General features: G+C 39.3%; 2 protein-coding genes across 3 annotated transcripts; both read left to right on the forward strand.

Annotated features, from left to right (window-relative positions):
• Positions 1 to 7,702: 7,702 nt before the first annotated feature.
• Positions 7,703 to 18,331, forward strand: GTF3C6 (general transcription factor IIIC subunit 6). 2 transcript variants are annotated; one of them, XM_081139818.1, is made up of 6 exons: positions 7,703 to 7,807; positions 8,202 to 8,282; positions 9,527 to 9,590; positions 9,691 to 9,735; positions 11,546 to 11,659; positions 16,192 to 18,331. In XM_081139818.1, the coding sequence occupies exons 1-6, from the start codon at positions 7,706 to 7,708 to the stop codon at positions 16,488 to 16,490; spliced, it is 705 nt and encodes a 234-aa protein (XP_080995944.1). In that variant the 5' UTR covers positions 7,703 to 7,705; the 3' UTR covers positions 16,491 to 18,331. The 2 variants fall into 2 exon arrangements, with proteins under 2 accessions (XP_080995944.1, XP_080995945.1); XM_081139819.1 differs by having other exon boundaries at positions 7,717 to 7,819.
• Positions 18,332 to 23,194: 4,863 nt separating this feature from the next.
• RPF2 (ribosome production factor 2 homolog) lies at positions 23,195 to 55,316 on the forward strand. The gene is made up of 10 exons (XM_081139817.1): positions 23,195 to 23,297; positions 25,834 to 25,966; positions 28,205 to 28,242; positions 33,361 to 33,400; positions 34,362 to 34,443; positions 35,089 to 35,165; positions 39,475 to 39,574; positions 48,190 to 48,292; positions 54,264 to 54,408; positions 55,128 to 55,316. The coding sequence occupies exons 1-10, from the start codon at positions 23,275 to 23,277 to the stop codon at positions 55,305 to 55,307; spliced, it is 921 nt and encodes a 306-aa protein (XP_080995943.1). The 5' UTR covers positions 23,195 to 23,274; the 3' UTR covers positions 55,308 to 55,316.
• Positions 55,317 to 72,089: the final 16,773 nt, after the last annotated feature.

A 72,089-nucleotide genomic window follows, 5' to 3' on the forward strand; every position in this document is an offset into this window, starting at 1 on the left:
CTGATCTAACATTTAGTTTTCAGATCTAAAACAGAGTAAGGTATAAATTTTTTAAAATCCATATGTGGTTAGGTTGGTTGGAGCGTCATCCAGTACACCAAAAGGTGGAGGGTTTGATTCCCGGTAAGGGCACATACCCAGGTTTCAGATTTTATCCCCATTCGGCACATGTGTGGGAGGCAGAGAATCAATGTTTCTTTCTCACATCGATGTGCTTCTCTCTCTCTTTCTGCTCTCTTTATTTATAAATAAATAAATAAATAAATAAATAAATAAATAAATAGCCCTGGTCAGTGTGGCTCAGTGGTGTTGCTCAGTTGACTGGGTGTGGTCCTGTGCAGCAAAAGTTTCCTGGTTCAATTCTCAGTCAGGTCACACGCCTGGGTTTCGGCCTCCATCCCTAGTAGAGGGCATGCAGGAGGCAGCCCCAATAGATGTTCTGCTTTCACATTGTTCTTTCTGTTTCTCTCTCCCTCTCCTTTCCCTTCCTTTCTCTCTCAAAATCAATTAAAATATTAAAAATAATAAACAAAAAGAAAAATATTCATTTTTAAAACAAAATGATTCTACTAAATATATTTTTCATGAGGCTCTTCTTAATTTAGGAAATGTGTTCTAAAGAAAACCGATTAAACAATTTTTAATTCATTTGTCTCCTCCTAGTGGCAGGCTTTTAAATACTGAGTATAACACCCTATCTATATTTCTCAGAAATTATATTTCTGAATTTTTAAATAAGATTCCTCTTGTTAACTACAATTAAAATAAATTTTCCCTCTCCACCAAATTAGATTTTTTCTATTAGATCCAACTGTGGCTGCACAAAACCTGCAATTTGTCCCTTACATGACTCTTCTTTTTTACATTTATTGATTTAGGGGGGGAGTGGGGAGGGAGGAAGAGAGAGAGAGAAAAACGGAGGAAGAGAGAAATATCCATTTGTTGTTCCACTTATTTGTGCATTCATTGGTTGCTTCTTGTATGTGCCCTGACTGAGATCAAGCCCGAAATCTTGGCGTGTCGGGCCAATGTTCTAACTGAGCTACCTGGCCAGGGCCATTACATGGCTTTTTAAAATTGTACTTGTAATTTTCCCTCCTTTTGTTACTCCTAACTTGTTGTTTTTCTTTCCTTTTTTACTTTTGCCCATAACTTCTTAGCTGTAGAACTTCATTACTTAGAACACTTTGAATTTTCTTCCTTTATAGAAAATTCCCATGGGTTTAGGGTTTATCCGTTACTCCTCTCACCATGACTCCCTTTCTTGCAATGCCTCAGGAACCACGCAAGATCTCCGGGGTACTAGGATAGCCACAGCCACCAAATCTCTTTTCAATGAGCACTTTGAGCCCTTGGGCTCCTAGGGTGAACCTAGGGGTGAATGAAAATTCCTTTAACTCTTAAAATCAACAAGACAAGGTTTGATTTTTCCCAAAAAGAGTTTATTGATATGGCAGATATTTTATGAAGATACTAATGCCCTACATTGTCCCCTTTATGCCTTCCAAGCAGGTAGCCAGGCCTTTATCTGGGATGTCTAAAGAATGGAAAGCTTAAGTTACTTGAAGATCGTGCCTTTTCCTACCTGTTGTTAGAGTGAACTCACTGAAGAAAGTATGCTAGATGTTTGAGAGGGAAAAAGAGAGGGTGCTTTTATTGAAAACAGAAGGAAAAAAAATGGAGATTTCCTTAGGTTGGGAAGGAGTGTAAATTGGTGTGACCTCATTCCCCTAGCAGCACCCTAGACAGGTGCCAGGACCTGTGGTCTGCTTAGAAAGGCTGGACACTAAGGTTCCCAAACATGGCAGGAATCCCCACGCTCTGAGGAAGCAGAGTCCCTGCACTTCAAGAATCTGTGTGGCTGCCCTAGCCGGCTTGGCTCAGCGGTTAAAGTAGACCTTGGTTGCAGGCTCAATCCCAGGCCCTGGTTGGGATGCATGCAGAGGCAACCAATCAATATGCTTCGATGTTTCTCTCTCTCTTTCTCCCTTCTACTCTCTGAAAAGCAATGGAAAAAATATCCTCGGGTGAGGGTACAAAAAAACACAAAACAGGAAAGAATCTGTGTGTCTTTAACCATGGGAATCTCAGCAGTAGCCGATGTGGGCTGAAGACTGGAAAGTAAGGATTTATTAGGGAGATGGAGCCATGCCCGGAGTCACAGGTAGCTCATGCTCAAAGACCTGGCTCTCCAATGGCTTCCTGGGGATGAATTATATAGAGGAAAAATAATCATGATGACTAATAGAGTTAGGGTCATGGCCTCTACTGATTGACTGGTGTTAGGTAGGGGGTAACTGATCATTGCATTTGGTCCTGATGTCAGCCATGGAGTTGTTCTGTCCAATTCACAAGTATTTGTTCCTGGGTCCTGAGCTAAAACTGGGGCCAAGATAATACTATGTTTAGTTTGATTGAAAACTCTGTCTCAATAGTGAACAGACTCAGGACCTTGTTTCTAAGGCTACTGGATGCTGACCAGAACCTCATTGTCCTGAGGGCTTAATGATTAAGCAAGAGAGAGGGATGTGGGTAAGTCAGAGTGCTGAATGATGTCAGTTTGAGTCAAAGGAAAAAAAGCAAAATAAAAAGCCAGATTAAAGAAAATAAGATTTCTGCCCTGTCCAGGTAGCTCAGTTGGTTAGAGCTTTGTCCCAATATGCCAAGGTTTAGGATTAGATCCTCAGTCAGGGCACCTACAAGAATCAACCAATGAATGCATAAATAAGTGGAACAACAATATCGATGTTTCTCTCTCTCTCTCCCGTCCTCTCTAAAAATCAATAAATAAAAAAGAAAATAAGGGTTCTTTTTTCCATGTAGTTACACTGTGATGGACAAGTTCACAGAAAAAGAGACACTGATCCTAATGTCACTCAAGTCTTGCAATACAGATTGATGTGGCTGGCCCAGTTTTATCGTGTGCCTTTCCCTAGTTCTTTGTCTCCCCTTTTAACTCTACTGAGGTTGAATGTTCCATCTCATTCCTCTGACTCTAGCTAGCCTGATGCAGGGGTTGGCATCTCAGTTGGACTTTTAAGGTTCCCCTGCTTTCCCAGAAAAGATAACAGTATAGAGGAAAAAGTCACACAAGCAAGTTTCCTAATTTTCCGTTTCAGTTTTCTAATGTATAAAATGGCTGTTAGACTAATGAGGGCTGACAGTCAGCGTGTATGTACTGGTAAAACCATACCAGCTCTTAAATTATTGAAACTTCCCTATCAGTCAGTGAAAAGAAACAGCCTCAAGCCTCTAGCTGGCTCTAGACATTACCCAGCTTTCCCATGACCTTACTCCAGCATGGCTGAGTGCTGTGCCCTACTAGTCCATAAATATTTTGAATATGACTCTTCATAATTATTACCTCTTGAGACTATCATGAGGCTTAAAGAGTGTCCAGTTAAAAGAAGCTAATGAGCAGAGTGACTCAGTGGTTGAGCATCAACCTATGATCCAGATCGAGGTTAAATTCCCGGTCAGGGCACAAGCCCAGGTTTTCGGCTTGATCCCCAGCAGGGAGTGTATAGGAGGCAGCCAGTCAATGACTCTCATTATTGATCTTTCTCTCTTTCCCTCTCCCTTCCTCTCTCTCTGAAACCGATAAAAATGTAAAAAACAAAATAAAAAAGAAGCTAATGACAACCCTTATCAGAGCCTTCCAACTTCCAGACATGGGTCCTTAAGCCTTTTTTTTTTTTTGGTACTTCTGCTATGTAGCTTCCATGGTATCTGGCTGTCATCTGGCCTTCAAAGATTTTTCCTTAATCACCCAAGTAATTTTCTTTTCTCTGTTCAGTTTGAAACTAGCTGCTTCTACTATTGTTAGTTTTAAATAACAGCTTTTAAAGATATAATTCACATACTATAAAATTTACTCTTAAAGTCTGCAATTCAGTGATTTTTAGTTTACAGTATTCACAGAATTCTGCAACCATCACCACTAATTCCTGAACATTTTCATCATTCCCAAAAGAAACCCCACATCCAGTAGCAGTCATTCCCCATTCCCCTTCCCCCCAGGCCCTGGCAACCACTAATCTTTCTCTCTCTATAGGCTTGCCTGTTCTGTACATCTCATATAAATGGACTCATTAAATATGTGGCCTTTTGTGTCTGGCTTCTTAAAGTACTGTTTTCAAGTTTGGCAATGCCATAGCATGTATCTGTATGTCATTCCTTTTTATTGCTGAATAATATTCCATTATATAAATATACCACATCTTGTTTATTGCTTCTATTTTTAAATATATATATCTTTATTGATTTCAGAGAGAGGAAAGGAGAGGTAGAGAGAGAGAAACATCAATGATGAAAGAGTCATTGATTGGCTGCCTCCCGCAACCCGGGCATGTGCCCTGACCAGGAATTGAACCCTGATTGCCTGGATCCTAGGTCGATGCTCAACTGCTGAGCCACGCCCGACAGGAGCAAAGATAATGAAGGTAATTTAGTCTTTTTAAGCTGGCATCTGGACCTTACCTTTTTTCAGGATTGAAAGTAAAACTATTAAGAATAAACTCCGACTATATACCATGGAAATTCCTCCCAATCACCAAAAGGCTTTTTTCTTCCTCTTTCAAAGCCAATGTTGATGAGTTATTCTGCCCAATAAGTTCCTGTTTTCTGTGTGAGAGTGGTTTCAACCTTTAAGCTAATTTTCGAAGGGCATGAGCTCTAGGCCATGGAGCCAGTACTATAATGTCTTCTTTCCTTACAAAGGAATGTTTTTCTAGTCTGTGTGCTATGTTTGAATATGAAAATTACTTTACAGATTTTGTATACATGTTTCTGTAAATACATAGAATATCTCTGAAGAGATACTTAAGAAACTGGTAAAAAAAAAAGGTTGCCTATAAAAAGGGGAACAGTGGGACAGGTATGGAAGGCTTACTTTTCACTCAGTATCCTTTTGGAAGTCATTCAAAATAAATAATTACTTCATAAAGAGTAAACAATAAAAACCTTGACTAGAAGTATGAAGCATGTTTATCTGAAAGGGACATCCTGAGTTGTCACACTGACCTTGCTATACCCACATGCCTTCCTCCAGCCTTAGCACCTGTGCTACCTCAGCTTGGCTTGCTCTCTTCTTTATCTACCCCTTACCCCAATAAAATCTGACAATTTCTGTAATTTTTCAATTTACAAAGTACTTCCAGGTACATGGTCTAATCTTCAAATAAAAATAGAAAGTAATATAAATATTTTTATCCTCGATAAATAAGAACACTGAGGTTGAGAAAGTACAGCAGCTTGTCCCAGATAGCAATTATTATGCTTCAGATCTAGAATTCGAATCTACAACTTCTGTCAGGTTGAGGGTTCTGCTTTTTTTTTTTTTTTTAAACTATGAAATCACTTAATGAGGCAATTGGGTTAGAGTGTACAAGGATGTTTACTAAAGTGTTGTGTATTCTCAATATTATACAGTAAATATTATGCTGCTGTTACTAAAAATTATGATGCAGATCTGTATTTACCATGGAAAACATGCAAGAACCTGCCTTATCCTGCATATTGTGAGAAAAGTAAATAGACGACATAAACAAATGGACGATTTGAACAGATTCTTTTTTTAAAATATGTAAATAGAAAGAACCTGAAAGATATATATGAAAATGTTTTTTTAAAGTCATGATACTCTCAAATTTTGTATATTACTACTACTAATAAAGACATATTAAGTGTTTAATGTGTCAAATACTGGGCTAAGTCTATTTTATATTCAGTATCTCATTTAATCCTCACAATAAACAACTTGCATAAGGCCTTGCTGCTAATAATGCAGCAGAACTGGACAAGTATTGGACCTCATAGCTCATGTTCTTTGGAGCTAGATCATTCTGTCTCGTGTACAAAAATCCTTTATTTTATAATCAGAACGATCCATGAGGTTACTTTAAGAAAATTCTGGCCCTGGTCTCTGTGGCTCAATTGGTCGGGTATCTTCCTGTTTACTGAAGGGTTGTGGGTTTGATTTCTAGTGAGGGCACATGCTGGGTTTCGGGATGGAACCCTGGTAGGGGGCGTGCAGGAGGCAGCAGATCCATGTTTCTCTCTCTCTCTCTCTCTCTGTCTCCCTTCCTCTCTCTCTAAAAATCAATTTAAAAATCTTAAAAAAAAAGAAAGGAAGAAAGAAATTCTGCCCAGGAGCATTTGAGATTTTGCTCCCTGGCATATGTTGTCAGTTTGACTCAAATAAACTCATAAAAATTCTCAAAAAAAAAAGAGAAGGCTACCCCAAACTTCACTTCTCAGACCTCTGCACTCCCATAATAATTTGTATCTCTTATAGCATGTAAGACAATCTGATTAGTGCATAATTGGTTGGGTCCCTTTATTTTCCTCTTCTAGATCCTATGCTCCTACAGGCCTGAAAACCAAGTCTACTTTCTAGCCCAGGGCTTTTTTCATAGTGGGGGTTAGTGCGGGGGAGGAACAAACTTTCCTATAGCCCCAAGATTCTTCTGGCTGGTCTAATAATTAAATAGACACGAGACAGATTAGCAAGAGAAAATTACATTTAACACATAGGTATGTATGGGAACCCCACTTACATGGGAGAGTCAGAGTCCCTCCCTCCCCCCTGCAGGACAGGTTCAGAGATAGAAAGGGAGAGTGAGGTGTATAAGACAGGGATAAGCTAGGGACGAGGTAAAATAATGCCTAGGGGTCTTCCAAGGGTCATTGCAGGGTAAGAAGAGCAGATATTTAGTAAACATAAGCTTCAGTGCCATATAGGTAGGTGGCTCAAAAAGGTTATCGCTGATAATCTCTTATTATGGACAAGTACAGTAATTTAAGATCTAGGTAAAGAAGTTTGTCTTGAGCCTGAAGCTAAAATTGCCCTTAGATCAACAATCTGCGTATCACAGAAGCATATCTTTGGGCAGCTCATTCTAAAGCCCACACACTAGTTAATCTGAAATATGCTCTCAATTTGGCTCAGAGAAAACCTGAATCAGGATTAGTGCTCACAAGATATTGTAACATAAGACTGTTTATACCTGTGGAGAGTTTTTATGAGTTTGAGCCAAACTGCCAACCTGTGTCTCTGAGCAAGATCTCAAATGCTCCAGGGAATAAGCTTCTTTTATGCATCTGATTAAGGCGAGAACTAAGGAAGTTTACAAGGCTGTGGGAGAAAGCACTGCAGGGACTGGATTCCAGGACAGTTAACAAGATTACTGCTTATTTCAAAGGTGTGTTAACCTAGTTGAAGAGAAGCAACCGACAGGGCTTGCTTAAGGCAGATACAAGCCTTTTACTAAAAAGTTACATGCCTGGCGTGTGACTACCCACCATGACCTGTCCACTTAGGAATTTATGATCGGCTCACCCTGTGAAGTTACTTCTCCTTTTTTCCTCCACAATATTAATTATTTCTTCCCAAGAAAGTAGGCTCGGCTAACACAAGGCCTCTGTTTCCCTGCACCTGGTTTCCTTGCTTGCACCTTCTCTATCTTCTCTCCCTCATCGGTCCTCTCCTCCCACCTGGGCTGGTGCCTAAGCGATCCCTCGGTCACAGGCCCTCCCAAGCCTGCCAGGGACCCGGCTCCTGCGCTCAAGAAAGGAACAAGGAGAGGGCCCGCAACCGCCTCCACGTGGGCACTGCAGCGGCCATCTCGCCTCCTGGCAGGAGTGGGTTAGGGCCTGAGCAGCAGCAAGACCGGGCGGAAAGGGGAGGGGGCTGCCCGTACTCAAGATGGCGGCGGCGGTGGGCGTGGCCAGCCGCTCCGGGGCTGCGGGGAGGAGTGGGATCATGGCGGCAGCCGAGGATCCGAGTCCCGGGGATGAGGAAGAGGAGGTAGGGGGCGCGGTGAGAGCTACGACCGAAGCCTGCGCGAGGGGCGGTGGCGGTGAGGGCCGCGCCGGCTGCGCGAGGGGGAGGGAGTCGGGATGCGGCCCGCAGCTCGGAGCCGCCTGGGCCGCCGCTCGCCCCGGGCGGTCGGAGCGGGGCAAGGGCGGCCCGCGGGGGGGCGAGGGAGCTGGCCTCAGGCCTGATTGCTCTGAGGAGCTGTCCTCAGAGTGCGGACGCAGAGGAAGTCGCCTTAGGTAACGCCGCTTGCTTCCGTCCCCGAAGCAGGGCCCCGTTTTGGCGGAGGTGGGGTCGTTGCGATGGGGGTTTGGGGTGCTCCTGTGAACTGCCTCTTGCTGCACCCCGCGCACGCCAGCTTGTTAACCCTTCTGTCCTCCACCAGGAGCAGCTGGTTCTGGTGGAATTTTCGGGAATTATCGATTCAGACTTTCTCTCAAAATGCGAAAATAAATGCAAGGTTTTGGTGAGTCTTCTGGAATTGGGGGATGGTTGTAGATTTTCTTAAATGAAGAACAAGAATGAATGGTGAACTCCCTCCCCCCAAAGACTGATGTATTAATTCCATGTTACTGAGCAGTGAACTCTAAAGACAATCGTAGATGCCCAGGCGGCTGCGGGAGCAGATGGGAGACAGTGCCTGACTGCTCGGGCGCCTGGGTGTGTGGCTGCAGAGAGTTAAAGACGCGGAGGAGGTGGCACTTTGAGATATATATGTGTATATATACATAGCATCGTTTTAGGTAGTGAGGCGGGAGAGAGGATAATCAGATACACATGCACCTTTTGAACGTGGAGAAGGGGAGAAGGTACCTCACACTGTGCCGTCTGGAGCCATGGTATTCAAAGTTACCGCCTGCTTTATCACTTTGCTTTAAAATCTTGGAGCTATTGTTGACAAAACTTCCTCCGTTCTTACCTTAACTTGAAGAGCATATTGACTGAAATAGACCTGTTTACTTGGGTATGAATTAAGCAGTCTTCAGGGTGTAGTTTTAACTTACCTTGTGCTTGCCAGGACAGGAAGCTCTAAGAGGTTCCCCAGGTTTCGGAGATCCATCTCCTTGGTAGCAAGATTACATGTGGCTTTTTCTTTTTTCTTTTATTATTTTCTTTTATATTTTATTTTATTTATTAAAAATTTTTTTTTTATTGATTTCAGAGAGAGGAAGGGAGAGGAAGAGAGAAATAGAAACATCAGTGATGGGAGAGTCATTGATCGGCTGCCTCCTGCACGCCCCTGACCTGGGGATCAAGCCCGCAACCCAGGCATGTGCCCTGATAAGGAATCGAACTGTGATCTCCTGGATCCTAGGCTGATCCTTAACCACTAAGCCACGCCCAGCTGGGCTTTCTCTTTTTAAAAAATTGATATATAATTAACATACTATATTTCAGGGGTATGACATAATGATTCAGTATTTGTATGTATTATGAAATGATCACTGCCAGTAAGTCTAGTAAACATCCATTACCACACATAGTTATACATTTAATTTTTTTGTGATGAGAACTTTTAAGATTTATTCTCTTAGCAAGTTTCAAAATATACAATAGAGTATTTTTGACTGTAGTAACCATGCTGCACATTACATCCCCAGGACATTTATTTTATAATTGGAAGTTTGTATCTTTTGACCACCTTCACCCATTTTATCCAACCCCTAATGCTTTTTTTCATGATTTTTATGCTCCTATATTCTGATGTAGGGAATTGACACTGAGAGGCCCATTCTGCAAATGGACAGCTATGTCTTTGCTGGAGAGTATGAAGGTAGGAAGATGTCAGAGAGGTGAAACTCCTTTTTAAATATGCTTTTCGGAGAAAGTAGCTCTGTTATTTCTTAGCAAGTTGTCTTTAAATTTTTCCCCAGACACTCTTGGGACCTGTGTTATATTTGAAGAAAATGTTGAACATGGTAAGTAATTACCATGCTAACTCTTTTTACTATGAAATATTTAAAATATACTTATGTACAGTGAATATTAAAATTAAACATTTCATGTACCCATTGTCTAGCTGTATCAAATTCAACCATTTTGCCAGATAGTTAAAAAGCATTCTAGATACAGTTGAAGCCCCTTGTATACCCCTCTCCAAACTTATTCTCTGCCTTCTGTCATCAGTCATTTACCTGAAGTTGGTGTTTTTCTTTCCTATACCTGATTTTATATTACATATGTATGCATGCACAAAGAATAAATAGCATTTTTGTATATTTTCAAACTTTATATGTTATAGCATATTGTGCATATCATTCTATAATCTTTTTTCAAATAGAGATACGTTTTGAGATTCATACTGCTGATACATATGTGTGTGTGTGTGTGTGTGTGTGTGTGTGTGTGTATATATATATATATAACTCTGTTTTCCTTGTTTCTTAGTATTCCATTTGTGACTGTACCACAAATTATTCTCCAGTTAATGGACATGTTGGTTGCTTCCATTTTTACCAGTAATAATCAATAACTAAAACTTATTGAATGCCTTCTATATATATGTCAAGCACTATTCTGAATGTTACATGTTTTAACATTTAATTCTCACAAGTTTACGAGGTAGATCTCATTGTTAACTTCATTTTATATTGGAAAAAAACTGAAGCACAGAACAGGCAAATAACATTCCCAAGGTCATATACAAAGTAAGAAGCAGAGTCAGGATTTGAACCCTGATGATCTGCTCCAGAGCGCATGTGTGTGTTTTTTTTAAATATGTTTTTACTGATTTTTTTAGAGAGAGAGAGAAAGAGAGAAACATCAGTGTGTGAGAGAAAAACAATCGGCTGCCTCTCTGCCTCCCTCATGCACCCTGACCCGGGATCAAGTCAGCAACCTGGGCATGTGCCCTTACCAGGAATTGAAACAACTACCTTTTGGTGCATGGGACGATGCTCAACCAATTAAGTCACAGTGGCCAGGGCCAGAGCCCATGTTATTAATTATGCTTCTGTGAATATTCTTATTCTGTGAATATTTTTATTCTCTCTGTGCATATATGTAATAATGTATAAAGTATACGCTTAGAAATGGAATTGCTAGATTGATGACTGTGTGTTGGGTTCAACAATATGAAATGAAGGATTTGGGCTAAATAGTGACCATTTCATGTTGCTTTCAAATGCGTGTCAGTTACACTCACAGTAGCAGTTAATGGAAGTTTGCAGTGTGTTTCCACATTCTTAGCTCATAGCCTCATCCTCCCTCCTGCCTATGCCCAGTTTTCTTTAAAGCTGTAACCCTAGGCAGCGGGTTGGCAGCATGTTTTTTCTCAGCCTTCCCTCACGATTGAGAATGTGCTGACTCCATCCAGTCTTGGGCTTTAAGTAGTAAGTCTGACTTTGGTCCTTTATTTTGTGTGGTAGAATTTTAGACCTCATTACCCCTTAGTAAAGCCAAATTTCTGGCTCCACTTTCCTACTTTAGGGCTGGAGCCTAGCAGGCACATAACTTTAATCTCACTCATAGCTCTGTGTGGCTGTCCCCTAGAGTTGTTTGTTGTTTTGAGTCCAGTTGTGCCTTCAGTTCTTATGTATTTTATCTGTCACTTCTCTGCTTGGAGCAGGAGGGATGAGTTAAATCTTGAACTTACTCCAAAATCTAGATAGGAAGTCGTTCAGCCTAACTAAATTGGAATTATTGAGGCTTACTATGATTATTTTATTTGCATTGTATTTATTATATTCCTTTAAGCAGTATAATAATTGAGTTCATTTTATGTTCTAGTAGATGCAGAAGGCAACAATAAAACAGTGCTAAAATATAAATGCCATACAATGAAGAAGCTCAGCATGACAAGAACTCTTCTGACAGAAAAGAAGGAAGGAGAAGAAAGCATAGGTTAGTTCACATAGTTCTCTGAAAATAGGTGATTTAATATTGGTTTTGACAGTGACACATTGCTACCAGGACATTTTTTGTACTTTATAGTAATGACTATATGTAATATGTTAAATATATTATTGAGGGTGCTCCATGAAGAGAACCAAACATAGATTTAAAATTCAGTTGAACTCAAAAGTAGTAGAGGGCACTGGGGACATATTAGAAATCTCTATCTGCTTTGCATTGGAAATAGTTGTGGGGAGTTTGTCAAGAAACTTGACATGCCCTAGCTGGTTTGGCTCAGTGGTTAGAGGCCCTCAGACTGAAGGGTTCGGTTCCGGCCAAGGGCACATACTTCTGTTGCAGGCTTGATCCCTGACACCGGTCAGGGCTTGTGTGGGAGGCAACCAATCGATGTGTCTCTCTCACATGGATCTTTCTCTCTTTCTCTCTCTCCCCCTTCCACTCTCTCTCAAAAGCAGTGGGAAAAATACCATCAGGTGGGGATAAAAAAAAAAAAGAAACTTGACATGATCTCCAACCCCTAGGGAAGTCAGCAATCTCCTTTATTTTATTTTTAAATTAAAAATAAATTAAAAAAAATTTTTTTTTAATCCTCGCCCAAGGATATTTTTTTCTTATTGGTTTTTCTTTAGAGAGAGTAGAGGGGAGAGAGAGAGAGAAACATCAGTGTGAGAGAGACGCATCGATTGGTTGCCTCCCACAGGCACATGGATGGTGGCGGGATCAAGCCTGAAACCGAGGTATGTGCCCTTGACTGAGGTATGCACCCTTGACTGGGTGGGAATCGAACCCACAACCCTTCAGTTTGAAGGCCGGTGCTCTAACCACTGATTCAAACCTGTCAGGGCTTTTTTTAAAAATTAAAATTCTTTGTAAGTGGAGAAGATAAGATGATAGCAGTTCCGGATTACCAAGGTGTAACCTCAGAGGATCTCCTGGAAACTTTTGGCAGCTGTAGCAGTCTTTCCCAAGAAACTTACAGCTGAAAGAAGCTGGCTTTGTATGTGAGGAAGGGACTTGAGGACCACAGTTGTTATTCCTGAGTCTAGTTCTTAGTTATCATTCATTTAACCTTCTCTAGTTGCTGATTGCCCCAGACTAGACTTTAGACCAGTGCTTCTTGCACCCATAGCAGCACATATTTGTAGAGATGAACAAATAATCACCTGATGGTTGAAGAGCTCATTGCTCAAAGACAATTTGGAACTCTTGTAAATATGACTCTAATGATGAATATTCATGGCTTGATAGATTTATTGTATTTTAAGGAATAAACATTTGAAGGTACATTAATCATGTAGAAATTAATTATACTAACGTAACTGCAGAACAAGTCTTTGTTCTTATCATGTATATCACCAAACTATCCCCTTTTTTAGGCACTATGAAAATAACAGGAAGAAGGAGGTATTTGAAGTTATAGAATGAACTTCAGAAGGAGATACATATCAGAGAAGCTTAGCTAGCATTTAGGTACTCTTATTAAAGGAAATTATAGAACTTCCTCTCCTGTGGTCTTTAGTAATCTGATAGATCTTTGAGAAGATTTGGGTGTTTTGTTTGATCAAATAAATGAGTAACCAATTATTCATGGCTGTATTATCTGTTGCTGCATACTGGCTTAGAACAACAACACCACCCCACTGTTTGGGAGTACTCAGCTAGGTGGTCCCGGCTGGGGCCCCCTGAGGTTGCGGTCAGTATGTTGGGTGGGCTGCAATATATGAAGCCTTGAGTAAGGCTGGAAGATCTAATTATAAGATAGCTCACTCAGGTGGCTGGCAAGTTTGTGCTGGCTGTTAGCATGAGCCCTCAGTTCCTTGCCTCCCCGTAGTACTATTTGAGTGCCCTCCAGACAATACAGCTGGTTCCTCCCAGATCACCTGGTCCATGAGAACAAGGTAGAAGCCATGGTGTCTTTTATGAACTAGTCTTAGAAGTCATTCTGTCATTTCTGCAGTATCCTATTCAGTGTGGGAGGGGACTACACGGGGCTTGAATAACAGGAAGGTGAGGATCATTGGGGACCATCTGGAGGCTGGCTACCAAACATGGCAATGTGCTAGAGGCAGAACAGAATAGATAGGAGATGTGGGCCTTACCTTTTAGAAACTTGCACTCTAAAAGTAAATCATGCCCAGCCAGTTGTGGCTCAGCAGTTGAGCATCGACCTAGGATCCAGGAGATTGTGGTTCGATTCCTGGTCAGGGCACATGTCCAGTTTGCGGGCTCAAACCCCAGTCGGGGGCATGTAGGAGGCAGCCGAACAATGACTCTCTCATCAGTGATGTTTCTATCTCTCTCTCCCTCTCCCTTCCTCTCTCTGAAAGCAATAAAGATATATTTTAAAAAATAAAAAAATAAAAGTAAATCACATTGAAACACATGGCTGAATGTAACAACACCCATTTCATTCAGTTTATTTTAAGTATCTTTTATGTTGCAAGTTTTATAGTAAGTAAGAGTAAAGAATGGTGTCAATACTTACCTGGCAGGGGAGATACCATGATTAGGAAGGTGGGTTTCTCAGGGTGAGGCTTATCTGTTGCACTCCAGATGTGCTGACCCCTACTATTTCCCCAAATGTGGGAAATTCAACTGCATAATTTGTGGTAGTAGAGGTCTGTGTTTATGATCTCCCCTGGGAAAAAAAAAAAAGAGAGAGAATGGCTTCAAGGTTTTGAACCTGGGTGAGTGGCAGAACAGTGCTCTTGCAGGAAAAAGTATGCAAGTCAGTAGTTGAAGCTGAACTGGAGAGAAAAGGACTAGTCAATTTTTAAAAATATATATACCTTTATTGATTTCAGAGAGAGGAAGGGAGAGGGGGAAGAGATAGAAACATCAATCATGAGAGAGTCATTGACCAGCTGCCTCCTGCACGCCCCTTGCTGGGGGTTGAGCCCACAACCCGGGCATGTGCCCTGACTGGGAATCGAACCTTGATCTCCTGGATCCTAGGTCGATGCTGAACCACTGAGCCACGCTTGCTGGGCAGGACTAATCAATTTTTGATGGAGACTATATAGGAATAACATGAGAAGACCCATGGGATCAGCAGTTAGACAGTGTCAACAAACAGCTGCAGAAGAGTTAATGGTAAGGAATAGGAGCAGATGGAAGAGGGAATAGGGTGGTGAGAGAGGTTGGGGTATCTTAATATCTAATGAAATTTTAAGGATGAGACTAAACAGCTTGGGCTTGCTGTAGAAATTAATGAGGCCCCGATAAATTCAGTAAAAAGGAAAAAAAAGAATTAAGCAAATAACTACAAAAAAACTGTATTTTGTTGCAACACTGGGGGAAAAAATTCTTTTTTTTTTTTTTTTAAATATATTGATTTCAGAGAGGAAAGGAAAGGGAGAGAGAGAGAGAGAAACATCAATGATGAGAGTCATTGATCGAGCCCACAACCCGGGCATGTGCCCTGACTGGGAATGGAACCCCGATCACCTGGATCCTAGGTCGACACTCAACCGCTGAGCCACGCCCGGCCGGGCTGGGGAAAAAATTCTTAATAAGCCTAAACTTTTTTCAAAACAACCCAAAACACTGTTGCAAGTATCACAGAATTTAAGCATTAAATATTAACCCTGAAACTAAAAAAACAACAAAAAAACTATTGAGGATCCATGGAAAATATTTTCCTGAAAGGGTAATAAGAATAAAAGAAAAAATTACTAGCATTATTGGAGCAGTTCTTGATTATAGGGGTTTATTGAGGGGTTAGGGCTTTGACTTTGAGTATAGGAAAGAAAACACATTTTTTCATGGTTTTTTTGAGAGGTGTTTTATTTGATAATTGGATGTCCCAACTCAGGATGACACATAAGTGCTGATTTGAGATGATAGAGTAGAATCTTCCATGGTATTATGAAAACTAAGTGGGTAAGGAGAAAATGGTAGAGAAGTGACAGTCTTCCTTACTCGAAGCCTTAGAGTCTAAGGTATGAGATGGTAGTGAGAGCTCAAATTATCTCTCAGAATAAGTTGGGTATTGAACTATGGAAGACAAGCTTGGAATAGTAACTAAAGTAGGTTACTTTTAGTGATTTTTAAAAAATATATCTTTATTGATTTCAGAGAGAGGAAGGGAGAGAGAGAGAGAGAAACATCAATGATGAGAGAGTCATCATTCATGACCTGCTTCCTGCATGCCCCTGACTGGGGATCAAGCCTGCAACCTTGGGCATGTGCCCTGACTGGGAATCGAACCATGATCTCCTAGATTCTAGGTTGATGCTCAACCACTGAGCCATGCCCAGCCGGTCACTTTTAGTGATTTTGATGATGTATACTCTATAAGCATAACAAGGTCTCCAAGTAAGATGGAAATTATGTGATTATTTATCAGTAGTTACAGGAACCATGGTTCTTGGTTTATGTTGGAGTTTTATTTTGACATATATTGATGGGATGAAAATTTAAAGAAGAATATACTTAAATAACTAAAATTCATTGTTTATGTTTCTTTCTTGGTTTGTCTTCCCACCTTTAAATACTCCCCACTCACCCCCCCCAATTAGGTGGTGTGGAATGGCTGCAAATCGAGGATAATGATTTTTCCTATAGACCCAACATGATTTGTAACTTTCTACATGAAAATGAAGATGAAGAAGTTGTAGCTCCAGCCCCAGATAAACCTGTGGAATTGGAAGAGCAAGAGATTCAAATGAAAGATAATTCAAACCTGAGTTATGAACAGGAGAAATCACCACACTTGGAAATAGAAGATTCTGGTCCTCTTACTGATATTCCTTCTGAAACAGAAAGTTCTGTTTTTATGGAAACTCAAGATGCTACCTTAGAAATCACTCCTAAATGAAATGGTTTTTAATAATAAATAGTCAGAATTTTTAAAAGTTTTTATATAAAATAATTGTGTAGCTTTCAGTTGTTCAGTATTTTATTATTTTTATTGGTTGTACACATTTTCAGTTATAGCTACAACTTAATATATCATAATCATTAAGGAACAGATAGAATTTTTAAAAAATATGGTTAGTCCTGGCCAGTGTGGCTCAGTTGGTTGGAGTGTCCTTTACACCAAAAGGTAGCAGGTTCAATTCCTGGTCAGGGCACATATCCAGGTTGTAGGTTTGACCCCTAGATGGGGCATGTACAGGAGCCAACCAATAAATGTTACTTACACTGGTGTTTTTCTCCCTCCATTCCCCCCTGCTTTCTCTCTAAAAATATCAATATAGCCCGGCTGGAGTGGCTCAGCAGTTGAGCATTGACCTAGGATCCAGGAGATCGAGGTTCGATTCCTGGTCAGGGCACATGCCCAGGTTGCGGGCTCAGTCCCCAGTAGGGAGCGTGCAGGAGGCAGCTGATCAATGACTTTCTCATCATTGATGTTTCTCTCTCCCTCTCCTTTCCTCTCTCTGAAATCAATAAAGACATATTTTTTTTAAAAAATCAATATAAAAAATCATGTCCTCGAGTGAGGATTAAAAAAAAAAATGGTTAAAATAACTATAGGGAACATTGATGAGTCCTTTAAACTGGAGGTTTTACTAAGGTAAGTATATAAGTTTTCTATTACAATCATCACAAATTACCACAAATTTAGTAGATAAAACAACACAAATGTATTTTCATACAGTTTTGTAGGTCAGCAGTCTGACATGGGTCTTACCTGGGCTAAAATCAAGGTGTTGGCAGGACTTCATTCTTTTCTGGAATGGAAGGTAGGGGTGGAGATGACATTTCCTTGTTCATTCAGTTATTGGCAGAATTCGGTTCCTTGAGATTGAAGGATCAAGGTCCCATTTCCTTGCTGTCAGCTAAGGGTCATTCCCAGCCTCTAGAGGCTGCCTGCATTCCTTGGCTCATGGTCCCCTTCTCTTCAAAGCCAGCAATGGCAGGTCAGGTTCCTCTCCTGCTTAACATCTATTCTGCTTCAATTATCCTATCTGACCAATCTTTCTTGCCTTCCACCTTTAACGGTCCATTTGATTATACTGGGTCCACCTGGATGACTTCACTATTTGAAGGTCTATAACCTTAATTGATCTGCAGAGTCCTTTTTGCTATGTAACTTCAACAGGTATAGAACTGAGCAGTAGGGCATGAGAATCTTTGGGGGGGGGGGGTCATTATCCAGTCTACCACAGTAATTATCTAGGAACAGAAAAATAATTCGCAAGTGCTTAAGGATAAAGGTTAAGTTCCTGCTATCCCAGCTGTAATTCCATTCCTTTCCCACTTGAAAAAGATTATTGGAATTTAGCTGTAACAGACATTCTATTGTGATTACCTAGATCTGCTCTAATTTTTATTTTTTTACATAAAATATTCACAAACTTTGATCGAACTGTATGAAATTGCCAATATCTGATTGTTTCTGACTATAAAAAGCAGGCAATTTCATGTGGTTTAACCTGGTACTAATAAGTTAAAACACATCTTACATTAATTACATCATAACTGTTGGAGATATAATTGTATGTTATGACAAGTTAGGTAACTAATGTTATAAATGAGGAATTTTTTCTTCAATAAGTTGTGTAACTTTTTACAAAAAAACTTCATTTAAAACATTTCCAAACCATAAGCATGTATATCTTCCCAATTTTTATGTGACTTTGGCCTTAGCTTTTGTTTATTAAAAAGCTTGTTTTCCCCATCATATGTATATGTAGGAAACTGCTAATAACCTTGTCCAGTATCTGTTCTTTCTTTTTTTCTTTGGAATAGAACCCCAGGATTTATTCTGGTTATCAGTGTGCCTAGCTTTTCTTGGTATATATATGGCCATATGACCAAGTTCTGGCCAGTGTCATGGAATTAGAAGTGTTGAGTGATAGATGATTCTGGGAAGTTTCCTTAAACCTTAAGGTGTAAACAGAAATGGGCCAGCTCATCTCTCTTTCTGCTGGAACATGGATGTGATGGCTAGAGCTCCAGCAGGCTTCTTGGACTATAAAGTAGCCTTGGAAATAGAGGCCATGAGTGGCAGAGCAAGAAGATAGAAGATTGGGTCCTAATTTTATGATGCTGCCCTGGACTGCTATGAATAGAGTTAATAAAACTCTCCCAGTAAAAAGGCCTCAAGTTAACTTTTCAGCACTGTTTTCTCTGGAATTGTATTAGACAAGATACTAAAAGAACATCAGCTGTGATGCCAGGCAATATTGTTTATGATTAAAGATGACCCTTTACTGGTAAATTATATCTGGGCCAGGAAGACTGACAAGAACTATAAAAGGCCTTTGGAAAGCATGGGCTTTGGTCTTAAGTGCTATGTTTCTTTATTACAAAGACCCTATGGGCTATTTCAAGAGATACTGTTTCTTAGGGAACATGAAGCTTCTAAGCCAGCATGGCTTCTGTACCCACCCAATGATCTTCCCTTACACCTGAGTTGACACTTGGGCAGCTGGGGTAAAGACTCCTGCTGAAACAGCTCATGCTGTTGTGCCATTTCCTATAAAGTGAATCTAGTGCCCGGCTGGGTCCCGCAAGGCTTACTGGGTCCTGTGAGTGTGAATGTCATTCCAAACCTGTGACTGCTGCTGCTGTTCATCGCAACTGCCCACCTCTGGCCTTTACCTGAGTGAAATAACTTGTTTAACTCACTCTGTAATACCACACTTAATCCTAATTGACACATTATGCATTTCAGCAAACTTGAACTATTTAGAAAAGTATAAAGAAGTTGAGTGGAAGATTCCTGAGATTTGTAATCTTGCAAAAGGAACATCTAGACTATGAGGTACTTTATACCTTAAATTGAAGAGGAAAATAAAGTCATAAGTTCCAAAGAGTGCATGTTTTAGCTCCTTATCTATTAATAAGATTAAATGTTTCAAATTTAGTAAAAATATATTTTTTTCAACTATGGAATATTTTGTAAAACTAGGATTTCTACACCGTTGATCTGCCTTACTAACTTACCAGGATTACTTGGAACTAGTCTCTAGCTGTCACACTAACTTCTACTTCTGACACTGAGTGCAATGGGTGGTTTTTGCTTACAAATAATGATACTCTACTCAAAAGGACCATATTGTTAAGCTGTCTCAAGGGGCATCATTCCTTCAGGCCATTATTGAAATGTTTGAAAATTCACCCATTTGTTCATTATGTAATACATGGATCATCATAAATTTATTGACACGTGGCCAGTTTAGTGAAACTGTTGATACATGTTTTTCTATTCATTCAACAGCAGTTTAAAAATTTTAAGAATCTATTTTTCATTTACTTTTAAAAAATAAATATATCTTCATTGATTTCAGAGAGAGGAAGGGAGAGAGAGAAACATCAATGATGAGAGCCATTGACTGGCTGCCTCCTGCATGCTTCCCCACTGGGGAATGAAGCCCACAACCCGGGTATGTGCTCTGACCGGGGATTGAACCGTGATCTGCATCATACGTTGATGCTCAGCTGCTGAGCCACGCCAGCCAGGCTTCATTTACTTTTGTTCCAACAGCCTATGTGAAACTGAACAAGCTTCTTTTTTTTTAATCCTCACCTGAGGATATTTTTTCCATTGTTTTTCAGAGAGAGTGGAAAGGAAAGGGAGAGAGAGAGAGAGAGAACTGTCGGCGTGAGAGACACGATTGGTTGCACTCACCCTGACCAGGCCAGGGATCGAGCCTGTAACCCAGGTATGTGCTGTTGGCCGGAATCGAACCCGTGACCATTCTGCCAGCTGATGCTCTAACCACTGAGCAACCGGCTAGGGTGAAACTGAACAAACTTCAAGCACAAGGCTTGCACAATCTTTCAGAAAAGTTTTTATTGACTTTGGAGATGGATTTTATGACTTTTATCATTTCCACCATTATTTCCTTGTGGAATAAGAAAATTCTGTTTATGAAATTGTCTAGTACACTTTACATTATTAATTCAATGCAGAGTGAATATACCTTTTTTAATGACAATTTTTAGTTTCTAGGTACTGTTTTTTTGTTAATTTTTTTCTGTTTATATTTGGGGGGGTGGCAGTTACTGGTATTTTGTATCTGGGTTTAATGTAGCCATACTTGCATATCATTAATAAAATTGTCAAGGTAACCCTGGCCAGTGTGGCTCAGTTGGTGGAACATGGTCCTGTGCATCAAAGGCCTCTGGTTCGATTCTTGGACCGGCACATGCCCAGGTTGTTGGTTTGGTCCCTGGTTGTGGTGCGTGTACGGAAGGCAATGGATGTTTTTTTCTCTCCCTCCCTCCCTCCCTCTGTCTTGAAAAAAAATAAAAACATCCTCAGTAAGGGTTAAAAAAAGTTTCTTTTTCATGTCATGGTAGCAGAGGTCCTACTTTTCTCAGATCTAAAATAAGATTTTCACTCTCATGTCTTAAGCTATTTTCTATTCATATTCGATGCTCCCAATTTGTGATAGTATTAGTGCCCTAGTGCTGCTGTAAGAAATTCCTACAAACAGTAACATAAATTTATGTTACAGTTCTGGGTGTCAAATTCAAGATTCCGATCTTACGGAGATAAAATCAAGGTGTAGGTAGGGCTGCATTCCTTCTGGCTGCTCCAAGGGAAACATCCATTTCCTAAAAATCCTTCTCGAGCTTCTAGAGAGGTGACCGCTGCCTGACACGCGCCGGACCGGAGCTCAGCGCGGAGCCGAGGCCGCCCGGGCGCCCGGCCCCGGGAACTGCCGCCCGCCACCTGCACCCGCCCGCCTCCGCCCCTCGGTCTGCTGGCTGCCGGCACAGGCCCACGTCTTGGCCCGGTCAGGCCTGTCGTTTCTTGTACCTATTGGCACTCCTGCACTAGTGCCCGTGGCTCTCCTCCCCGCTTTCATCCTATGCGGCACTTGCCAGGCGGCGCGTTTTGGATCCATTTTGTCCGGCACCTTCCCAAAGTGCAGCGCGTTTGTCAATGTCCCTCGCCCGCCTCCCCCAGTTACCACGCGGAGTAACCCTCTTTCCTCAGGCTGCCACTGCCCTCGGCTTATGGCGGTACATTTTCAGTTTGGGGGGCCTTTCCCTGGGCCTCCGTGCTGTAAAAGGCAACCTCTAAAAAAGTGTTTAAGAAGTATAAGCCAGCCCGGCTGGCGTGGCTCAGCGGCCGAGCATCGTGGAGGCGGGACCGGGAGAGGCGGCTGGATTCTGGCGCGGGGCCTGCGGAGGCTGCGCGTCAGGGACCCTCGGGCTCGCGCTCTCTCTCCCTTCCTCTCTGAAATCAATAAAGATATATTTTTAAAAAGTGTAACCAAATATGCTAAAAAGAAGAGGAAATGGAATCATATGTTCAATTAAACCGCAAAAGGCAGCAGAAGATTGGAAGAGAAGAAAGAACGCGGGCAACATATAGAAAACAAATAGATGTGGTCGATATTAGTTCAACTATATAAAAAAATCACTTTGAAGGGCAGTGGTCTAATTACACTAATCAAAACACAGAGATTGTCGGAGTGGATCAAGAAACAAGACCCGACTGTTATCTACAAGAAACCCGCATTATTTATTTTTTAAAACATATGTTTTTATTGATTTTAGAGAGGAAGGGAGAGGCATAGAGAGAGAAAAACATCCGTGAGAGAGAAACATGGGTGGGCTGCCTCCTGCAGGCCCCTCCTGGGGATGGAGCCCGAACCGGGCATGCGCCCTGACGCGTCGTGGAACTCTGACCTCTTGGTTCGTGGGTCCACGCTCAACCACTGAGCCCCACCGGCGGGCTATTTATTTTTTAATCCTCACCTGAGGATATACTTTTATTTTTGTGAGAGAGGAAGAGAGAGGGCAGAGAGACATCAGTGTGAGGGAGGAACATTGGTTGCGAATGTATCCTGACCAGGGATCAAACCCAAAACCTGGGTATGTGCCCTGAACGGGGACTAGAACCCATGACCACTCAGTGTATGGGATGATGGTCCAACCAGCTGAGCCACACAGGTCAGGGCAAGAAACCCACGTTATATATACAGACACACAGATTAAAAGTAATTGGATGGAGCCCTGGCCAGTGTGGCTCAATTGGTTGGGCGTCTGCATCTAGAGGTTGCTGGTTGGTTTCCTGTCAGGGCACAGGCCTGGATTGAATGCTCGATCCCCCGGTAGGGGGCGTCCAGGAGGCAGCAAATTGACGTTCTCCACTCACATGGGTGTTTCTCTTTCTCCCTCTCCCTTCCTCTCTAAAAGGTCAATAAAAAATATATATTTTTAAATGGGCAAAGATTTGAATAGACACAAATGTGCCAGACACTGCGGTAATTATAAGCTGTCTCACTGATCTCACAGTTGGGTAAAAAGTGCACCTTGCACATTGGTATTTTTAGTGACTGTAGGAGTACCTATCAACCCTTTTACCATCCTGGGGTATTCTTAGAAGAATTACACCTGGTCCCTGAAGAGGTGACTCAGGATCTACACACAGGTGTGTACGCGAAGCTGCTAGAGGCGATGTTGCTTAGAGCTTTAATTTCCGGGATCTAGGCGCTGCGAAAACCCGTAACCAAGGGAACAGAACGCGATTCCACCCCCGAATGCCCGCTAGCGCCTCCAGGCGTCCGAGGCGCGGCGGTCCCAGGAAGTGACGTTCGCGCAGGTTCCGGTTCCGCCTGTTCCGGGCACTGGCTGCGCCGCGGTACCCGCTCGGTGCACGTGTGTTCGTTCGTTCAGCTCGCGTTGCGAGAGCGATGGACGCCTTGGATCGGGTTGTGTAAGTTCGCCGACTCCCAGCCGCGGGGAACGTGGGGTAGAAGGGCTCCTCCGGAGGGCTGGAGTGATGTAGCCACTGCACCCCGCGCCCCCGGTTACCCTTCTGCATCCGTACACTCGCTGCTCGGAGCCGGGTGGAGGCCTGTCCGTGCCCCGGCCTGGGTCTCCCCGGGTCGGTGCCGCCTGCTGGGAGCGCGGAGCGGGGCAGCCACCGTGGCAGCCGCGGGGGGAGGTCGCGCAGGTTATCCTAGCCAGTTAGAAAGGCGCTGGTTGCCGAAGTGCGAGGGAGGTGGGAGAGGCGCAGGTTACAAACCCAGGCCTCGGAATCTGACAGATCCAGATGACAAACCGGCGGCGTCCACTGAAGCTTTGCGACTTGGGGCCATTTAATTTCCCCGAGTCTCACTCCGTGAAATAGCGTTCATAATGGTACCTCGTAGAACTGGGGGGATTATTTGAGAGAATGGGCGTAAAGCCTTTGCTACAGCGCGTAAAAATGCTTATTAGCTTTTTCTTTCCCTCCCAACCTTGTACACTTCTATGAGTTATCCTTGAGTGATGTCTGTTTTGAATCAATTGGAAAAGCATTTGTTGGTCTCCTACAAGGCCCTGCTGTTGTTTGCTGTGGTTTTCTTACAATTTACCTGGGTTAACATGTAAACAACAAAGTATTTTAGTATCAATTTAGAGATTTCTTAAGTGCATTCGCTATACCTCTAGATGTGGGGACTGCAAAGATGACAGATTAGTAAGACTAGTCTAATTGGGGGACAAATAGCAAATAAAACGTTTAAGGTGTTACATGTTTTATAATATGTAACATATATGCATTCATTGCTGGTTAGTGAGAAGTAATAATCCACATTGTAGAGCATATAGCGTTTATATTGTTATATAGACACACTAAATACCTCTTGGTTTGGTTTAATAAATAATGTGTGTGTGTGTGTTATCAACCATTAAATGATTAGAAGCTTTATATGTGCTCGATGTGCTTAACATTTTATCTGGAGGAGAATATTTAAAATATGCACGGTAGACTAAAGTGTGTGTATATTCTGGTGTGTGTGTGTGTTTCCTCCTTCCTGAAGTGCCCATGGGCCTGGAAGAAGGAGGGAAGGTAATAGTTATTTAAGAGAGGAGGAATTCTTTCAGTAGATGGCAGAGAACTATTGGGAAAGCAAGATCTCACTGTAGTGGAAGCAGAGGGGAAGCCCTTTTTCTGAACAGGAAAGTATAAAAACATTCTATTTCTGTCACATTATAAAATCAGAATAATGGATTTGTTTTTCCTTCATATTTTGCAGGGTGATTGGTTTAGATGAGTTTTAAATCTAGCTCATTTTGAAGATTTGCCTACTTACAAGCTGTGTGACCTTGGGCAGACTACCTCCCTGGCCTCAATTGCCTCACCTATAAATTGAAGATTATAATTGTACTTGTCTCATAGGTCTTGGTGAAGATTAAGCCTTAATAGAGTGATTCCCCTTTGGTGACAGTATGTGACTTTTTCAGCAGTGATGTTGAAGTGGGATAGTGTATACTTCCTGGCAGGCATTGTCTTTTATTTTATTTTTTTTATCCTCACCGGGGATATTTTTTCCATTGCTTTTCAGAGAGTGGAAGGGGGCGAGGGAGAGAGAGGGAGGGAGGGAGAGAGGGGAACATTGATGTGAAAGAGACGCATAGATTGGTTGCCTCCTGCATTGAGCCTGCACTCGAGGTACATGCCCTTGGCTGGAACTGAACCTGGACCCTTCAGTCCTCGGGCAGACACTCTAACCAGTGAGCAACTGGCTAGGACAGGCATTGTGGTCTTAAACTTGGAGGAAAGATAAGCAATAATTAACCTCCTTATGTTTAGCAACTGCCCACAAGTTGATCAGCAGTTGGTGTGCAATTCTTTGTGTTAGGTTACAGAGTATAGTTTGACTGCTTTTTTAATTGTTCAAAATATTACAGATGTCTCTTTTTCTCCCCATTGACCCCTTTCACCCCTCTCCCCAGTCTCTCACCGCACTACTGTCTGTGTCCTTGGGTTGTGCATATATGCATATAAATTCTTTGGTTAATCTCTCCTCCCCCACCCACTCATCCACCCCCACCTTCCCTCTGAGATTTGCCAGTCTATTCCATGCTTCCATGTCACTGAATCTGTTTTGTTCATCAGTTTATTAAGTTCTTTAGATTCCACATATAAGTGAGAAAATAGCAACAGTATTCGCTTGAGTTCTTTTTCCCCTTTAATAAAAAAAGGTTTGATAGAAGCAGTAATAAAAGAATGCTGGGAATATTAAAAGGAAAGCCTTTAAAAAAACCAAAAGCTAATAAAATTAACTTACTTAGCAGTAATAAATGATATTTTTTACCAATTATCTTCTTAAAAAAGGAGATTTTGTTTAATGTTGGAACCCTAACTGATAAATGTTATGTAATGTTTCTGTTGATTTTTAAGATTATGCACATTAGTCAAGTTATGGTTTTATAATATGAAGAAAATGTTTTAAGTTGTTGTGAATTGTGATTTTTCTGAACAGAAAGCCCAAAACGAAAAGAGCCAAGAGATTCCTTGAGAAGAGAGAACCGAAACTCAGTGAAAATATTAAAAATGCCATGCTTATTAAAGGGGGAAATGCAAATTCAACAGTGACACAAGTACTTAGAGATGTGGTACGTATATATCCTCATTTTTAAAATAGTTTTGAGCCTTGGGCGGTGTTGCTCAGTAGTTAGAGCATCAGCCCACACACCGAAGGACCGTGGGTTTGATTCCCGGTCAGGGGCACATATGAATCAGGCTGCTGGACACATAAATACATGGGTAAGTTATCCTAGCTTTAAGAATGACTAGCCTTAGAGAAAAGCACGGGTTGAATGCTTTGTGCTTTACCAAGGCACTGACTACCGGTTTTCCTTAAAGCAGCTGGTTTCAGTTACTAAAATTTGTTTTGCTCACATTTAAGGAACATACTGTATCTAATTTGTAAAGTGAAATAACTGGGTATTACTGTATATTCCTTCACCAACACCAGTTACTGTGTTAGGTGCTGGGGATTAATAGTTATTTAAAACACAGTCTCTCCCTTCAATGAGCTTAGTGAGGGAGATAGACAAGTAAAAAATTGTAACATTGTGAATTGAGTGCTGCGCTAGAGGCATGCATGAGGTGGGATGGGAGGCAGCGTTAGAGCAAGATCAGGGAGGGAAGAGAATGGTTTCCAAGGTTGAGAAAAAGCTTGTTCAAAGTGTGAAGGAAGGAGCATGATGCATTGGGGAACTGCAGGTAATTGGGATGGTGAAAGAAGAGCGGGTTAGATGAAACTAGCAGAATAGGCAGGATAAGGCAATAACATGGAGTTTGAGCTTTATTCTGAAAGCTCAAGTGGAACCATTGAAAGATTTTAAGTGAGAGATATGATGCTTTTAATCAGCTTGACTAGAAAGGGTTGAAGCAAATGTAGGAAACTAAGTCTTTGCTGTCAGCAGATAAAGAGCATCTGGAGTCCTGTGGTGGCAATGAAAATGAGAGATGATCAGAGAAAATAGATGTTGAAGGTAAAAGAGTTTGGGCATGAGTAAGAAGTATGACTTACCAGCTTTCTGTCTTGGGTGCCTGATGAGCAATAATGCCAATTAAAGAGTGTATCGTGTGGAGCAGATTTTGGGGGAAAGTGATATGTTCAGTTTAGGACATGTGATTTCAATGGTGAAGGTAAAAGCTTTATGCACTTCTGTAGCCTGGTGTCTAGCCCAGTGTCCGACACATGGTAGGTGCTCAATAAATACTCAGTAAATGTTTAATCAGTGAATGAAAGGCATAGTCTGTAGGGATATATAATAGGTAGTTGAATATTTAGGCCTTGAGTGCAGCAGATAGATTCTTTGAGTTAAATCGACTAAATAATTGAATAGATTCTTAAACTTGACTAAATTCCCTGTGCTTGTTAAACACAATAGTCAATTCAGACTCCTGAGTGTCTAGTATATGCTCATCCTTTATGGCTGTCTGAATGTCAGTTGTGTTAATGGGTTACTTCTCCTGTCCTCCCCAAATCCTTTCAGCACAATAACCCTACATATTTAAGTAATCTCTAAGAACAGTGCAATATTACAGATTATTACAATAGTTAACACTCATACTGATGACTCTTGAGTTGTCAAGAATAGGTGGTAATGTCCATTCCACTGAGGCAGGGAAACGTGGTCAAGGATCATCATAAGTGTTAGTACTTAAAATGATAGATTTTACTGCTGAATTTCTTTTGTTTGCCAGCTCTAAGAGTTAATGAATGATTATTTCACCTTATTTTTCGTTGTTTTCCTTCATTTACCCCTTCCTCTAATGCAAGGTAATGCCTTAGATCTTTATTACCTATGGTAAAGCAGTACTGACCATATAGGCAATAAGTGATTATTAGTGGATGAGTGAAAAGAAGTAGGAAAAAAGTGAAAAGAGATTGACTAACAGGAACTTTTTAAAGGGCTATGTTTAAACTAGCTAGTATTCTGATTGTCATCATTATGACTTTCTCAGTTCTCTTTCTCCAGACATTATATCAATTCTATCAGCCTTTCCTGATAGGATTTATTTTTTCGGTTTTCTTCTACTCTTCTTTCTACTCTAAAATTATTTTCCTGGAAAGAACAGAGTAGGTAGAATTTAAAGAAATGAAGGGAGGCATTTAAGTTGGATAGACTATTCAAAGAGCATAGAAAATTGTAATTAGGAAGGTCCAGTCTGAATTAGAATATTAAGTTTATGTTGCAGGTTGTTATAAGTGATCAAAAGGTAGTCAAGCAGAAGACATCAGAATAGGATTTAGGGACTAGAATAATCCTGTATAATGACTGTTCCAATGCTTTATTTTTACCTCTGCTTTGAAAGCTTTAAATTATTTTTTTTTACAGTATGCGTTGAAAAAACCATATGGCGTTCTGTATAAAAAGTAAGTAATGATTTCTTTTACTTTACTTTAAATTGTATTACTCCAGTGTAAAAGTAACAACCACTCTATGAAAGATTTAGAAATTTTTTTTTTAAAAAAAACAACTATAGGCCCGCCTGGGCATGGCTCAGTGGTTGAGCATCGACCTAGGATCCAGGAGATAGCAGTTCGATTCCTGGTCAGGGCACATGCCCAGGTTGCCGGCTCCATCCCCAGTCCAGGGCGTCCAGGAGGCAGCCGATCAATGACTCTCTCTCATCATTGAGGTTTCTATCTCTCTCCCTCTCCCTTCCTCTCTCTGAAACCAATAAAGATATATTTACACAAAACAAAACAGAGACCCCCCACTATAGTTCCTTATATATAGCTATTTGTATTTTTAAATTTCTTTCCAGTCTGTTTTCATTTGTAGTGAATAGTTTTACATCATTATAATAGTAGCAGATGTTATTTTGAAATAATTATAGACTTACAGAAAAGTTGCAAAAATTTAGCATTCCCATGTCCTTCACCCAGCTTCTTTCTATTTTTTTAATTTTTATTTTTAGAAATATATCTCTATTGATTTTAGAGAGAGGAAAGGAGAGGGGGAGAAAGAGAGAGAAACATCAATGATGAGAGAGTCATTGATCAGCTGCCTCCTGCACGCCCCTGACTGGGGATTGAGCCTGCAACCCTGGCATGTGCCCTGAACGGGAATCTAACCCTGATCGCCTCGATCCTAGGTTGACGACACTCAACCACTGAGCCATACCCAGCCGGGCGCTCTTTCTTTTTTAAAATATGTTTGTATTGATTTTAGAGAGAGAGAAACATCTATTGGCTGTCTCCTGTATGCTCCCTACTGGGGATTGAGCCTGAAACCTGGGCAGATGCCCTGACCCGGAATCAAACCAGTGACGTTTTGGTGCATGGTACGACACTCAACCAACTGAGCCACATGCTCCAGGGCCACCCAGCTTCCCTTAATGTTGCATCTTCCATAGCCATAGTGTAATTGTCAAAAGTAAGAAATTAACATTGGTACAATAATGTTAACTAAATTACAGACTTAATTTGGTTTGGACCAGTTTTTCCACTAAGGTCCTTTTTCTCTACCAGGGTCCCACATTGCATTTAGTTGTCATGTCCCCGTGGTTTCCTCCAATTTGTGACAGCTCTTCAGTCTTTCATGACCTTGGCACTTTTGATGAGTACTTGTCAATTATTTTGTAAAATATCCCTCATTTTGGATTTGCCTTAAGGTTCTCATGAATAGATTGAGGTTATGCATTTTTGGCAAGAATACCACAAAAGTCCCCTCCCCTCTCGAATGCCTACGGTGTCTCTCTCTTTTTTTTTTGGTCCAGTATGTTTTGTTTCTGTATGTGACTCTGTTTTTTGAATCTGCATATCTTCTCCGTAGTATTGGGGGAGAAAAAAAAGTAATACCACAAAAGTGATGGCTTTTCTCAGTAAATCTTAACAGGGAGTACAAGATGCCTTGTACTTGTGGCGTTAACCTTGGTTAAAGTGGTGTCTGCTGGGTTTCTCCACTATGAAGTTACTGCTTTTCTCTTTGTAATTAGTAAATTACAAAGTTTGAAGGAGATGCTTTGAGACTATGCAAAGACTATGCAAATAATCTTTTTTCTTTTTTTATATGTCTGTTTTGATTTCAGAGAGAGGAAGGGAGAGGGAAAGAGAGAGTGTCAGTGTTCAGCTGCCTCCTGCACACCCCCTACTGGGGATCGAGCTCAAAGCCTGGGCATGTGCTGGAACTGGGAATTGAACCTCAATCTCCCGGATCATAGGATGATGCTCAACCACTGAGCCACACCAGCTGGGTGCACATAATTCTTATTCTTAAACTTTTATTTTAGCATCCATCTGTGGATCTAGTCTACAACAGTAATTACTGTGGTGTGTACAGGGGTGTATGCAGGGGGCAACTAATTGATGTGTTTCTCTCACATCAATGTTTCTCTCTCTGTCTCCCTTCCTCTCTGTCCAAAAATCTTTAAAACAACATATCCTCTGGTGAGAATTGAAAAATCATATACAGGGTGGAGCAAAATTAAGTTTACAGTTGTTTGTACGGAAAATAATACAATAATTAATAAATAATACAAGAACTGTGTTTTGCAAACTCACAACTGTAAACCTACTTTTGCCCCCCCTATGTATTTTAAAACCTTCTGTTCATACTGATACTTTCAATTCCAATCCAGTACCACAGACTTCATTTTAGCCTTTCTCCTTTTCTTGTTTGTAACTTCTGACAGTAAGAAACCTGGCTTCCATTATTTATAATATATTTACTTACTCATATAATTGTAGTATATACATAGTTTCAGATTGTCTAATCCTATAAGAAACAATGTAGTAACTAGAGTACAGAATTTTCCTGTGTGTGTCTTTAGCCTTACAGTAACCAATCAAAATATAGTTTTCCAATTTAACTTAGCTTAGGTTTTGGGGTGTTTTTTTTTCAGCCCCTTCAATGAGGTTGCTATTCATTTTTACTACAGTTAGGGTTGTTTATTATTGTTTCATCCTGTTTTGGGTTTTCTACCACATCTTAATTTATGTATGTAAAATTTACTCTTTGTGGTATACAATTTTGTGGGTTTCAGCAGATGCATTGAGTTGTGTCTGCAACTCAGTCATACAGAAACAGTTCCATTATCCTGAAAATTCCTTCATGCAGTGCTCTGTTATAGTCCTTCCCCTTTCTCCCCTCTGTAACCAGTGATTTGTTTTACATCCTTAGTGTTTCCGTTTTCAGAATGTCACATAAATGGAATTATATGACATGTAGCCTCTGGTGTCTTTTTTCATTAGCAAAATAAATTTAAAATTTATCTCTGTTGTTTTATATATGCAATTTATATCAAACCTTTTCCATTTATGTTATAAATGGTGGTCCCTTCAGTATTATTATTATTTTTTAATTTTAAAAATTTATTTATTGATTTTAGAGAGCGAGAGGAAGGGAGAAAGAGAGAAACATCAGTTTGTTGTTACATTTATTTATACATTCATTGATTGATTCTTGTATATGCCCTCACTGGAGATCAAACCCACAACCTTGGCTTATCACGGTGACGCTCTAACCAACTGAGCTACCTGGCCAGGGCTCAGTATTATTTTTAATGCCAGTCTAATGCCTATTTCCTTAATTTGGGGGAATTTGGGTTTTTCACTTTTTTGTTCTTATAAATAATGCTAAAGTGGCCATTCTTACACAAAGGAGATACCTTTTGAATTAGTTCCTATATGAGATTCCTAGACTTGAGGTTACAGGTTACAACTTCATGTCCAATACAGCATATTAACATTATTGCTTTTTGAAAAGTTTCCCCTTTTGGGAGAATTCAATATATAAATTTCATGGGCCTTTACCTACTTTTGGTTTATTTTTTAAAATTAAGAAATGAAAATAAGTCCGGCCAGTGTGGCTCAGTGGTTGAGCATCAACCTATGATCCCGGAGATGGTGGTTTGATTCCCAGTCAGGGCTCATGCTCGGGTTGTGGGCTCGATCCCCAGCAGGGAGGGTGCAGGAGGCAGCTGATCAGTGACTCTCATCATTGGTGTATCTCTCTCTCTCTCTCCCCCTCACCCTTCCTCTCTCTGAAATCAACAAAACATACTTTAAAAAAAAAAAAGGAAGAAGAAATGAAAATGATATTCTGTTTAACTTATATTTCCATATGTTTTCAACAGGTCATATTTTCTTATTTGTGAATTGCTGTAAGCTATTAATCAAAATACTTTTTTTTTTACTGATTATAAAAGTAATAATGTATTTATCTTAATAATTAGGATAATGGGTAAGTAATCACCCATAGATAAGCGCGGTACATTTTGACATAATTTCCTCCCCATTTATTTTTATATCTGTACGTCTATTCTTTAAACAAAATTGAGATCATGTTGTACATACGATTTTCTCTTTAAATTTATAAAAATTATGAACTGTTTTATTAAATTTTATGATTAAAAATCAGAAATTATACACGAAAATATAAATCACACTTATTCCAGAACAACTATCATTAGTTTCTTACATTTTATCAGAATTTCTTTATGAATATTTAAGCAAATAAAAATATATATTATTTCTCTCTCTTTTGCATGAAAGATAACATGTTCTACATTTCTCTACCTACTGCTTCTCCATCTTCACTACTACTACTACGATCCAATCCCCCATTTTTTTCTTTCTCTCCTGGGTTATTGCTATAGCTTCTTACTGACTCCTTTCACTCTTACAATACTCCATTCCCTTCTCATATAGAAGACAGAGCAGTCCTTTAAAGGGAAATTTCAGTCCAGTCATTCCTTAACCTTGCCCGAAAAGGTACTACATATCTGGGTTGTGTCTACATTTTTTTTTTTTTAAATCCTCACCTGAGGATATTTTTTTCATTGCTTTTCAGAGAGAGTGGAAGGGAGAGAGAGAGAAACATCGATGTGAGAGACACATCGACTGGTTGCCTCCTGCACGTGCCCTGAGAGGGCCAGGGATCGAGCCTGCAACCCAGGTACATGCCCTTGGTTGGAATCAAACCTGGGACCCTTCAGCCCACTGAGCCCTACCGGCTAGGGCTGTGTCTACATCTTTAACCCCCATTATCCCTTTGCTCACTAAGCCCCAGAGACGCTTGCCTTCTTTCTGTTTCTTGAATAGTCTAAGCTTATTTCCATCTCAGAATCTTTGTTGCTTCTATTCCTTCTTCCTGCAGAACTCCTAACCTCAAATCTTTTCCATGGCTAACTCCTCATTTTTCAAGTCTCACCTCAAATAGTCATCCACTTTTCACACTGACACAATACCCTATTTTATTTTTTGTCACAACAGTTACTATTTTTTGAAATTGTTTAGTTTTTCACAATAGAATGTAAGATCAAAAAAGCAAGGCTCTTGTTTGACATGGTATTATCGTATCTCTAGCTCCTAGAACAATGCCTAGCACATAATAGGCACTAAATAAATACTTGAATGAATGAATGTCTTTCTAGCTTCTTTTTTTGATCATCTGAATATAGAATTATATTTACTTATATATTGTTATGGTTGAATTACTTATTAAGATTATTAAAATTAGCCTCACCTTTTAAAAAATATTTGTAGGAAAAATATTACGAGACCATTTGAGGATCAGACATCATTGGTAAGTATGAAATTCTTTTGATTTAAGAGAGCATGTAAGTGATTATTCAGACTAATTTATTTAGTACTTCTAATATATGATTTTTAAAAATTAGAAATCATCCTATGTGAGAGAATTCTGATGTAAAATGGAGGGGAAATAAGACTTTTATACTTTCAAAATATGACTATAGAACTTACATTTCACTATCACTAGTACCTATTATTCACTGCTTGCAAGCCTGGGGGTGGGGCTGATGCGAGGTGGAGGGGATCAATGGGTAGAAAAAAAGGGGACGTCTGTAATACTACAATAAAGATAAATTTAAGAAGAAAAATAGACATATGCACCCTGGCTGGTGTGGCTCAGTTGGTTGGAGTGTCATCTCATACACCAAAAGCTGGTGGGTTTGATCCCCAGTCAGGGTGCATTTGGGAGGCAACTGATAGATGTTTCTCTCTCCCTCTCTTTTCTCTCTCCCTCTCTTTTCTCTCTCTCTCTCCCCCTCCCTCTCTCTAAGATTAATAAGATAAATAAAATTAAGAAAAAAGAAAAGTAGACACACACATTGTAAACTCGAGTCCAGCTATAAACATCTAAAAACACCATGTTGATTAATGATACGTAGTAATATCCCATGAGGAAAGGCATCTGTTCAGCAAATGAAATACTTGGTCTGCTCTTTCAAAATAACTGCATAGTTGAAAATATAAATGGTCTCTATCTATTTATTAACCTAATAGTTTTCACATATTTTTTGTTTTGAACTTACATCTTTTCCCTATAAACCCCAAGTCAGAAAATTTGAAGTAAAAAGTAGAAATAAAGTTCTTTTTATCTGTTTATTCCCACATAATTCATTAAGTCTCCATTAACTTCCACTGTAAAAAACTGATACACTTTTTTTTTTTTTTTAGTTTAGAGATATAATTCTTAAGTTTCTTATATTTATTGATTGAATGGAATTTCTTTGGTTTTATAGGAATTCTTTTCAAAGAAGTCAGATTGTTCTTTATTTATGTTTGGCTCCCATAATAAGAAGCGGCCAAATAACCTAGTAATAGGTAAGTATCCTTTACTTTTTTGTATTTTTATTTATAGAGTCACTTCTTTGACAATTAATTGATGATGTTGAGGATTCAGGAGTAACTAGTAAACTCTAGACTAATATTTTTTCCATGTGACTTGGAATAAAATTTTTTGTCTATTGGTCTAAAGGTAAAGAAAGATACTACCCTACCTCAAGTTGTAGATATTTTTCTAATATAAAACATATATCCTAAATCAGTATTAGAGTAGGAAAAAAAACAAAGTAGCATTCCTACTTGAATACATTAACCCTTTCCTAATAAATATCTGTTTAATGGATACATTTGAAAAAATAACCCCTTGCTCATGTGTTTTGAGACTTGGTCTGGCATACTCAATGGCTTAGGCAAGCAAACCCCCTACCATCTGTGAGCCTTTATTAACTTCTATAAAATAAGGGAGGTTGGCTAAATGATCTCTAAGATCCCTTCCAGGACCAAGATTACAATACTCTATCCTGCGTTGAAAATTTAAAGAAGAGCAGACATGTTAAAGGGGTATAAGGAGAAAGAAAAGAAGCGGATATTAGAACATTTTGAACATTGCAGATAAGTGGGAACATTGCAGATAAGCTGTTTGGGAAAAATAAATGCTTAAAAGAAAATGTATTTTCCTTCTAGGCCGTATGTATGACTACCATGTACTGGATATGATTGAATTAGGTATTGAGAAGTTTGTCTCTCTAAAAGATATTAAGGTAAGATACTGATGAAAATAAGAAACATTTTGTAAAGTTACTTTTGGGCAATAGTGACATCTTGTGGTAAAGAGTGTTGATACAGTTTTGTAGCTTAAATAAGAAAGAACTGCCTGGCTGGCGTGGCTCAGTGGTTGAGCATCGACCTATGATCCAGGAGATGGAGGCTCTATTCCTGGTTCAGGGCACAGGGGGCATGCAGGAGGCAGCCAGTCAATGACTCTCATCCCTGATGTTTCTCTCCCTCCCTCCCTCTCTCTGAAATCAATAAAGACATCTTTAAATAAAAAAGAACTTTGTTTTTATACTGTTGTGCTCTAAGATAAAAGCACAATTTCATTTTACCTTTACTTTAAAGAGAGGAATATATTTATAGCGGGTAACAGATATGGGTCATCTTATAGTTAGACTTCAGAGTGATTACTAACTCTTGTCTAGGCCATGGTTTCATTGCTATCCTCTCCCTTTGAGTTATCACAGCACCTGTTTTATAGAACTACAGAAATACTAGAATTTTCAAAGTGAACCCTGTTCTAAACCTAGGAAGCTTTAACTGATCCTGTATAATATTTTGGCTACTAGCCACCAAATTGCTAGCTCAGGCCTCCCCTTAAGGACTTGCTTCTTTGTGTCTTTTTTGTTTGAATGGATTATGAACTAGAAAGTAGTAAATAGTCTTAGAAAGGCAAGAGAACTGTCTTAATTCAGCTCCTGGGTCCAAATTGGGCTCTATTCCCTCAGAACTCTTATTCTTGACTTAATCTGTTCCATCAAATACATTATTTCATGTAGATTTCAAAGCTACCCTATGAAAGGCTGAAATTATTTTCCCTCTTGTATAGATTTAGAGATTGAAGCCCAGAGGAATTCCGTTGGTGAATTAGAGTCATACATACAGTAAATTATATAACCAATTAGGACTTTGAAAGGAAGGATATTGAAGTTTGTAATGGAAAATACAATAGTTCTCAGTTTATGGGTCTTTGAGGTTTGCGATATAGTTGAAAGAATTGTAACAAATATATAATAACTCCTTTTCCCAACCTCCTCTAAAAAGAGGAAGAGGGCATGACTTTCAGGCTTCCTGTGGGTTTGAGAAAAGGCCTTTACCAGGTCCCCACTTAGCTGCCGCAGCTTCCGCAGGTACAGTGTAGAACAGAGCCTGAGATTGGATTCAGAGGCTGAACACTGGGGTTTGAGGCCTGTCTTGGCCATTTAGAGGATTTATTACCTGATAAAGTCAGTTACTTCCAGGACCCTCAATTACAATCAAGTATTGAGTAGGTATAACATCAGCTGAGATAATATACGTGAAAATGCTTATTGAAAATACTGTTTTGGAAGGCATTTTGTAACGTGTGTAAACAGTGGTGCTTTATTATGGGAAGCCATCACTCTTTACAGTTTTTCTTTGGGGCTGTGCACAAGTCCCAGCAGATGTCCCCATTTTACCTTTGCCACTGCTGCTAGCTTGGTCACCAGTTAGTGGGCATGAGCACTGACTATTGCCTGCATGCCAACCCCTCTACTCTTTCCACTTCACTTCCAAAGCAAAGAAATACTTCTATCACTGCAGCTTGTAAACTGGACCATGAATTGTTTTTCAGGGCTCATTCTTAACAATAACCATTTAAACTGAAGACTAAATTTTCACTCATGGAGCATATCCATAACTACAAAATTCATTAATTGCTGAGTATATGCTTACATTGGCAATCCCTGCATAGACTGTTATTCAGCCCTTCACTTTTTACCCCAGTATTTGGTTACAGGTTTTAGTCTGTTTTAGATTGCATGTTTTTCTGTTTTTGTTTTTTGTTAATCCTCACCCGAGGATATTTTTTCCATTGATTTTTTTTTTTTTTTTAGAGAGTGGAAGGGAGGGAAGGAGGGTGAGAGAGAGAGAAACATCTATGTGAGAGAGATACACCAATTGGTTGCCTCCCCCACACACCCCAGCTGGGGCCGGGGAATGAACCTGCAACATAGGCATGTGCCCTTGACCAGGAATCGAACCCAAGACCCTTTGGTCCAGAGGCTCACGCTCTAACCACTTACCATGCTAGCCAGGGCTGGATTGCATATTTTGTTCTACTTTTTCCTTATATTTATTCTCTCTTTACTCGGCCTCATTTTCAAGACATCTTCACCAGGTATTTCCTATTTCACTTGCCTACTTTTATTGCCAAGCCTCATCCCTCTGTTAATTCTTTTTTTTTAGATAAGATTTATTTTATTTTATTTTTTAAACATATCTTTATTGATTTCAGAGAGAGGAAAGGAGGGGGAGAGAGAGAGAGAGAAACATCAATGATGAGAGAGTCACTGATCAGCTGCCTCCTGCATGCCCCCAGCTGGGGATGGAGCCCGCAACCCGGGCATGTGCCCTGACCAGGAATCGATCCCCGATCTCCTGGATCCTGGGTCGATGCTCAACCACTGAGCCACACCTGGCCAGGCCCTCTGTTAATTCTTAAGCAACGTTAGATTAGATGTTACCAGGAAATGGCGTGATTATTCTGGGAGCCTGTTTTCTAAGATGGCCAAACTTCTGGGAGGTTTCTGTATAAAATAAACCTTAATGAGTGAGATGATTAAAATTTAAGGCTAGTTGATGTTATATTAGGTAGTATAACTTATATCACACTTTCCTAGGATATTTTATTTGAAAAGTTTATAATTTATTAGAATTATTTTTCTGTTTTTTTTTTTTTTAATAACACTTAAGTAGGTTAGTTCAAGGACTTCATAATTATAGTATTTTTATTATACTATATCATGGTATTTATATAGTATTTAAAATTATAGTACCTTTCAGGCTGTTGGAATAAAGCTCTTCTGTTGTAGTTTCTTCTAGTTCCAGTGGTTTTACATTGTGAAAAATATCAGTGATCTACATGATAAGTTCTGTTTCACATAATTTGTTTAATTATATTTTTATGATGTGTATTTTGGGTCATGACTTAAAATAATATTCTTTATTGCTATGCATTGTGGCCAGGATGGTTTGAAAGCCAAAGTTGTAGTTGGTGTTTCCTCACTTTCTCTTAGTATTTGAATAACCTCTGTAGACCTAGGGGTAGCAGTAGGAGGGCCAGTTAGGACAGATGGAGCACAGTGGAGTCATTGGATCTGGAAAGTCCATTTAGGCCCTTGATCAGACAGACAGGCCTTAGGCACATCTCCTAAGTAGACAGTTAAGTTTCAGGATTTGGAAGCAGAGAATGCCAACAAGAGTGGTTTGATGACTAGGGAAGCAGCAACAGGTGGCTTTTGGTCCTACAGTAGGGGATGTTTGTTTTTTTTCCAGTTTTTTTCTTCTTTTTTTAAAAGTATTTTTGCCGGATTTGGATAATCTTGATTGATGTCAGAGCAGAGGTATTAGAATCATTGGGAAGCTCAGACAACAGCTGTTTACCTTTCTTTATAAATTAATCCTTCAGTTAAAGAGTTTTTTTCTATTTGATTTTCTTTAACTTCAGTAGCTTTTAAATCTAAATCCTCTTATTACTTACATCACATTCTTCTTGGTGTAGAAAATCCAGAACTGAACAAAATACTTTTTCCAGTAAGAGCTTCAACCCTGCTGAGGATTAGCACATACTTTCTATGGCTTGTATAAAATTATATTGTTTCCCATGTGAATGTTTAGTTGGTAGTTTATGTTTCATTTAAAAATACTGTTTATGTGATACAGTAGGAAAGGCACAGCAGTACAAATAATTCAAAGAAATTAAATTTATTTTGACTATTAGAGGGCTATGTTTTTTGTTTGTTTTTTAAGCAAGTTTAACTTTATATTTTATTCTTTGCATAGAATAATGTTAACAGGTAGTTTATGTCTTTCTTTGGCCACTTTTTCATTTGGCAACTGAAGGAGTGGAATGAAAAATTATTTTTAATATAAAAATCTGTAAGTTTAAAAATCCCGACTCTGGTTTTAAGTCTAAAATCAGCATTCATAGACTAGTTTTAGGACAGTTTAGGAAATCTGAAAATGAATCATTACATATAAGTATTAACTACTTTTTTTTTTTTTTTTTAATGTATCTTTATTGATTTCAGAGAGAGGAAAGGGGGGGGGAGAGAGAGAGATAGAAACATCAATGATGAGAGAGTCATTGATCGGCTGCCGAGCCCGCAACCTGGACATGTGCCCTGACCTGGAATCAAACCCCGATCTCCTGGATCCTAGGCCGATGCTCAACCGCTGAGTGACACCCGGCTGAGCAGTATTAAACTACTTTTTAAATCCTCAATTAAACAATTTAGACTTGATAATTATATAATTACATTTTTTGTTTCGTAGAATAGTAAATGCCCTGAGGGAACAAAACCCATGTTAATATTTGCTGGTAATGATTTTGATGTAACAGAAGACTACCGAAGGCTAAAAAGCCTTCTCATTGGTAAGTGTTTTAATACTTATGCACAGGGTAGCTCAGGTACGCAATCTGACTGTCATCGGTGGTGCTTTGCCATGTCACTCTAGGTATACAACTTTTTCTTTTTGGTTTCTTCTCTTTTCATTATTTTCTTTATTCCTCACTAACAGGGGAGAGCTAAAGGGATGTTTTACTCTATAGGTCATTATTACATTCTTGATGCTATAGTAACTTTGGTATCAAACTATTTATATAGCATTTTACACTTTATAAAACCCTCACACCCATCTTCTGTCATTTTTGACATCATTAAATTCAGTTTAGAAAATTGAAAAGTTCAATTTTCAAGGTGGTTATTACATCATTCACTTTCCATTAAAAACCTCTACTAGTTTTTCTTAATCTGATATATGATGCTTTTCATACTGAAACTTGCTTTCTTGATCTCCTCCAATTTTCTTCCTTTCTTTTCCATTAAAAGTGGTTTATTGAAAATATGTTATCCATATTCCTATTGTTTTTTCTGATTTCATGCTTATTTATATGCTTGCTTCTGTTCTTGCAAATTTTATTTCTTTCCCAGGAAATCCTCAGTGAGCCCCCCAGCTCCTTTTATTTAATTATTGTTATCTTAAGTGCCAAGTGTATGCTAGGTATGTTATATATTTTGCTTCATTCTCACAATAACCTTGTAATATTGTTTCATAGATGACTTATTCTTAGTGAGATATGCTAGTTCCTAACACTCTATGTAACGACCACATTCTTTCCTATGTGTTCACAAATCACCTTCTTAAAATCCAGTGTATAGTTATTGCCATCGTCTGGGATTGACATTAATTTTACCAGTTTTGAACCACTTTTTCTTCCTTTTTTTGAAAAGCTGGCATAATTGTTCTCCGTGATTTCTTAACTGTTACTAATAGTTAATATTCTGCAATCACATCTGCAGCTCTTTTCTAACTCTGGAAAGAAATTTAGTTTGTACCTAGAGCTACAAACACTTCTGATACTCAGCATTATCTCAAGTTTAAACTTATTTCATTTGAACTTCTCTTGCATCGTTCTTACAAGCTTGCAAGCTAAGCCATTGACTTTTTTGGTTGCCCTTTTGGATTTTTATATACTTGGCCTTAGATCACTTTTGAAAAGTTGGTGGTGTATATATTATAAATAAATTGTATACATGCTCTTTACAGTTCTGAGTTGACTAGAAAAGGTTTGTGGACAGACATACCACTTTCAGTTTTTCTTATTGGGATTATTTATGGTCTTAGTGCTGGGTTTACAATTTTCAGAACTTCTCATTTCTCTTATTACTAAATGACTTTTCAGAAAACTGAGTACCGCCTGGCTGCGTGTGGCTCTGCGGTTGAGCATCGACCTAGGATCCAGGCGATCGGGGTTTGATTCCCGGTCAGGGCACATGCCTGGGTTGCGGGCTAGGCAGCCGATCAATGACTCTCTCATCATTGATGTTTCTATCTCTCTCTCTCCTTCTCCTTTCCTCTCTCTGAAATCAATAAAAATATATTAAAAAAAGAAAAGAAAACTGAGTACCACTATAACCTATTTAATCCTTTCTAAAGCTCCTGATTTTGGCGACATTCCATTTCACAGGTGGGAAAATGGAGGCTCAGAGAGGTTAAGAGCTATTAAGTAGGTGAGCCAGAATCAAAACCCAAAACTTTTCTGCCTCTACTATCCATCATGTGGTGGTGAACAAGAGCCCTGCAGAGTCTTTGCTATAGGTTCTTCCCTTTATTTTTCATGAATTTAAAAAAAATCATATATGAAAGACAATGACCAACATTTCTTTCCTTTAATATTACGCACCCAAAAATATCAAGGGTGTTTTTCTAGCTAAGCTAAGATTACTATTACTTGTACTGCATTGGCCCAGATTTCCTGCCCTTTATTCCCCTAGTTCTTCTAACTATTGTCAGTGAGGGTAGTACTTATAATTTGTTGTAAGGGAGAATGCTTTGTTTGCTTTTGTTTAAATACTTTTTATAAAAACTTGCTCTTATTTTGTGCTTCCACTAGGTGGCAGGAATATCCATATATTTCAGTGATGAGGGGAGGGAGTGAAACAATAAAGGGATCTAGGGAAAGAAGAAAGAAAGGTAGAGGAATGGAGTGAGATTGTTGGGTACCAAGGGAAATTGAATTTTTAATACAAATATGAGGTAAGGTGGCTGCAGACTTCTGGCTTATGTTTTGTGTTCAAACGAAATAAAGTAGAGCAGTAGGGAAAGAGAATTTTATCAAAGGCTTTCTTCCTTCTAGGAAGCTGTGTGTGTGTGTGTGTGTGTGTGTGTATGACTGGCCAGAAAGAAAAGTTAACTTCTTCAGTATTTTCACGGCAGGTACCCATTTTGTTCATCCTGGATTTTATTTCTGTTTTGCTTTCTTAAATATTATATAGATTTGTGGTTAATTTTAGTGGGTCCTACTTTCTTTACCAAAAACCAGTAAATACCTATTTTTAGGTTCAGCCATCCTAATTTTTCTTTTTAACAATAAACACGTTTATTGCATGAGCTAAGATAGGAGGGAGAGGGATTTATTTGCCTTTCTGGGCCTTGATTTTCCTCAGCTATAACTCCAGCTTCTTGCCCTCAAGCATGTAGCCACTTGCTCAGCCGTATTGGCCTCGTCTTGGAGCGATGCATGCCAGAAACTTGCCCTGCTGGAACTACTCCTGTAGAAGAGTGCTGATTATTCTTTTTTCTTTCATCACATTTCTTCTGAATTTTCTTTGATTATTTTTTGTTTGTTTGTTTAAAATCTTTTCCTCCTCAGGAGCCAGCTTGGCCCCCTTCTTGTGGCCTGGTGGGACTCGTACCACCGTTAGTACCATGTGCTGTCAATGAGCACAATACAGTAATTGTTTTATTTTTTTTTTTGGCTTTGGAGTTCAGCCAGTGAAAACTCCTCCTTTTATTTTATTGTTAGTATTTGTTAATCCTCACTTGAGGGTATTTTTTCCATTTATTTTTTTTTCTTTTTATTTTTTTTTCGAGAAAGTGGAAGGGCGGGGAGAGAGAGATTGATTGGTTGGTTGGTTGGTTGGTTGCCTCCTGCACATGCCCGGACTAGGGGCAGGGATTGAACCTGCAACCCAGGCATGTGGCCTTGAGCAGGAATCAAACTCAAGACCCTGCGGTGCTCGTGCCAGCACTATCCACTGAGCTACACCAGCCAGGGCTGTACAGTTCTTTACTAGGACCTTGGTGTGGACCAGTTCCTTGTTGGATGCAACACTTTGCAATCCATCTTTTTTCTTTCCTTACCCGAGGATATGTTTTTGTTTTTTTTAATACTGATTTTAGAGAGAGAGGAGAGAGAGAAATGTTTGGTTGCCTTGACCAGGAATCAAACCCACGACCTTTTGGTGTATGGGGTGACACTCCAACCAGCTGAGCCACCCGGCCAGGGTTGCAGTCCATCCTTTTTCTCTATTCTAAGCGAACACTGTTGTGCTTTCTGTGCTAATTATAGGTTAGTTTGCATTTTCTAGAATTTTAGGTAAATGGAATTGTATAGTGTGTACTTTTCTGGCTTCTTCACCTAATTTTTTTTAGATTCATCTGTGTTGTTGTGTGTATCAGTAGTCATTTCTTTTTATTGCCAAGCAGTATTCCATTTATAGCTAGTCCATAATTTATTTATTCCTTCATCAGCCAATAGACATTTAGGTTGATTCCAGCTTTTGACTATTATCAGTAGGGCTGCTATGAATATTTATATACAAATTTCTGTAAGGGCATATGTTTTCATTTCTGTTGGGTAAATATCTAGGAATAGAATGGTAGAGTCATTTGAATAGTGTATGTCTAACATTTTAAGAAACTGCCAAACTGCTTTCCAATGAGGTTGTCCCATTTTACATTCCCACTAACAGTGTATGAGAGCTCCAGTTACTCTGACTTCTTGCCAATGCTTGGTAGACCATTCCTTTTCATTTTAGTTATTCTAATGTGTGTTGTATACTGATAGTAATGTGTTCCCAAAGCCAGATCTACAAAATAAAGTATTGGTATTCTTGCAGTTTTAATTTGTATTTTCTAATGACTAATGATGTTTGACATCTTTTCATGTGCTTATTGGCCATTCATATATCTTTGGTGAAGTGTCTATTCAAATCTTTGCCAGAATTTTTTTAGTTCTGTGTTTAGTCTTATTATTATTGAGTAATAAGGCAGGGGTGTGTATGTGTGCACGCTTGTGTGTGTGTGAGAGAGAGGAAAAGAGAGGGAGAAATCCTTTGTCCTTCTATGTGTGATATATAATCTTTGAATATTTTCTCCCAGCCTTTTTGTTTTAACAATATCTTTCAAAGAGCAGAATTATTTAATTTTTTGGGACATCTCTTTGAGACATTTTTTTCTCTACTGATATGTTCTTACTGTGTTTTATTTAAGAAACCTTTGCTTATCCTAAGATTGCAAAGATTCTTCTTATATTTTTTTTTTGAAGTCTTAATAGTTTTAGATTTACATTTAGGTTTATGATCCATTTTGAATTAATTTTTGTATGTGGTGTGTAAGAGTCAATGTTCTTAAAACTTTCTACTTTCATTTCTCTTTTTTTTCTTTTCATTCTTAAAAGCTTATGGGAAAAGCAGCGCTGGCCTCAGTGGGTCAGTTGGTTGACCGTAGTCCACTGTACCGGGAGGTTGCTGGTTCATTTCCCTGTCAGGACACATGCCAGGGTTGCAGGCTCGATGCCCAGTAGGGGGCATGCAGGAGGCAGAAGATCGATGTTTCTCTCTTCCTCTCCTCCTTTCTTTAAAACCAATTTTAAAGATTTTTAAAAAAATATATCTTTATTGATTTCAGAGAGAGGAAAGGAAAGGGAGCGAGAGATAGAAACATCAATGATGAGAGAGTCATTGTTTGGCTGCCTCCTGAACCCCCCTGACTGGGGATCGAGCCCACAACCTGGGCATGTGCCCTGACCGGGAATTGAACCCCGATCGCCTGGATCCTAGGTTGACACTCAACTACTGAGCCACGCCCGGCCAGGCAAAACCATTAAAAAAAAAATTTTTTTAAAAAGCTATGGAAAAAACATATGCCTGCAAGTTTTGCATTACAAAAGCTATTTTAGCAGAGACTGAAATGTACATATCTTGGTTCCTAGAATAACTATGGCTTCAGTAATGCCTCCACAACAAGGAGTGGGGCTTTAGTAACTTGACCACTGCAGAATAGTCAGGTTTTGGCAAAATCATGGAAAAGCTATTCATAAATTATGATGAAAATTTAAATCAAATACCTTGAAAAAGTATGTACTTGGTTTATAAAAATATTCCTGAGGGATTTTTGTTTGGTGTAGTAGGGAAGGGTGGTGTATACATGTGCATGCATATTAAGTGCTGTGATTTTCTTTCAGTTAACCACAAGAAAGGAAAAGCAAACAAAAAAGATATATATGTCCATGCACATGGAGATAAGCCTTATCTTATGAGCTAATGGGAAGAGGGAAGAAAAATGCTGGGTGGCTACAGATTGGGACAGAATGAGATTTCCTGTTTACTGCATCACTTTCCTCGGGGCAGCTCTTCCTAAGGAATTAAGTTGGGTAAACTTATGTATACATTTTTCTTATTAAATGTTATCGGTGTATTTCCATTTATCCTCCTTGGGGTTTAATCCTTTTAGCAGTAAAATGTAGGGACCAATCTTGATTGCTGTTTTCCAGACTTCTTTCATTCATGTGCTGCCTTCATAGCTTTAGCAAAGTCCATGTAGTTAGTACTCATAGTATTGTTCACTGGGGATTTTTCTTTAAATTACCCCCCCCTTTTTTTTTTTTTTTGCCAGTAGCATTTCTAGTTTCCCTTAGACTTGTAACTTAGAGAAAATATTATAGTTTTTTTTCTCTTATCTTTATTGTTGAAATATTGTTGAAAATATTACAGATGTCCCCCTTTTGCCCCCATTGATCCCCTCCACCCGCACCCACCCCCAGGCATCCCCATGCCAATGTCTGTGTCCATGGGTTATGCTTATAAACATATAAGTTCTTCGGTTAATCTCTTCCTACCCATTCTCCCCTCCCCACCTTCCCTCTGAGGTCCCCCAGTCTGTTCCATGCTCTATGTCTCTGGGTCCATTTGGTTCATCAGTTCATTTTGTTTATTACATTCCACATATAAGCAAGATCATGTGGTATTTGTCTTTCTCGACTGGCTTATTTCACTTAGCATAATATTCTCCAATTCCCTCCTTGTTGTGCCAAAGGATAAATGATCCTTCTTTTTTATAGCTGCATAGTATTCCATGGTGTAAATGTGCCACAGTTTTTTTATCTGCTCATCTACTGATGGGCACTTGGACTGTTTCCAGATCTTGGCTATTGTAAATTGTGCTATGAACATGGAGGGCATAAGTTCTTTGTGATTGGTGTTTCAGGTTTCTCAGGATATATTCCTAGAAGTGGGATCACTAGGTTAAATGGCAGGTTAACTTTTCATTTTTTAAGGAAACTCCATACTGCTTTTCCATAGTGGCCACACCAGTCTGCATTCCCACCAGCAGTATATTAGGGTTCCCTTTTGTCTACACCCTTGCCAGCACTTGTCATTTCTTGATTTGTTGATGGTAGCCATTCTGACAGGTGTGAAGTGATACCTCATTGTGGGTTTAATTTGCATCTCTCTGATGATTAGCTACGTTGAGCATTTTTTCATATGTTTCTTAGCCATCTACAGCCATCTGTATGTCCTCTTTGGAGAAGTGTCTATTTAGGTCCTTTACCCACTTTTTAATTGGGTTGTCTTCCTTTTGTTAAGTTGTATGAGTTCCTTATATATTTTGGATATTAACCCTTTATCAGATGTGTCATTGGCAAATATGTTCTCCCATACAGTGGGCTCCCTTTTTGTTTTGTTGATGGTTTATTTTGCTGTGCAGAAGCTTTTTATTTTGATATAGTCTCATTTGTTTATTTTCTCCTTTGTTTCTCCTGCCCTAGGGGATGTGTCAGCAAACATATTACTATAAGAGATGTCAGATTTTGCTGCCTACATTTTCTAGGATTTTTATAGTTTCATGTCTTACATTTAAGTCTTTATTCATTTTGAGTTTAGTTTTGTATGGTGTAAGTTAGTGGTCTAGTTTCATTTTTTCCCATGTACCTGTCCAATTTTCCCACCACAATTTATTGAAGAGACTGTCTTTACTCCACTGTATGTTCTTGCCTCCTTTGTCAATTAATATTGACCATAATGGCGTCTGTCAATTCTTGGGTTCTCTGTTCTGTTCCACTGCTCTGTATGTCTGTTCTTGTGCCAGTACCAGGCTGTTTTGATTACGTTGGCTTTGTAGTATAACTTGATATCTGGTATTGTGATCCCTCCAACTTTGTTCTTTTCTCAAGACTGCCATGGCTATTTGGGGTGTTTTTTGGTTCCATATAAATTTTTGAAGTGTTTTTTCTAGATCTGTGAAATATGCTGTTGGTATTTTAATAGGGATTGCATTGAATTTATAGATTGTTTTGGATAGTATGGGCATTTTAATGGTGTTAATTCTTCCAATCCATGAACATGGTATATTTCCCCATTTGTTTATATCTTCCTCTATTTCTTTTTTTAGTGTACTGTAGTTTTCCAAGTACAGGTCTGTTGTATCTTTGGTTAAGTTTGTTCCTAGGTATCTTATTTTTTTAGTTGCAATGGTAAATGGGATTTTTTTTTTAGTTTCTCTTTCTGAGAGTACATTATTGGTGTATAAAAATGCCATCGATTTTGGGGTGTTGATTTTGTATCTTGCTACCTTGCTGAATTCATTTATTAAATCTAATAGTTTTTTGGTGGTGTCTTTAGGATTTTCTATGTATAATATCATGTTGTCTGCAAATAATGACCGTTTTATTTTCTCCTTTCTAATTTGGATGCCTTTTATGTTTTCTTCTTGTCTAATCGCTGTGGCTAGGACTTCCAGTCTGTGTTGAGTAAGAGTGGTTTCCTTTTTAAAAGGGAAGTTTATGTTCCTACAATGAATTAAAAATAGTATATGATAAAATAAATAATATAGTAAATTATATTGCTTGTATATCATTTAAAATCATCTCATGTGCCACCAGTGGTATGATTATCAATCTTTGGGGGGGGAAAGCGTAATCACTGATGTTGGTTCTTTTCTGCCTTTAACAATTTAGTTTTTTTATCCTTTGTTCATATAATTGAAACTTCTTGTTAGACTTTTCTTGCTTGTTGGCCTCTGCCATAAAACAAACCCTCATTTAATTTAATAGCCAGTGTTTTAACAGCCACTTTTATAGAAATTTGTCATCTTAACCTACCTGTCTTATAGGTTAAAATTCTACGTCATGGTAGTTAATATCTATGGTAAATATGACACTTCTGTGCTGAGCATTGGTTTAGAGGAAGAACTTCAAAACTGAAAAATTAAAATGGCTTAATAAACTAAACAGAGAAATAGTTGGGATTAGTAGAGGGGTGGGATGAACAATCAGACAGTTTTCAGGGATTAGTTTTATGCTATCTATCTTATCTTTTTAGATAAGTATTGGTACAAACCAGAGCATTTAGAATGCAGCTGTTTATAACTGAATTTTAAAAGCATGTTAGTCTTTTTTTTAAACAATTTAATGTGTGCTTTTAGATTTTTTCAGAGGCCCCACAGTTTCAAATATCCGCCTGGCCGGTTTAGACTGTGTCCTTCACTTCACTGCACTGAATGGGAAGATTTACTTTCGAAGCTATAAGTAAGTGCATTTCTTAGCATGTTTCTATTAATCCCCATGGTTAGTATTTTAGTGTGACTGTTTTATAGAGCTCAAACTTAGAATTGATTTTGGGCCAAAAGTTTGTTTGGAAAGTTTGCAGAATAGCAGTGGCTATTCTGTGCTGGTCCTCAAGTCTTTCATTCCCCTGCTCACTTCTGTCAGAAACCCTACTTTTCCAGGTCCCTGGAGCACCTAGCGCTGCACTCCCTCTGAGCTTAGAACACTAATGCAGTCTTGACCCTCCCTACTTTTACGCAGTGTCCTTATTTTTCTTGACTAGATTTAGAGCACCAAGCCACAAGACCTACACCAGCCAAAGCAAATCTTAAAACCCTGAGTCTAAAAAAATGGAGTCTGAAAGAAATGAGACTCAGTGCCTAGATTCATTTGCCCTCTTTCTTCAGCGTAGACCTTCTGCCCCACCCCCACCACAGTATAAATCTTAACAAGCTGATTTTGTTTTTATTAAAATGCTTGATGACATGCTACAGTTGTACCTTTTGAGTTGATAGAGCCTAGAGAGTACATTGACTTTGACAAACTGCCTGCCTTTGAACATCAGATTCAGGCTGATGGTTATTTTGCGCTGTGGCATGGCAGGGCAGCCTAGAAGCCTCAGTGTTGATACGTGATTGACCAGCTTATGTCCAGTAAGCATCCAAATGAAACTGAATATTCGTCTCTTCTGTCAATAATTTCCATCTTTGTCTCAACTGTATTGAGTCAGAGATACTCAGTTCTTCTTACCATATGACTAATACCACCACTTGTGTTTTTCTATTTTCCTCTCCTTTCAGTAATAATAGAAGGAAATGCAATAAAATATCCACATGACTACAAGATATAATCAAGGATTTTATAACCATTTTTGGCTTGTTAAACTTGAAAACCCTTTAAATCTGTTGTTTGAATTTTCCAACTTGATTTTGAGGCTTTTAAGAGTATATTTTATTATAAAGTTGGTATCTCCTATTTAGAGAACAAGAAATAAAAGATGAATAATCACTGACATAATTTTTTGTTAAACAAGAAGACCATGAGGATACAGATGAAATGACTAATAATACCTTAAAAACTCTCTCATAGTGAACAGTTTCAAAGAAAGTGTCAGAACTTGTATTTAGTGAAAAGAAAGATTAATTTGTAAAGAAAAAAAGAAGCACAGGGAAAAAATTAAAAAAGAATTAAGAAATCAGACTTCTGAACAAGGATAAATTAGAAATGTAACTGTACACATCCACGTACCCATTTACTTCAAGAAAAATATAATTCGTGGAATCACTATTAGGTTAGCATGGCAGCTCCTATAATGGAAAAAAAAATTTTAATTTTAAAAATCAGAGAGTAAAAATCATAGTGTAAAATTTTAATTCCAGGTGTTTCATATATGCCCTATAAGGCCTGTTAGCTATTGATTTGAAATAGAAAATGGACAGTATAATTGAGAACTAACTGCTACTGGGAAAATGACTGAGTATATGGATTAGCTTAGTCTCCAGAGGCCGTGTGACTCTTGGAGGGGAAGAAAGAGTTGTTCCCAGGAATGAGCATCACCTCTGAGGTTAGTGGCCTGTCTCCCTGGGCTGGAGGTCAGCCACATGATGTGGGCAGGTCACTTCTCAGGGCCTCTGTCTTTCATTTGCAAATGTAGCAATACCATTTGGGTAATTTTGAGGTCCCTCTGAGATTGGTCCTTTATAAGAGGGAAAGAGGGCGCAGGTAGAGGTGGGACTATGACAGACTTAGAATTGGGTTCTCTGTCTTCCGTTGGGTCTAAATCACAGTGTCTGACAGTGTGGCTCCTCTGACATTGTGCAGGCTGTACTTGGTCCTGTCCCCCTTCAAGGATGACCCTCTAACCAACTGAGCTACTAGTCCAGAGCCCTGACCTCTTTTACTGTGCGTCAGATCTTAAGCAATTGATAAAAGTAACAGGTAATATTCATACACATTATTTGTGAAGGTTAGTAAGGCTTATAAAAATGGTTTTGAGCTTGGATGAAAGGAATTCTGAACATGAAATTATATTACTATAACCCTTGACCTGACCTACTGGGGAAATAGATCAGTGCTACTGACCTCTTCCTGTATATCCTATAACAGTTATTTCCTTTTATGTGACTGGCAGTTTGTATTTCTTAGACGACTTTATTTGATATGGGTCCAGAGCCATTAATATGAAAATCTTTAGTAACTTCCACGTGTGCCTTTGCAATGGCATTGGTTAGGTTTTGTGGGGAGAAATAAGCAAAGCATGAAGTGTTAGCATAGCTTTACAAGCAGACATGCCCTACTAGGCAAGGGGTTTAAGTAATGAGAACAGAATCTCAGCAGAAGAGAGGGATATGCAAAGAAGGAAAAGAAGGAAATTACAGTTTGAATAAGAGTGGTAATGCCAGTCTTTCTCAAGAAGTATGCAAATAATATTTAACAGTATATGGAAATTAACATGTCTAATAGCTGGAGCCCATTTGAGAGGGAAGGAACTGAGTTCTCTTTGTCTTTGTGTCCCTGTATCTCGTACCATATGGTCTTGCAGAACTGAATGTCACTTTTGATTTAGAGCTTATAGGGAAAAGAAAGTTTGAGGTTAGTATCTGAGATGGAGATGCATACGATGTAAAAGTTCTGGGCAATAGATATTTGGTTGGAGATAGGAAAGCCTGGAATTGAAATATTTTCAGTCCAAACCTATTCCTGAATCTATAACCGTCCCTTACTTGCAGGAAATGACTTAGTCACTTGTTTTAGGAGATCCCTTGCTGAAGTCCCCGGATAGGCTCGATGTTTTCTGGTGCAGCACATTGCTGTCATTCAGAACACGTGTTCTCTTCATGTCTTCCACCCACCAACTTAATATCTCTTTCAGTCTTAACTAAGCACTTATCAAGCACTATGGCCTTAACCTTAGCAGTTTGAGGTAAGACAGCATAGGTGTTTTTTTCCTTCGTAATTTCATGGATAGAAGATTCATTCTTACCATAGATCTGAGCAACCTCAGTATATGATTTTTTTCCTCCTATGGAATTGAGAGCTTTCACCTTTTCCCTTAAAGGAAGCACTTTATGGCTTCTCTTTGGCATATCTGGCCTGTTAGTATCACTACTCTTGTACTTTGGGGCCATTATTAAGTAAAATAAGGGTAACTGGAACACAAGCACTGCAATACCTTGACGGTTCAGGGCATCTTCCCAAAGGTAATTCTAAGCATACAGGAGCAGTGGCTGCTCCGTGACGGTCAGGAAGCTTGTACGGCATGGGGATGCTGGGCAAAGGGACGACTGATGTCCTGGGCCTGACAGGGCAGGATGGTGTGAACTTTCAGGAGGCTACTTAGAGCAATGTGCAGTTTAAAACTTCTGAATAGTTTATTTCTGGAATTTTCTATTTTCTGTTTTTGAACCACTGTAGACCACGGCTAACTGAAACCATGGAAAATGAAAACTTGGATTGGGGAGGTTACAGTATCTTTAAAAAAAAGTTGCAGTGTGTATAATGGGGCGAAGGTGAAGGAAATGGTTTTAATTTTGCTTGTTTTTAATGAGTCAACGATAGTCTTTGTTTTTCTTAGTGTGATCACAAAAATCATTTATAAATCCTCTGTTAATACATTTCCTGTGAAAAAGAGTAAAGAGGTTGTTTTTTAAAGGATTAACAAGTGATAATTTTAGATTCTAAATATAACTATTAGTTGGGGTGGCGTGGCTGGGCGGTTGAGCATTGACCTATGATCCAGGAGATCGAGGTTTGATTCCCGGTAAGGGCATATGCCTGGGTTTGTGGGCTTGATCCCCAGTCGGGGGTGTGCAGGAGGCAGCCGATCAGTGACTCTAATCATGGATGTTTCTATCTCCCCCTCTCCCTTTCTCTCTCTGAAATCAATAAAGATATACTTAAATATATGTAAGTAAATCACTATTAAAAGCTTAATAAAGAGAAAGGATGATAAGTCCTATCATCAGAAACCACGTGCAGGGAACTGAAAACTAGAGAGCATTTCCTTCTGTTTCTGGCAGTAAGCATGCTCAGTGAAGTGATTAAGATTAGGTCATTTACATAGACAGGATGGCACTGTAACTTAGTTCTTTGATAAATAGCAACATATGTAGTTATTTGGAAACAATTTTATATACCATTAAAAATTACTTTGTTAGGAGGACACTTCTATAAATAAAAAGGTGCTTTAAAGCAGTTTTGCCACATATAGTGGTACTCGGGTGATCTGAATCCATTAGGCATGATATGAACTTTCCTGAATCGACAGGTTTTCCACTTACTTGAAAATGAGCATTTTAAGCAATAGAAAACTTAACAAAAATTTTTTTAATTGATTTTTTAATTAGAGAGGAAGGGAGAGGGGGAGAGAGACAGAAAAAAAAAAATCGATTGGCTGCCTCCTGCACACCCCCAACCGGGGATTGAGCCTGCAACACAGGCACGTGCCCTGACCAAGAATCCAACCAGCAGCCTTTTGGTACACGGGATGACACCCAACCAACTGAGCTACACTGGCAGGGCAACAGTAGAAAACTTTTTAATAGAAATTTTATATGTAATATCTCTGGTTTCTTAAGTTGTGGATTAAACCCTTTTTTTCTTGACGTTCATCAAGATACTAATCTTGATATGAGTTCAGCATTACAAATATGGTTTATTTGGAGGTACTGAAAATGTGGATGCAAATGCAGAAGTATGTGTGATGTGACAGTCAAATGATCACTGCTCCTGTATGCTTGGAATTAGCTCTTTGGGAAGATGCCCTGAACCAGCCAACTTTGGCTTCTAAAAATATTTTCCCCTTAGTGAGCCTGAGACAGGTGTTCCTCTCTCCTGGAACCATATGAAGAGAATGGCTGCCTAAGGACTCTCTTTTAGGCTCTTTTCCCCTGTGCTTGCTCCCTTCAAGTCCCATACTAATATTCATTTATCTATTTATCATTTAATGTTCATATAGCTTTTTTTTGTTTTGTTTTAACACTTCAGCTCTTTATGTATTCTAGGCTGGTGGGATATTTTTCTTTTTTGACTTGTTCAATTGGGTATAAATTACTGTGTCTTATACAGCATATTTATCACTGTGACTTTTCCTGTGGCCAGTAAATGCACCTCCCATGGGTGGACTGTATTGGTTGGCCATCTGCATGTGACGCACTTAAGGCCCGAAGGGCTGGTAATGAGCATTTGCACACGCACTTCCTGGTGTTTGCTGCTCTCCTGGGCATTCCTTACTGTGCTTTCCTTTTCTTTTTTCTTCTTTTGTATCACCTGTTGCCTCTCGTACACTCCAGCTTTTGTGTGAAAAAGCTGATCTTATATAAACATTGTTACTCAGTCACTTCTGTTTTTCCATATGGAGATCTGGCCACTGTAACAAATTGAGTCAGCTTGGATAATCTTCAAGTCTTTCAGCTGTTTTTGTGGTATCACTCATAAAAAGAATTTGCTGGTCTCCCCTCCTCCCCACTATATCCCTCATATGTTTCCAGATCCAGAGCTATTTGGACATATGGTATCCAGAAAGTTGTAGTTATATTAAGATTTTAAAGTTCATTCCAATCTATAGAGATCAGGAAATGTCTGTGCTGTGGAGAAAAGTTGATTCTAAATAGGTCTTAGAGAAACATTAAACATAATGTTTTAAAGATCCAATTAAAATTATTTTCATGCTTATGTAAATCGTAATGTAAAATGAAGTCAGATCAAAAGATTCCATTTCTTAGAAGAATTGTCTATCTCACTTGCTGTTTCTCAACAATATTGTATAGTTTTTTATTTTTTAAACTGAATCAAATAATACACTTGGCCTAAATGTGTAAAGTAGTTAAGATGCTTAGCCTTTCTAAAGATTTTATATCATTTTGTGGAACTGTAATTCTCTTGGACAAAAATATTGGGTGGGAATAGGATGTTTATCAAAGTCAGAGCAACATTTTTTTCTTATTTCACGAAGGCTGCTGTTGAAGAAATCTGGTTGCAGAACACCACGGATTGAATTGGAAGAGATGGGACCCTCATTAGATCTGGTGCTGAGGAGGACACATCTGGCTTCAGATGACCTTTATAAGTTATCCATGAAAATGCCAAAAGCCCTTAAGGTACATGACTTGTGGATTGTTTATTCTACTCTTTCCAAAAAGGACTTGTGGCATCCATTAAAGGACATACTAAAGAGATCAATATAATAGATAAAATCAGACTTTCAGAGACAAGAAAAGGAGGAAGCAAATAAGCGAACCATAAAGGATAATGAAAGAGTTGCAGAAACCAGGATCAAGTGTGGCTGAGAACTTTCTGGTAGCCAAGGCTGCTCCCCGTTTTCAGCAAAAGGAAAAATTGTTTTGGACATTGTGAAGACTGGGGATTTAGAGCACAGGATGTGTAGCCCACACTTGCGTAAAAAATGTTTTGACTTTTGAATGGTTTTAAAAGACCAGTAGAGATGGCATCTCTGGAATGCCAATAAAGATATGATAGTCACGATTCTTTAAACACAGGAAATTCTCTTAGTGCACGTTAAAAAGGTTAGTGTAGTCTATTGGAGTGTGGGGTCTGACAATTTACTTGGGGATTAGAAATAGTGAATCTCAGGTCCCACCTTAGACCTACTGAATTAGGATCTGCATTTTAACAAGATCCGCAATTAATTTCTATGTACACTTGAATTTTGAGAAGAAAGGTTGATAGGACTATGGACTGTAACATTGAAGGGGTGCTCACTAATGGAAATTATTAGTAACGTACTTGTACATTAGACTTTTTTTTTTACCAGTTCATAATAGCAGAGACCGTTAAATATATATATTCTATTTTATAGCCAAAAAAGAAGAAAAATGTCTCCCATGATACTTTTGGTACAACTTATGGAAGGATTCATATGCAGAAGCAAGACCTAAGCAAATTACAAACCAGGAAAATGAAGGGGCTGAAGAAGCGACCTGCAGAAAGGATAACAGAAGACCAGGAGAAAAAATCAAAGAGAATTAAAAAAAATTGATGGAACTTAGCCAGTAACTAGTTTTATTATAGTCTGTTTACATAAAGAGTTATCAGGCATCTGTCATTTCAAAGTTCTTACAAGATTTGATTGTATATTTTTATAACATAATAACTTACCTAAATATATATTATATATTATGAACAGTAATATACTATTATTAGGTTGAAAGTAAGCCTCTTACTTGAGACATTACAGCCTAGTGTGCCATTTTTTCTCTGGTATATTTCCATTTGTCCACCCAGCCTGCAAAGTCACCTATCTCATTGGGTGGATGAGGCGGGGGAGGGATCTCCAGAACAGCCATTGATATCTCAGAGAATTTCTGAGTTAAACTTTAGATAAAAGGAGGAAGCCATGAAAAGAAGAAATGGCTCAAAGGAACTGTATACACACTCAGTATGACCTACCTGGAAAGTTAACCCCTTCTCCCAACATATACCTACAACCTCGCTTTTATTTTTCACTTTTCAGTTGTTTTGCTACCAGTTAGAGATTAATTTGAGATTTTAAGCTTTCTGTCATAAAACAGGTCTCTAAGAGAGATGTCTACTACCTGATCATTGATGTATCACTTTACTATTGATTATTTTAAGAGATTTTACTAAGTGGTGCCCTACCCCACCTCTGAGAGAAAAGAAGTTTTGATAGGGGTAGACGGAAAAAGGAGAAAATGAGTAGGATTTAAGACACACAGAGCACTTTAGGGTAAAGGTTACACGAAGGTCCTAGGTGTTTGCACACTGAGTAAGCCAAACAGCTTGTTTTGAAATTTTATTTTTATTTTTTATATTTTTATTGAATTTACTGGGGTAACATTGGTTAGTAAAATTATATAGTTTTCAAGTGTACAACTCTGTAATACATCATCTGTATATTGTATTGTGTGCTGACCACTCCAAGTCAAGCCTCCTTCCGTCACCATTTATCTCCCCTTTACCTTTTCTACCTCTCCCCACCCCACCATTCCCTCTGGTAATCTGTATCTATGAGGTTTTTTGTTTGTTTTTGCTCAATCCCTTCACCTTTTTCACCCAGCCTGCCAACCCTCTCCCCACTGACAGCTGTCAGTCTGTTCTCTGTATCTATGAGTCTGTTTCTATTTTCTTTATAAGTTTATTTTGTTAATTAGATTCCCTGTGTAAGTAAAATATGGTACTTGTCTTTCTCTGACTGGCTTATGTTATTTAGCATAATACTTTCCATGTCCATCCATGCTGTTGCAAAAGGCACGCTTTCCTTTTTTTTTTTTTTAAGGCGAGTGGTATTCCATTGATTGTGTAAATGTACCACAGGTGTTTTTTTTTTATCCACTCATCTACTGATGGGAAGTTGGGCTGCTTCCAAATCTTGGTTAGTGTTTTGGGTTTTTTAAGTATTTTAAATTAATTATTATTTTTTTTTTTTTAGAGAGAGAGAGAAGCATCATTGTGAGAGAGGAGCACTGATGGGTTGCCTCCCCTAACCAGGGATGGAACCCATAACCTAGGTATGTGCCCTGACTGGAAATCAAACCCACAACCTTTTTGGTGTATAGGACAGTGCTCCAACCAACTGAGCCACCAGGCCAGGGCTAAGGTTCTCTCTGTGTCCTCTTTGCCATTTAAAAAAAAAAAAAATATATATATATATATATATATATCTTTATTGATTATTTCAGAGAGAGGAAGGGAGAGAGAAAGAGACAGAAACATCAATGATGAGAGAGTCATTGATTGGCTGCCTCCTGCATGCCCTCTACTGGGGATCAAGCCTGCAACCCAGGCATGTGCCTTGAACTGGGAATCAAACCATGATCTAGATCAACCACTGAGCCACGCTGGCTGGGCTTTTTTTTCCCTTTTTTTTTTTTTAAATTTCTTTACCATTTTAATTATAATATCTCTATAGGCCCCTTTGGGTTTACCTTGTTTGGGACTTTCTGCACTTCCTGGACTGGTGTGTCTTTTTTCTTCACCAGGTTAGGGAAGTTTTTGGTCATTATTTGTTCAAATATGTTCTTGAGCTCTTGTTCTTCTCCTTCTGGTACTCCTATGATGTTGATTTTGTTAGACTTCATGTTGTCCCAAAGGTCCCTTAAACTATATTTTTAAAAAATTTTCGTTTTGCTACCTTGTTTTGCAAATTGCTGATTTGATGCTCTGCTTCACCCACCTCCTGTTGTTCCTTCTAGTATATCCTTCATTTCAGATAATGTATTCTTCCTTTCTGACTGGTTCTTTATTATTTCTGTGTCCTTTTTCATGCTGTTGTAGTTCTCACTAAGTCCTTTGAGCATCCTTATAGCCATTTTTTGATCTCTATATCTGATAAATTGCCTTCATTTATATTAGCTCTTTTTCTGGAGATACTGCCTGTTCTTTCATATGGGACATGTTTCTTTTTCTTCCCATATTAGCTACCTCTTTGTGTGTGTTTCTATTTATTGTATGTGTTTCTATTCTATGTCTCCCAGTCTTGACAGGGTGGCATTGTGTAGTAGGTGTCCTGTGGGACCCAGTGGCAAGTCCCCTTGATAACCTGAGCTGGATGCTCTAAGAATGTCCCTTGTGTGAATTATATGGGCCCTTCTGTTATAACTGATTCATGATTACTATTGTCCCATCTGTGTATGGGGTCACCCCTCAGGGTGGCTGACTGTGAGGATCAACCCAGATCATGGTATACAAGCTATTGTGCAGGTGCTGACCACCCAAAGCAGAATTCACCTCAGCAGGGTCGAAATCTCCCCTTGGATATGCCGCTTGTGAAGCTAATTGGACCTTGCTCTGTTGTCTGAAGCTGGCCTCTGGGTGTGTTGGTTCTGGGACCTCTTAGGAGAGATTCTGGTGAGGTCCAATGTCAGATGCTCCCTGTAACTGGCTCTGGGCAACCTGTTTGGAGCTACAAAGCGATCCACTGCTGGGCCTGGGTGTGCAGGAAGGATCAAGCTGTACACCAAGGCCAGCTTTTACCGACGTGGGGACAGGGGATAGGTCAGCAAAAGTCCAAGGCACCCTGAGACTTGCCTCCTCCTGCCGGCTACTGTTAAGCTTAGTCACTGAAAGAGCCTGTGTCATTATTTGAGTTGCATGAGGTAGGTTCTCAGTGAGTCACCATGTAGGGGTGAATGGTGTTCACCAGATTGATAGAGGTTCAAACTTGGTTCCAGTACTGGGTCTGAGGCTGCTTAGCAAATGGCCCAGGGTGTGCAATGTCTAGCTGCCACCTCCTATGTGCTCACACACCTCTGTGGTAGCGTCAGCTCTCAGGGAGTTGTGAGGGTAAGGCCAGCAGAGTTTTTCAGGCCCAAACAGACTAAGATTTGGCCATGTGAAGGGATGGTTCTGCAGCAGTTGGGTGTGCTAGGGAAAATGGCTCCTGTCCTAGAGCTACACAACTCTGTTCTAGATTCTGACAGGAGCCTGATCTTAGCAGGGCTATGCTGCCAGATGAGGCTAGTGGATCTTCCATTAGGGGGAGGTGTGGGTCAGGCTTGGGAAAAGGTAAAGGAAGTGGCCTTTCTGCCAGAGCCACTCAACTCTATCCCAATTTCTGCCTAGACTTTGAGAAGGTGCAGCCATGAGTAGCATGGAGAGTGGGGTAGTGGGTGTCCTGTGAGGAGGAGGCACCAGTTAGATTCATGGGAAAGTTGGGAGAATGACCCCTGCCCCAAAGATTTATAACTAAGTCACTGACACCTCCTGAATCTGCCCAGACCTCTACACCCCAGCCTAGGCAGCTGACTCAGTAGGGTGCAAGCTCCATGGGGTGGGGTGATGGGAGTCCAGAGGATGGGACTATTACATTCCCCCAGGCTGATGATGTATGGAGGGGAGTGCTCCACCCAAGAATGATGGCATCTGCGGTGTGGGAGAGTGACAGCACAGGGATCCTGGAGGCTGTCCCTTTACCTCTCCCAGAGCCACAAACCCCAGTCTCCTCATGTGACTAGTCTACCCTGCCCTCCCTCTGCCAGAGCCCAGGGTGAGAGGCTGTGAATGAGATTTTGTGCATTGGCCCTTTAAGAGGGTGCCTGTGTGTTTAGCAGACTCCTGTGTCTCCCTGGTAGAAAGAATCCCCACTGATTTTCACAGCCAAATATTATGTGGGTGCCTCTTTCCAGCTCTGGTGCTCTGGGCTGCGTGGCACAGCTTGGGGTTGAGACCCCACACTTCTCAGGGGGAACGCCCACAGCTGAGATATTTTTCTAGAACCTCAGCCACCACATGTGGGGGAGGGTTGGCCCTTTTCATGTCTCTGCCCTGCCTACTGGTCTAGATGTGGCTTCTGTAAATCCTTGGTTATAACACTTCTGTTCAGCTAGTCTTCACTTGGTTATTCAGGTTGCTTGCTCTATATATTATATAGTTGTAATTCCAGTTTGTTCCTGGGAGGAGGTGAGTATAATACCTACCTACTTTGCTGCCATATTGGAGCCCTCCGAAAATTTTCTTGAACACCTGCCCTGTGCCTAGGAAAATGGGAAAACACTTTCTACTTCCTCCTTTTAGTGTTTACCTGTTTTTCCTAAGTGTAGAATTTAGGTTCCTTGATTGAGTCCCTGGCAGAGAAGCTCCTTTATACAAGTGCAAGCCAGTTATGGTGTAAAAGCACAAGCATACATAAACATAACTTGTTACATGAAGTAGAAATGCTTTTGTTTTCAATTCCATGTCAAGGAGCTCCTCTGTGCCCAGATGTGCATGCATTTATGTGGGTGTGCTAACACTAAAGCAAAGCTAGAGCCTCAGTTTTACCTTCTGTATCCTTTCCCTTCTCTTGTAAATCCATTTCTTTCTTCCCTCTCCCCTTTCCAGATGGCTAATAATGTCTTCTCCATAAAAATGAGGGAGCTAGTATCACTCATTTACCCTTGTTGCTTGATTATACATTTAACCAAAACCCCACACAGTTTTAGATCTGAAGCAGACATTTACTTTTTATGCCTAAATAGGGAAAAGGGGCTAAAATGACTCATACTGTGCCATCTGCAAGTAGATGAACCTTAGTTGGGGAGAAGGGGAGTCATACAAGGGCATCAGAAATGATGGATGCATAGTCCCTCCCCAGTGCCTGGCCCCTGACTGGAGCAGCTAATGCTAATGGAGATAGCACTTCAGAAGGCAAAGCAATGGGTCTCTCACCAGCCACTTACAGGATGAACCCTGTGACACCTTGACCCCTCCCCACCAGGAAGGCCTACCCCAACAATTTCCAATCTTAATGTAAATTTAGCCACATCTGTATGTGGGATGTTGTCTTAAGGGTGTTTTTGTATGTTTGTTTTAATCTATAACCTCTTGTTTGAGATTTGTAATAGATCTTTGTTTCCTATGTAATTTTTATATTTGATAAGAGTGTCTAGTAAGTGTTTGAATGCATCCGCTTCACTAAGAGAAGTATTATGTAGTACTGAAATCTAATTCAAAAACTTTATTGAAAAGTCTTTTTGTTATAGTTGTAGAACCATCTGGAACCCTTGATCCTTCATTTATATCACTGTTTCTGTGAGAAGTGCATTTTGTCACTTTTTTTTGAACTTCAGGACACAACATATATAAAATTAGGGAATATGTATTTATTTCAATAAAGGTGGTAAATTGCCTGTCTTAAGTTTTACTTAATTTTGTATTTTGGTAGATGAGGAAAGCAAGTTAGGGTTTTTGTTGCTGCTGTTATTTTTTTAAATACCAAGCTCTTCGTAATTTTTGTAGGATGTTAATACTAATACTAAGCTATATATGACTTCATAAAATTTGATTCCTTTTTTATAACTTAAATGCTGATTTTTTTTTCTTGGTATTCAACATAATCCAAAGTAGAGATGTTATTACCTAAGTCAAGGAAGGAAGGAAGGAAGGGGGGAAAAAGAACTGACCCCAAGTCAGTTTTCAATTACCTGATTATCTAGCTTCTTCCAATCTCTCTTTCCTTTTATTTACATGTATAGCCATTTTGCCTCCCTACCCTTCAGAGGGGTGGGGTCAGGAAAGGAATCAAGGAAGCTTTAAAACGGAAGTTAACACATTGTTTATGGGTAGTTTTCATCGCGCGCTCTACTACCAGTCTATGTAAAACGTATAAATACGTTTCCCGCATACAATGTGTTAAAACCGCTGTTAAAACTTGACCAACAAGGGAAGGTTGCTTTGCTTTTTTAATGAAATTTCAGCTATCAGTCTATTATAAAATACAGAACCTGCAAAAAATACAGGGTCTTCATTTGACCTTAATGCGCTTTCAATAGATCATGCAGAAATGATCAAAACATCTAATTGCATTGAAGGCAAATATATCCTAGCATATGTACATTATAAAATTGTATAGAATATTATTCATATCCACTTAAATAAGCCGCTGTGAACAGGGTAAAATGGGCTTGCTGGCTTGAGCTTTATGTGAGCTGTGGAAAGAAAGTCAACTTGCTTTTAAACATATGTTGTTTTCCTCTCACACCGATTTGCGCTGTTCAAGTGTAAGAACAGCAACGATTTCACTGTTTCCTGTGCCACCCGGAGCGGGCCGTGGTAGGGTTTTTAACTGCGCCGTGGTTGAATTGAAGCCAGTCTGCGCTCTTTCCATTTCAAAGCCCTTTGGGAAAAAAGTTTTAAAATATGGCATAAATGTAAGGTAGGCCTTTCTTTGAAGATAACCATGCATTTTAATTCTGTTTTTGTTCTGTTGCTTCCTTTAAAGAACTTTCTCTTCCCTCCCCCAACCCTCCTCACCACCACCGATCCTTCATCCCCACTCTCTGGGTGTGTTCCAAATCTGGGACAAAAGTCTGGCATTGTGTCAGCTGATTCTCTTCCATTTTTGAAAGGGGTACCCCTGCCACTAAGCAGGGCTGGGGCCAGCATGAAAGAAGACAGATAAAGAGGAAATGGCAAAGCCTCTAGTACTTAGCAGTTAGGGCTTTTGCCAAGCAAAGATCAAAGCCCCTGAGTTTTAAGTACACTTACTGGATCGAGATTGATTTCTCAAGCTCAAAGCTGGGTTTCTGAGGGCTCAGCTAGAAGCAGAGTAGCAGATGTTGGCTCTGCAAGGCATGCTCTCCCACTTAGCTGGAATCCAGGGCTGCAGAAACACTACCTCTAGAACCAGACCAGGGGAAGGGACCTGCAACCAGAGTTGAGGCTGTGTTCAGGTAACCCCTCTGTCCCTCTCAAACACTGCAAGTGAGCTGAGAAAGAGTTGCCTGGAGGCCAAAGCACAACCTATTTAACTGATACATTTCCAACGGACTTGGAGAGGTTTATTTTTTAATCTCTTAGCTAGCTCCCCAGGGTCATGTGACAAAAGCAGATGGGAAGGCAACCTGACTGAGACATTATTATTTTTTTAATAACCTGTTTTATTTCATTTTATTATTTTATTATTTTATTTTATTATTTTTTAGAGAGAGAAAGGAAGGGGGAAAGAGAGAGAAACATTGATTTGTTGTTCCACTTATTTATACCTTCATTGGTTGATTCTTGTCTGTGTCCTGACCAGGCATTGAACCCCCAACCTTGGTGTATTGGGACAACACTCTAACCGAGCTACCCAGCCAGGGCCTGACTGAGACATGACTTTAAATGACAACCTGCAACAGCACCTCTGGCTCAGCCTCTCAGAGGCAGCTTGGGGTTTATGGCACTGACAGAAAGAGTGTGAGAACTCATCTCTGTGCCCATTATTCCCCTTTTCCATTCACTGGGCTCATCATTTAGAGCTAGCCTATGTCATAAATGTGTCTGAATTTTGTCCCCAGCAGCTTCCTCCATACAGGGAGACCTTAGAAATGGAGGTAATCATTGCTAGGAGCCAGCACAAGTTCTCTGGGAGCTGAGTGTCAGCTGATTCCCTTCCATTTTTGAAAGGGGTACTTGCCTAGTACCTAAAGGAGTAATCATTCACTCCACTCTTCTCAAGCATTATGTTTCAGGCACTGTGCTAGAATAATGCCTTCCATTGTATATGTTTACAATTTAGAAAGCATTTTCTTTAAAATACAGGTTTGATTTTCCCCTGATTATGAAAAGACAAATCGTTTTTCTGATTATTGAAGAGAGTTGCAGAGAAGAGAATAAAAGTCACCTGTAGTCTCACCATCTGGAGATGTCGCCTATTAACATTTGCTGTACTACTTGCTACTTCTTAAAAATATGGGTTTTAAAATAATATCTTACTATAGTATTTGGAGTTCTAGTTTTATAAAAATATAATTTTTAAATTTATTTAAAATTTTTATTTATTTATTTATTTATTTAATTTTTATATATCTTTATTGATTTCAGAGAGAGGAAAGGAGAGGGAGAGAGACAAATAGAAACATCAATGATGAGAGGGTCATTGATCGAGCCCGCAACCTGGGCATGTGCCCTGACCGGGAATCAAACCCCGATCACCTGGATCCTAGGTTGACGCTCAACCGCTGAGCCACACCCGGCCGGGCTATTTAAAATTTTTAAATTTTTCTATAAAATATTACAGATGTCCCTTTTTCTCCCCAATGACCCGTTTCACCCCGTCCCACTCCCCTCCCCAGTCCCTCTCCCACCATTGTCCATGTCCTTGGGTTGTGTATATAAGCACAAAAATTCTTGGTTACTCTCTCCCCCTCCACCCACCCGCCCTCCTCCATCCCTCTGACATTCGTCAGTCTCATCTATGCTTCCATGTCATTGAATCTATTCTGTTCATCAGTTTATTAAGTTCTTTAGATTCCACGTATAAGCGAGATCATGTGATGTTTGTCTTTCTCTGCCTGGCTTATTTCACTTAGCATAATTTTCTCCAGGTCCCTCCATACTGTCCCAAAGGGTATGAGATCCTTCTTCTTCACAGCTGCGTAATATTCCATGGTGTAAATGTCCCACAGCTTTTTTATCCACTCATCTACTGAGGGGCACTTGGGCTGTTTCCAGATCTTAACTATTGTAAATTGCACTGCTGTGAACATCGGGGGGCATATATTCTTTCTGATTGGTGTTTCGGGTTTCTTAGGATATATTCCTAGAAGTGAGATCACTGGGTCAAAAGGCAGGTCCGTTAAAAATGTAAAATTTTTTAAAGTAAATTTTTCTTAAATGAATTCCCATATACAGGGAAGTGCTTAGATGAGTGAATGTGATGAATTTTTATAAAGTGAACACATTGTCTAACCATTATCAAGATCAAGAAATAGAAATATTGTCAAAACTCCTTTATTCCCCCTTCAGTAATCAGCCCATTACTAGTAGAGTTAATTACTAGGTGCCCTGCTCTTTAAAATCAATGTTATACTATAAGCATTTTCCTGTCATTAATTTTTTTTAAAATACCATTTTTGATAGCTACATAATATTCAATTATATGTGTTAAATTTTATTTAGTTATTTTATTATTGGGCTTTAATATCATTTCCGTTTGTAATTGTTATATATAATGTGCTAGAGCTTTTCTAATATTTTTAGAAAGCATTTTCACATGCTTGTTTTATTTGATATTTAAAATATTCTCTAAGAGGTACAGTAAGGAGGTACTATATAATTTCTAGTTGATGAAACAAAGGTTTAGAGAGATTAAGTAACTTGTTTGAAATTATACAACATCTAGAACCCCTGTCTTCTAATTACTAATCTACTATATTCTCAAGATATCTAAGGTGTGAGCACTTAGGCCAATTTAAAGCAATTTGAAGAACTACTGTACCCAAATAATTTTGATGAATGATAAATAAATCTGTGACATCTGCAAAAGGTAATCTTTATTGGCCAGCCTAAGGACTCTGTCCTTGACCTTTGTCTCAAACAATTTTTTTTGCATTTGAATAAAGAGAAAGAAGACATTAAATTTGTGGATTACACAAAGCAGTAAGAATATAAAATGTCATAAATGTAAAATATCTTGGTATATAAAATAACTTGGTAGGCTAGGAAGATGAACTGAAGCCAAAAGGAGAAAGTTAATAAGTGAAAAGTTCAGTCAGAAGTAGAAAAGAGAACATGAACATAGGAAGGATAAGGGAGGCGTGTTTGTACAGTTGGGAAACAAACCCAGCGTCAGTGATCAGTGTGAGCAGACTTCCAGAAAAGTTCACAGAAATTTAAGCTGCACTGACAGGAGTAGAATATTCAGGTTGACTGAAATAATATACATGAGATAGACAGCAAAGTCTGAAAACAGCAAAGCCTGATAGGAACATCTAGTAATAAAAAAGCAGAGGTAATAGAGTCCCAGTGTACTCAAATCTGCTCAAATCACATCTACACAGAATTTGTTCCAGTTCTGGGAACCGACCTTGAAGGAATTTGGAATGTATTCAGAAGATGATGAAGGTAATGAAAATCTCCAAACTTTGTCACATGAGGCTATGGCAGAGAATGAAACTTTTCCCTATCTTCCCTTCTAGGTTCTTCTGGCTGGTTTAATAATCAAATCAACATGAGACAGAGTAACAAGAGAAAATGACCACATTTAATTACATATGTATTTATGGGAACCCCACATACATTCGAGGTTCTGAGGCAGAAAGGGAAAATGGGGTAATAATGATATTCTGAGCTAAGGAAGAGGTAAGTTGCTTTGGGGCTTCAGAGGGGAGAAAGGTCATTCGTAGGGTGATAAGAGCAGATTTAAATTCATGTGTAATTATGTCTAGCTTTTTGAGGAATCTCCAAACTATTTTCTGTGGCAGCTGTACTTTTTTACATCCCCACCTGCAATGTATGAGGCTTCTAATTTCTCCACATTCTCACCAACATTTGTTCTTTACCATTTTTATTATAGCCATCATATTGGGTGTGAAATAATATCTCGTGTTTTTGTTTTTTTGGATGCTATTTATAAATAACTGTGTTGTGAGCTGTTTTCAGGCAGATATGTTTCTCGTTGTTTTGATTTACATTTCTCTGATGACCAGTTTATGTTAAGCATCTTTTGATGTGCTAATTAGCTATTTGTATATCTTCCTTGGAAAAAGATCTATTTAGATCTCCCCTTATTTTTAATTGGGTGTCAATGTAAGATCACATTGTCAGCTAATAGGACAGTTTTACTTCTTCTTTTACAATCTAGGTGTCTTCTATTTCTAATTCTTGCCTAATTGCCCTGGCTGGAATGTCCTGCACAATGTTGAAGAGAAGTGGGAGAGCCCGGCTGGGTGTGGCTCAGTGGTTGAGTGTCGACCTAGGATCCAGGCGATCAGGGTTCGATTCCCGGTCAGGGCACATGCCCGGGTTGCGGGCCCCAGGTGGGGGTGTGCAGGAGGCAGCCGATCAATGACTCTCTCATCATTGATGTTTCTATTTCTCTCTCCTTCTCCTTTTCTCTCCCTGAAGTCAATAAAGATATATTAAAAAAGAAAAAGAAATGGGAGAAAGACCATTCTGCTCTTTTTCCCTGTCTTAGGGGGAAAGTACCCAGTCTTTCGCCATTATGATGTTTACTATAAGTTTTTTGTAGATGCCCTGTGCCAGGTTGAGGAAATTCCTTTCTATTCATAGTTTGTTAAGTGATTTTATTATAAAGGGGTCTTGAATTTTGTCAAATGAAATTTCTGCATCTACTGAGATGATCCTGTGGAATTTGACCTTTGTTGTATTGGTATGATATATTACATTAACTGATTTTTCTATGTTAAGCCAATCTTACATTCCTGAGATAAATCCTACTTGGTTATGGTGTGTAATCCTTTTTAAACTTTAAGACAAACAAATCTGAGTCTCAAAAATCTACTTTTATAAATATGAAGAATTAGAAAGTGAACATTTTCATTAAAATATTTATTAATATTTCAAACAAAATTCAGTATAAGGATTCCTAAAATAGTTGGCATCTTTAGATATTAGATTATTTTGTTTCCAAAAATGTTGTTCACCCCAAAACCTTTCAGAAATACAATGGTCTTTTAAAATAGGACATACCTATGGTTATAAAATGAGAAAAATTGGAAAACTAATATTTGGATTTCTTTTAGAGGCAAAGCCCTGAGCTAATTATTGAGGTGATTAGCCAACTCTGCTCATATTAGATTCATTTAGCAGAAACATAATATTTTTGCTCCCCTTAAACATATTCAGAAGCTCTAAAACCTTTGGTACAGAAAGTACAAATATATATATATTTTAAAAACACACACAAAAAACACACATGTCTTTATTGATTTCAGAGAGAGGAAGGGAGAGGGAAAGAGATAGAAACATCAATGAGGAGAGAGTCATTGATCGGCTGCCTCCTGCACGCCCCCTCTACTGGGGGTTGAGCCCACAACCCGGGCATGTGCCCTGACTAGGAATCGAACGGTGATCTCCTGGGTCATAGGTTGATGCTCAACTGCTGAGCCACACCCAGCCGGCTACAAATACCTTTTGAAGTAGATTTTATTAATGGAACTTCAAGAACTCATTATATCCTGTTTTGATTAATTGGTCTCTCTGCTTTTGCATAAACTTAGATGTTTTGAAATAATATTGCATTGTTCCAGCAATCTGGCAGGCAGGGGTTTCTCAGACTAGGAGATGTTTAGGGCCAGCTGAGGCAGGGGAATCACTGCTGTGAATCTTGGTTTCATGTTAGATGTGTAGATTATAACAGATTCCTTTTACTTCTGGCTCTGTGTTAGAGACTTGAAGCAGATACCAATTTCTATTTGTTAGTCTTTTGTGGAACAGTTCAGCTTTTGTGATATATGTTTGCTTAAACTAGGTGGAGTTGGAACAGAGTTAGAAGAGAATGCACTGCAGTTGATGAAATTCTGACCAATTTTAAGTCACACGATTACTTCCAAACTCTTCCCTCACCATGCTGTTAGTAAAACCACTAACAAGCAAACTGCTTGGAAGATCATCTTTATTCTGCTCAACCTGTGTTGCTCAGTGGTTGAGTGAACCAAGTGGTCACCGGTTCGATTCATGTGCCCAGGTTGCAGTAGGGGGCGTGTAGGAGGCAGCCGATCAATGTTTCTCTCTATCCCTCTTCCTTTTTCTCTCTCTAAAAAAATCAATAAAAATAGATTAAAAAAAAAAAGATTATCTTTACTCCCAGCCAGTGAAGTCAGAAAAACACATTAAGTGGCTTAAAGGAAGCACAGAGTGTCATTCCCCAAACCCCAGGGGCATATTTGTTAGTGGTGATTGTATCCAACTGCCACTCATCTTCCATCCAGAAAGGCCAGGCTTGCTCATCCTCCTTTCATTCAACACATAGTAAATATAAATTTAACCAACAGGAAATACCAGACAACATACATTCCATACATTCCATTTACTTTTTCAGAAATTATTAATTGAAAGTATAGGATGTCCTAGCCATAGAGACACAACTATGAATTAGATAGGTTCCCACCTTTATGGAGGCTGAGATCTTCTACTAGAAAAGACAAACAACTGGTGACAAAAGTAATCAAAATTATTACACATCATAATCTTTCATAAGATCTCTAAAAGAAATACGCCAAGAACTGGGATAGTGAATATCAGGGAGCCTCTTTGTTCTATGGAGTGGCCAGGGAAGTATCAGAGTAAGTTATATGTGAACTATGGGACAAGGAGTTGGGTATTTCAAAAGCAAGGAGGTGCATGCAAAGGCCCAGAGCCTGAAACAGGGCTCACCTGTTCTAGTAACTAGAGAAGGCCAGCCTGCCTAGGAGGGAGAATGGCATCAGAGGGAGCCCAAGGTTAGTGGGGATCCAGATCATGCTGAGATGTTTTAAGCAACTGAATTAGTTTGCTTTAGATTATGTGTGCTTTTCCCCCCACACTGCCAAATAAGTAGCTGAATTCTATCACAATCTACCTAGAGATAGCATCAGAATCCACAGGTTAAGCACTCAGCTCTATAAGACTGCTGCCCCCCACCTTCAGACGCCTCAAACATCGCAAGTCCATGTTTTCTGTGCTTCTGACCAACCCAGATACAGATTGGAGGCTCCAATGACCTTCTCCTTAGGTTTGATTAATTTGCTAGAGTGGCTCACAGAACTCAGAGAAACATTTTACTCACTAGATCACTGGTTTATTGTAAGGGATATAACTTAGGAATGGCCAGGTAGAAGAGATGGGTGGGGCAATGTAGGAAGGGGCACCACGCTTCTATGCCCTCTAGGCTCACCACTCTCCAAAAGTCTCTAGGTGTTCACCAATCTGGAAGCTCTATGGAGGCTTCATTCCATAGGTGTGATTGATTAAATCATAGACCAAGATGAAGTTTGGGGGACAAGGATTGAAATTTTCAATGCTCTAATCACATGGTTGGTTCCCCTGACAACGAGCTACCACCCTTAGGTTATCTAAGGGCTTTCCAAAAGTGTCCTCATTAACATAACAAACATCCTCCTCTGCTCTCATCATCCAAGGGTTTTAGGAGCTTTGTACCCAGAATGGGAGGAAGACCGAATATATATTACTTATTATAAATCACAATATCACAGGCTATCATAACAAAATAGCACATACTAGATGGCTTAAATAACAGAACTTTATTTTCCCACAGTGGAGAAATGGAGGCTGGAAGACCAGGATTGATATGTCAGCAGATTTGCTTTCTCCTGAGGCCTCTCTCCTTGGTTTGCAAATGGTCATCTTTTTGCAGATGGGCATTTCCTCCATGCCCATGCATCCCTGGTGTCTCTCTGTAGGTCCTACTTTACTCTTCTTATAAGGGCACTAGTCAGATTTGAGTAGGGCCCATCCTAAAGGCATCCTTTTAACTTAATTACTTTTCAAAAGGCCCTATCTCCAAATGTAGTTACATTCTGAAGTATTGGTTGTTAGAAAACAAGACAACAGGCTCGAAATGGGGTTACTTATGCTAAGTCCCAGGGCACCAAACCAACACTTAGTTTCAGCTCTCCCAGAAATGGAATCTTGAATCAATCAATTAGGAATTACCTGATCAACAGCAGTTAGGCACTCTGCCCTGTGATTCCTTAAAGTAAACTTCTGATAAGCAACTAGCTTTTTCACATAGAATAGTTTCCTTGTTCCTCCTCCCTTCTGCCTATAAAAAGTCTTTCATTTTGTACAGCTTCTTTCTACCTGTTTGATTGGATGCTGCCCGATTCAAATAAATTTTTGCCTTAGTTTATCTTCTAATGGGGTTAGGTCTTCAACATTTGGATTTGGAGGGGGGACACACAATTCAGTCCATAACAGCAACTTTAAAGGTTTTAGATTTGCTTTCAGAGCAGTAGAAAACCACTGAAGGGTTCGAAGCAGGGCCTATGTTGGAGAAGATATAGCAGGTGCTCTAGATATCAATTCTTTACTAACAAAACCCTGGTTTTTGTTCAAGGCATTGATGTGTTCAGCCAAAAATGCAAGTTGACTGGTTCCCTTGGCACAAGGGGTGGTATGTGACAACGTAAGTGGCTAATGAGATATACTTTGGAAGTCTACTGAGTGGACAGCCAATAGTCTCAGGGAAAGCTATCGTTTAACTGATGAAAAGGTATGTCACTTTGCCTTACACTCTTCTTTTTCCTATCTGGGGGAAGGATACAATATCTGGAGGTGCAGCAGCCATCTTGCAACCATGAGGAGGAAGATTTCATATCGAGGATACGGAATGGGCAGATAGAATGAGTTTGGTTTTTAGATGACACCCTTGAGCAGCTATATGAGCTCTGATCAACCCACACCCAGATTTTTTGTTACATGAGAATAATAAAGCCCTGGCTGTTTAAAACTACTGAGGTAAACATTGCTGTTACAGCTGAACATAGTCCTGGCCAATACAGAAGGCTGGAACAGAAGAAAGAATACCAACCTGAAAGCCTTCATTGGAGCCCAGATCAGAAATGACAAGGACCTATATTAGAATCGCAGCAATGGACCTGGAGCAAAGATACAATATCCATTGCTTGAGCAGCTCCCATTATGGATACCAAGACTTTCCCTTCACTTGTTAGGGCCATTGAATCCATCTGCGTTTGAGGCATTGGAGAGTCTGAAGGCTGGGGAGTTGTCCTGGAGTATGTGGATTTGCACAAGTCAGCGAATGAGAGAGAGAAAACAACCTTATTTCTGGAGCAAAGTTCACTTTTCCCGTCTTGTTTTCTCTGTACTTGCTGCTTCCATTTATTAACGAGATACTCCTGCGTCCTGGGTCTCTGAGTGCACCTATTCTGTGGGCGGGTGATGGAAATCTCAGGCTTCACATTCTTGTCTCACATGGGCAGACCTGGCAGGCAGGCCACTTACTGTCACCTTGGCTCAACGGAGGGCCCAGTTGTTCCTGGGAGAACCATATAAGAAATTGTTTTTCCAATAAATAGAACAAGAAACTTTAATTTAGCAACCTGGAGCAGGCTCCAAGATACACTGGTAAGTGAGAAAAAGAAAATATAGACACTGTGTATAATATGCTACCATTAGGGGGAGGAAAAGGAACATTTATTTGCAAAAGCATATTTGCATATATCTCTGGAAGAACACACAACAGACTGGAACCAGTTTTATGTTTGAGGTGAACTGGGTGGCAGGGAGGTAAACATTGGAGAGACTTAGTTTTCATGTACACCCGTTTTGCATTTTGAATTTTTTACCAGAACATGTTATAACCTATTCAAAAAATTATTATTTCCAATCAAAGTAATTTCTGCAGCCCCTAAACATGTTACTTATGAAACATGTATAATAACATAGCTTATAATATCATTTTAAATGAACCATTATATGTATATATAAAACAAAAGTAACAATAAGCAAAACCCCAATGCATGTAGAAGACGACAAGAAGGAAATATACCACAAGGTTAATGGTGGGTTTTGAAATTATAAGTATTCTTTCCTTTTTTATTATTTTCAAATTTTATTTTATCTTTTATTTCATAATAGT

Source organism: Miniopterus schreibersii (assembly GCF_964146895.1).
Source record: "Miniopterus schreibersii genome assembly, chromosome: 6".
Lineage (NCBI taxonomy): Eukaryota > Metazoa > Chordata > Mammalia > Chiroptera > Miniopteridae > Miniopterus > Miniopterus schreibersii.

Coding starts and splice junctions, on each gene's coding strand:
- GTF3C6 (XM_081139818.1), top strand. CDS start 7,706: ATGGCGGCGGCGGTGGGCGTGGCCAGCCGCTCCGGGGCTGCGGGGAGG. Junction 8,283..9,526: donor AAAATAAATGCAAGGTTTTG/GTGAGTCTTCTG, acceptor ATTCTGATGTAG/GGAATTGACACTGAGAGGCC. Junction 9,736..11,545: donor TGAAGAAAATGTTGAACATG/GTAAGTAATTAC, acceptor TTTATGTTCTAG/TAGATGCAGAAGGCAACAAT.
- RPF2 (XM_081139817.1), top strand. CDS start 23,275: ATGGACGCCTTGGATCGGGTTGT. Junction 25,967..28,204: donor CACAAGTACTTAGAGATGTG/GTACGTATATAT, acceptor TTTTTTTTACAG/TATGCGTTGAAAAAACCATA. Junction 35,166..39,474: donor TCTCTCTAAAAGATATTAAG/GTAAGATACTGA, acceptor TTTGTTTCGTAG/AATAGTAAATGCCCTGAGGG.